The sequence below is a fragment of the Triticum aestivum genome, chromosome 2B (genome assembly GCF_018294505.1).
Source record: "Triticum aestivum cultivar Chinese Spring chromosome 2B, IWGSC CS RefSeq v2.1, whole genome shotgun sequence".
Classification (NCBI taxonomy): domain Eukaryota; kingdom Viridiplantae; phylum Streptophyta; class Magnoliopsida; order Poales; family Poaceae; genus Triticum; species Triticum aestivum.
Window position 1 is genome coordinate 62,991,632 of NC_057798.1, and position 71,133 is coordinate 63,062,764.

Consider the following 71,133-nt stretch of genomic DNA (forward strand, 5'->3'; position numbering starts at 1 on the left):
GTTTAGCATTTTTCAAATATTTCTTGACAACTGTTTTTCAAATTCTTGATTAATTCTTTTCAAAGACATGGTCAACTTTTTTCGTACAAATAAAATATAAATTTTTTATACATAATGAAACAGTTTTTCTATACACATTTTACATTTAACAAATGCTAGATTAACATTTTTCAAATGTTTTATTAGAGGCCTTTTTGTAATATATTTGTTTCGAATATTTGGAAGTATAAAAGAAGTGGAAAAATAAAGGAAAAATGAAAACAAAAAATTTGAAAGAAGCAAGGTATAGCGGGGCCTAGCAATATTAAAGAGGAATATGTTGAGAATTAATGAGTTGGGTTCTTGACCTCATTGATTGTGATGAAATGGCCAAACCCCATGTGGTGGGTTGCCGCCATTGTCCCAAGCTTTGCTCGTCCATTCATTGAATTGCACCATTGCGATTGGTTGTAGAACGAGGAGACTAGGAGAAGACGAAGCAACGACATCACTTCAGTAACCTGGTTCGACGCCCTGATATTCGTGGACCTTATGTGGTTACAGTGGCGGACCCAGGCCTCGGCCAGGGGGGTGGCTGGCCGTTGCTTCGTTGGATGTAGGCACAGCTACAGTATTTTTCACTGTTTCACACTGTACATATGTTGTTTACCTGGGGCGTCACTTTTACCTGGGATTGCTACTGTGTGGTTGTACCCTTGCACATGCTCAAGACCATCTTGAGCATCATCGATGTCGATAAGAATAGGTCACGCTGAGTTGGTGATCAAAGGTATTTATGAAACATCATTTTGCCATACTTTGTTGAGTGTATGGCATCCATTGCTATAAGGTCAGCATAAATAATCCGCGCTACATTATGTCTCAACTACTAACCATCAACACGCCTGATATAATGTTGTCTCAACAAAGATAGCACAACATTATAGTTTATGCAACAGTGTCTAAATAGTCAGACATGCATGTTATGAACCAGATATTATTTCATACAAAGTAAAGAAAACGCATGAGGGGGCGCCTAGCTACATATCCCTCCCAGGAAAAAAAATCACCACCTAAGCGAGAGGAGCAACATGGATTCAATGAGCTAATAGTTGATATGGCACACGCTGACGCGCGCGCACACACACCTTAGGATTATATGCTAGATCTACACACTCTAAAACACTCCAACGGGTTCTATAGATATTTCATGATAGTGTTTAAGATACTTATTAACACATGATACATAAAAAGTGTAAACTCATCTTTTGGAGTAAAATGATTATATTGGTTTTGTTAGATTTATTATGAAATTCATTATAAGACAAGATTTTCATAAACAACCTAAAATAATTAAAATAACATGTTTTACAAAAGAAAATGTGATTCACTTTAGCACTAGAAATGCATTTGTAGTGATAAGTAGTAGAAATAATTTTTAACATAATATATACATAGGCATGTTTACATTCTTAATGCTACTATTTATACCTAAATGCTACTTCCTCCGTCCCATAATGTAAGACATTTTTTGACACTACACTAATGTGAAAAAACGTCTTACATTATGGGACGGAGGGAGTACTATTTAGACCTAAAAAGTAATAAATATATTATTTGAATGATGTACCAATAAAAGCAACATAAGATTAGTGATAGTACAAAAGTTCAGTATAAGTAGGCGATGCACTCAAACAGAACATGAAATAGTTGTGCAGACTAACACATAACATCTGATTTGATCAAAAAATACATAAGCGAAACCAAAAACATTACACACCTGCTGTCCCATTGTGGTTGACTTGTGGATGACCGGCATGGCCGTGAGCCAGGGGCCAAGTAAAACCAAATGGTTAAAGACGTATTCTATTTTGATTGAAACGGAGTCTACATTCCTATCAAATTAATCAAGATCCGATCAAATAACGAGCAAAATTATATTGCTCGCAATGGGGACGAGGCATGCGCAGACTCCAGCGATGTAGGCGCTCGCGCTCATCAGACCAGGTAGGAAGAGACCCAGCAGAAGGAAGTAGCTGACCGCGGGCACCACACACTTCACAAGGATGAGACGCCATGCTGGGCTGAAGCATATGAAGAAGATGACATACCCAAACCTGCAGCACAGCCCGGTGGCATTGACACCGATGACGAGGCCGTTGCCACGCAAGCATCCGTAGAGAAGCACGACGTGGCAACTGAGCACGCCGGCGATGTTCGGCAGGGGAGATCTCCTCCCCACCGCGCATGACTTGTAGATGGCGGGGACCGCAATGAGCCACGGTGCAAATAGGACAAGCAACGTGAAGACGTCAGCTAATAGCACATGAAAAGAAAACGTTCATCATTTAGAACATCACTGATGAAATCGCGTCAGACACATATACGCACATACAATACTTGATACGTACCGACGATAGCAAAGCCGCCTATCGTCTGTGGTGTCAGAGCCATTGCGAGCCGCCATCGCTGCTTAAGGACACTGCAAAGAGCGCAAACATGGTTATACTTCAGGTTTATTTTATTCAAAAACTGCAAGCGTCTACCTACTCAAAGCAATACAGTTACACCCGATGAACATGTGTGCACCGTCACTGCAGTACATAATAATAATATGGATATCTGGCAATGTGGCATCGAAATGGATTGCCAAGGAACACACTCATCGTACAGTATGGACATGCATACCCAAATACTCGTACGAAACTGGACGTGCATAGCTACCTAAGATGGTTCCCATGCCATCACGATCTGTGCACCAATTGTTGGAATTGATCTACGGTTGAAACAAACCGTGAGAGAAAAGGGGAGCCTCCTTTTGACCTCCAGGTGCGCAATGATTTGAAGCACACCACACGTCCACACGTTTAGTTTTGGTCCCATGTACCTAGCACACACATATATATAAAGAGAAGGGGGTTTTCATTATGGATAACAGCATAACGATCTAAACCACCTAACAGACGATCATGAATATGTGTTGAGGTATGTGAAGGCCATCTCCACCACCGGCCACCCCAGGGCTGTGCCTGCGGCGCCACTGCTACACGTCCACTGCATCTACGTGCTGCCCTTCTTTCCCAACCATGTCTCTATTGTTGGAGATCGCAAGATATGCAGCCACGGGCTACACATGCATGGGTTGGAACGAGCAGACATGGAATCTCGCCAATTGCATGTAAGTTTGTACGCTTCCGCATAATAGTGGTGTTCTAGTCTGAGATTAGGTCCAAAAGTTGATTAGCCTGAAGCCAATTAATCTAACAATGGTATCATGAGCTGGTAAATCTCGGTTAGAACCTGAAAGAACATGCGGTGCCCCCATGTATGGTTTTGGCAATTGATGACAATCTCTATGGACTAATGGTTGCCTTGAGTTATATTTGAAGGATTTGTCCATAGGCTTTTCTTGGAGTTCGTTTGTTGGTTTCAAGGAGAGTTTGTGATGACCACGGTGCTATTAAGGAATTATCCAAAGATCGGTCATGTGAGTGTTGAGCTTATTGCAAGCATGTCTTGAAGAAGAAGATTGTGTGATCATTCATGTCTACCTTCAAGACATCATCCAAATGAAGAGAGTTGGAAAGATTCAACACACAAAGCGCACAAGATGTACCGAGGGATCAAGTGATCCCATGGGATGGTAAGCATTGTCCATTACGCTTTATGTGCTAACCCATGGTCTTCGTGAGAGTTCTTTGTGGGGTTAGGTTGCGGTGTGCAAGTTCAAGTGATGCATCACAAAGAGATCAAGTGCTTGAAGCTTGCCATCCATTGTGGTGACAATGGACTTGTGAAGATGAGCGGAAGAGTAGCTCGCCCATAGTGGAGTATGGGGGAGCAATCAACTAGTCTTCATCAAGCCAACGCAATCAAGAAAGATGGTCCATCTTGAGGAGGAGTAGATCGTCATCATCTAGCTCAAGTGGACTTTGTGCAAGGCGAAGGTTTGCCCTTGATAGGTTTTCTATTTTACCGGTCTTATGGTAGTTGTGGGAGACCGGGTTATAGGATCGATTGCCGTACTATCAAGGGGGGCTCTCGATGAGTTGCTTGATCATATCGTTCGTAGAGAGCTCAAACCATTGCATACTTGCATCATCTTTATTGGTTCTTGTTTGGTTCTTCTCCTTGTGAGATTTGGAGCTTATGGTCATTTTTATGACAAGCTCGAGTTCATCGAAAACGGAGTTCACATGCTTCTTCTATGATGTTTTCGATGTTGGAGGGTATGTCGGTTCTTCTCTGTTGGAGGTTTCACTCCTTTGTTTGTTAAGCTTGTTGGAAATATGCCCTAGAGGCAATAATAAATTAGTTATTATTATTATATTTCCTTGTTCATGATAATCGTTTATTATCCATGCTATAATTGTATTGATAGGAAACTCAGATACATGTGTGGGTACATAGACAACACCATGTCCCTAGTAAGCCTCGAGTTGACTAGCTCGTTGATCAATAGATGGTTACGGTTTCCTGACCATGGACATTGGATGTCGTTGATAACGGGATCACATCATTAGGAGAATGATGTGATGGGCAAGACCCAATCCTAAGCCTACCACAAAGATCGTGTAGTTCGTATGCTAAAGCTTTTCTAATGTCAAGTATCATTTCCTTAGACTATGAGATTGTGCAACTCCCGGATGCCGTAGGAATGCTTTGGGTGTACCAAACGTCACAACGTAACTGGGTGGCTATAAAGGTACATTACGGGTATCTCCGAAAGTGTCTGTTGGGTTGGCACGAATCGAGACTGGGATTTGTCACTCCGTGTGACGGAGAGGTATCTCTGGGCCCACTTGGTAGGACATCATCATAATGTGCACAATGTGACCAAGGGGTTGACCACGTGATAATGTGTTACGGAACGAGTAAAGAGACCTGCCGGTAACGAGATTGAACAAGGTATAGGGATACCGATGATCGAATCTCGGGCAAGTACAATACCGCTAGACAAAGGGAATTGAATACGGGATTGATTGAATCCTCGACATCGTGGTTCTTCCGATGAGATCATCGTGGAACATGTGGGAGCCAACATGGGTATCCAGATCCCGCTGTTGGTTATTGGCCGGAGATTTGTCTCGGTCATGTCTATGTGTCTCCCGAACCCGTAGGGTCTACACACTTAAGGTTCGATGACGCTAGGGTTATAAAGGAAGTTTGTATGTGGTTACCGAATGTTATTCGGAGTCCCAGATGAGATCCCGGACGTCACGAGGAGTTCCGGAATGGTCCGGAGGTAAAGATTTATATATGGAAAGTTGTTGTTCGGGTTCCGGGAAAAGTTCGTTTTTTTCCGGTATTGTACCGGGAAGCTTGTGGAAGGTTCCGGAGGATTTCGGAGGGGTACGGAGGTCCGGAAAATGTTCCACCACGTCCAATACAGCAGCATGGGCTGTAAGGGGGCGCCCTAGCCTTAATGGGCTAGGGGCACCAGCCCCCCCAAGGCCCATGTGCATGGGAGAGGGGAAACCTTAAAGGGGAGGGCCTCCACTTGACTTGGGAGGCACTCCTCCCCCCCTTGGCCGCTGCCCCCAACCCTAGATGGGATCTAGGGGGGCCGGCCTCCCTCTCTCCCCACCTATGAATAGTGTAGGGGTGGGAGGGCAGCCGCACCCAAGTTCTGGCGCAGCCCTTCCCCTCTCCCAAGTCCTCCTCCTCTCCCGCGGTGCTTGGCGAAGCCCTGCAGGATTGCCACGCTTCTCCACCACCACCACGCCGTCGTGCTGCTGCTGGACGGAGTCTTCCCCAACCTCTCCCTCTCTTCTTGCTGGATCAAGGCATGGGAGACATCACCGGGTTGCACGTGTGTTGAACGCGGAGGTGCCGTCCGTTCGGCACTAGGATCATCGGTGATTTGGATCACGACGAGTACGACTCCATCAACCCCGTTCACTTGAACGCTTCCGCTTAGCAATCTACAAGGGTATGTAGATGTACTCTTCTTCCCCTCGTTGCTAGATTACTGCATAGATTGATCTTGGTGATGCGTAGAAATTTTTTGATTTCTGCTACGTTCCCCAACAAAGCTACCTCCCCTGCCCCTTCGATGTTTTGATGCTACTCGTCTTCCTCTATCCAACAAGCTTGAGTTTGCTCAATTCGGAGCTCATTTGCAGAAGTTATGGCAGTTCTGGTTTTATTGTTTCCCTCTGTTGTCTTCTCTGCAAAATGAAGGACTCCTAGTGTTGCTGATCTGGGGCATGCGGTAGTACTGCTCTCCGGAGCGGTAGTACTGCAGGTGCTCACGGTAGTACCGATATTGACTAGTCCGTCTCACGTGATGATCGGACACGGCCTAGTTGACTCGGATCATGTAATCACTTAGATGACTAGAGGGATGTCTATCTGAGTGGGAGTTCATAAGATGAACTTAATTATCCTGAACATAGTCAAAAGATCTTTGCAAATTATGTCGTAAGCTCACGCTTTAGTTCTACTGTTTAGATATGTTCCTAGAGAAAACTTAGTTGAAAGTTGATAGTAGCAATTATGCGGACGAGGTCCGTATACTGAGGATTGTCCTCGTTGCTTCGTAGAAGGCTTATGTCCTTAATGCACCGCTCAGTGTGCTGAACCTCGAACGTCGTCTGTGGATGTTGCGAACATCTGACACACACATTTTGATAACTACGTGATAGTTCAGTAATGTTAAACGGTTTAGAGTTGAGGCACCGAAGACGATTTCGGAACATCGCGAAACATATGAGATGTTTTGAGGGCTAAAATTGGGATTTCAGGCTCGTGCCCACGTCAAGAGGTATAAGACCTCCGACGATTTTCTTAGCCTGCAAACTAAGGGAGAAAAGCTCAATCGTTGAGCTTGTACTCAGATTGTCTGAGTATAACAATCACTTGAATCGAGTGGGAGTTGATCTTCCAGATGAGATAGTGATGTTTCTCCAAAGTCATTGCCACCAAGCTGCTAGAGCTTCGTGATGAACTATAACATACCAGGGATAGATATGATGATCCTTGAGATGTTCGCGATGTTTGACACCGCGAAAGTAGAAATCAAGAAGGAGCATCAATTGTTGATGGTTCGTGAAACCGCTAGTTTCAAGAAGGGCAAGGGCAAGAAGGGATACTTCATGAAACGGCAAATCAGCTGCTGCTCTAGTGAAGAAACCCAAGGTTGAACCCAAACCCGAGACTCGGTGCTTCTGTAATAAAGGAAACAACCATTGGAGCAGAATTACCCTAGATACTTGGTAGATGAGAAGGCTGGCAAGGTCGATAGAAGTATATTGGATACACATTATGTTAATGTGTACTTTACTAGTACTCCTAGTAGCACCAGGGTATTACATACCGATTCGGTTGCTAAGTGTTAGTAACTCGAAATAAAAGCTATGTAATAAACGAAGACTATCTAAAGGTGAGCTGACGATATGTGTTGGAAGTGTTTCCAAGATTGATGTGATCAAGCATTGCACGCTCTCTCTACCATTGAGATTGGTGTTAAACCTAAATAATTGTTATTTGGTGTTTGCGTTGAGCATAGACATGATTGGATTATGTCTAACGCAATATGGTTATTCATTTAAGGAGAATAATGGTTACTCTGTTTATTTGAATAATACCTTGAATGGTCTTGCACCTAAAATGAATGGTTTATTGAATCCGGATCGTAGTGATACACATGTTCATGCCAAAAGATATAAGTTAGTAATGATAGTACCACCTACTTGTGGCACTGCCATGTGAGTCATATTGGTGTAAAACGCATGAAGAAGCTCCATGTTGATGGATCTTTGGACTCACTCATTTTTTGAAAAGTTTGAGACATGCGAACCATATCTATTGGTGTATACGCATGAAGAAACTCCATGCAGATGGACCGTTTGGACTCACTCTATTTTGAATCACTTGAGACATGCAAATCATACCACATGAGCAAGATGACTGAAAGCCTCGTTTTCAGTAAAATGGAACAAGAAAGCAACTTGTTGGAAGTAATACATTTTTGATGTGTGCAGTCCAATGAGTGCTGAGGCACGCAGTGGATATCGTTATGTTCTTACTTCATGGATGATTTGAGTAGATACTGTATATTTACTTGATGAAACACAAGTCTGAATTATTGAATGGTTCAAGTAATTTCAGAGTGAAGTTGAAGATCGTCGTGAAAAGAGGATAAAATGTCTATGATATGATCATAGAGATGAGTATCTGAGTTACGAGCTTTGGCACGCAATTAAGACATTGTGGAAATTGTTTCACAATTAATACCGCCTGGAACACCATAGTGTGATGGTGTGTCCGAACATCATAGTTGCACCCTATTGGATATGGTGCATACCATGATGTCTCTTATCGAATTACCACTATCGTTCATGGGTTATGCATTAGAGACAACCGCACTCACTTTAATAGGGCACCACGTAATTCCGTTGAGACGACACCGTTTGAACTATGGTTTGGAGAAACCTAAGTTGTCGTTTCTTAAAAGTTTGGGGCTGCGACGCTTATGTGAAAAAGTTTCAGGTTGGTAAGCTCGAACCCAAAGCGGATAAAATGTATCTTCATAGGACACCCAAAACAGTTGGGTATACCTCCTAATTCAGATTCGAAAGCAATAGGGATTGTTTCTTGAGTCGGGTCCTTTCTCGAGGAAAAGTTCGTCTCGAAAATTGAGTGGGAGGATGGTGGAGACTTGATGAGGTTATTGAACGATCACTTCAACTAGTGTGTAGCAGGGCACAGGAAGTTGTTCCTGTGGCGCCTACACCAATTGAAGTAGAAACTTATGATAGTGATCATGAAGTTTCGGATCAAGTCATACCGTACTTCATAGGGTGACAAGGATGCGTACTACTTCAGAGTGGTACAGTAATCCTGTCTTGAAGGTCATGTTGCTAGACAACAATGAACCTACGAGCTATGGAGAAGAGATGGTGGGCCCATATTCTGACAAATGGTTAGAAGCCATGAAATCCGAGATAGGATCCATGTATCAGAACAAAGCATGGACTTTGGTGGACTTGCCCGATGATCGGCAAGCCATTGAGATAAATGGATCTTTAAGAAGAAGACGGACGTGGACGGTAATGTCACCATCTATGAAGCTCGACTTGTGGCGAAGAGTTCTTCACAAGTTCAAGGAGTTGACTACGATGAGATTTTCTCATCCGTAGCGATGCTTAAGTCCGTCGGAATCATGTTAGCATTAGGTGCATTTATGAAATCTGGCAGATGGATGTCAAAACGAGTTTCCTTACCAGTTTTTGTAAGGAAAGGTTGTATGTGATACAATCAGAAAGGTTTTGTCGATCCTAAGGATGCTAAAAGGTATGCTAGCTCAAGCGATCCTTCCATGGACTGGAGTAAGCATCTCGGAGTTGGAATATACACTTTGATAAGATGATCAAAGATTTTGGGTTTATACAAAGTTTATGAGAAACTTGTATTTCCAAAGAAGTGAGTGGGAGCACTATAGAATTTCTGATGAGTATATGTTGTTGTTGATCAGAAATGATGTAGAATTTCTGGAAAGCATATAGGGATATTTGAAAAGTGTTTTTCAATAGAAAACCTGGATTAAGCTGCTTGAACATTGAGCATCAAGATCTATGAGGATAGATCAAAAAACGCTTAATGGTACTTTCAAATGAGCACATACCTTGACATGATCTTAAAGGTGTTCAAGATGGATCAGTCAAAGAAGGAGTTCTTGCCTGAGTTGTAAGGTATGAAGTTAAGACTTAAAGCTCGACCACGGCAGAATAGAGAGAAAGGACGAAGGTCGTCCCCTATGCTTAGACGTAGGCTCCATAGTATGCTATGCTGTGTACCGCACCTGATGTGTGCCTTGCCACATGTCTGGCAAGAGGGTACAAAGGTGATCAAGGAGTGGACCACCAGATAGCGGTCAAAAAATTATCCTTAGAGGCATAAGGATATGTTTCTCGGTTATGGAGGTGATGAAGAGTTCGACGTAAAGAGTTGCGTCGATGCAAGCTTTAACACCTATCCGAATGACTCTGACGATCAAACCGGATACGTATAGTGGAACAACCATTTGGAATAGCTCCAAGTGGAGCGTGGAAGCAGCATTTACAATATGACCTAGAGATTTGCGAAGTACATACAGATCTGAATGTTGCAGACCCGTTGACTAAAACCTCTCTCACAAGCAAAACATGATCAAACCCCAGAACTCATTGAGTCTTAATCACATGATGATGTGAACTAGTTTAGTGACACTAGTAAACTCTTTGGATGTTGGTCACATGGCGATGTGACCTGTGGGTGTTAATCACATGGCGATGTGAACTAGATTATTGACTCTAGTGCAAGTGGTAGACTATTGGAAATATGCCCTAGAGGCAATAATAAATTAGTTATTATTATTATATTTCCTTGTTCATGATAATCGTTTATTATCCATGCTATAATTGTATTGATAGGAAACTCAGATACATGTGTGGTACATAGACAACACCATGTCCCTAGTAAGCCTCTAGTTGACTAGCTCGTTGATCAATAGATGGTTATGGTTTCCTGACCATGGACATTGGATGTCATTGATAACGGGATCACATCATTAGGAGAATGATGTGATGGACAAGAACCAATCCTAAGCCTAGCACAAAGATTGTGTAGTTCGTATGCTAAAGCTTTTCTAATGTCAAGTATCATTTCCTTAGACCATGAGATTGTGCAACTCCCGGATGCCGTAGGAATGCTTTGGGTGTACCAAATGTCACAACGTAACTGGATGGCTATAAAGGTACACTACGGGTATCTCCAAAAGTGTCTGTTGGGTTGGCACGAATCAAGACTGGGATTTGTCACTCCGTGTGACGGAGAGGTATCTCTGGGCCCACTTGGTAGGACATCATCATAATGTGCACAATGTGACCAAGGGGTTGACCACGGGATGATGTGTTACGGAATGAGTAAAGAGACTTGCCGGTAACGAGATTGAACAAGGTATAGGGATACCGACGATCGAATCTCGGGCAAGTACAATACCGCTAGACAAAGGGAATTGAATACGGGATTGATTGAATCCTTGACATCGTGGTTCATCCGACGAAATCATCATGGAACATGTGGGAGACAACATGGGTATCCAGATCCCGCTGTTGGTTATTGGCCGGAGATTTGTCTCGGTCATGTCTACGTGTCTCCCGAACCCGTAGGGTCTACACACTTAAGGTTCGATGACGCTAGGGTTATAAAGGAAGTTTTTATGTGGTTATTGAATGTTGTTCGGAGTCCCGAATGAGATCCCAGACGTCACGAGGAGTTCCGGAATGGTCCGGAGGTAAAGATTTATATATGGAAAGTTGTTGTTCGGGTTCCGGGAAAAGTTCGGTTTTTTCCGGTATTGTACCGGGAAGCTTCCAGAAGGTTCTGGAGGATTCCGGAGGGGTCCGGAGGTCTGGAAAATGTTCCACCACATCCAATACAGCAGCATGGGCTGTAAGGAGGCGCCCTAGCCTTAATGGTCCAGGGGCACCAGCCCCCCCAAGGCCCATGCGCATGGGAGAGGGGAAACCATAAAGGGGAGGGCCTCCACTTGACTTGGGAGGCACACCTCCCCCCTTGGCCGCCGCCCCCAACCCTAGATGGGATCTAGGGGGACCGGCCCCCTCTCTCCCCACCTATAAATAGTGGAGGGGTGTGAGGGCAGCCGCACCCAAGTTCTGGCACAGCCCTTCCCCTCTCGCAAGTCCTCCTCTCCCGCGGTGCTTGGCGAAGCCCTGCAGGATTGCCACGCTTCTCCACCACCACCACGCCGTCGTGCTGCTGCTGGACGGAGTCTTCCCCAACCTCTCCCTCTCTCCTTGCTGGATCAAGGCATGGGAGACGTCACCGGGCTGCACGTGTGTTGAACGCGGAGGTGCCGTCCGTTCGGCACTAGGATCATCGGTGATTTGGATCACGACGAGTACAACTCCATCAACCCCGTTCACTTGAACGCTTCCACTTAGTGATATACAAGGGTATGTAGATGCACTCTTCTTCCCCTTGTTGCTAGATTACTCCATAGATTGATCTTGGTGATGCATAGAAATTTTTTGATTTCTGCTACGTTCCCCAACAAAGCTACCTCCCCTGCCCCTTCGATGTTTTGATGCTACTCGTCTTCCTCTATCCAACAAGCTTGAGTTTGCTCAATTCGGAGCTCATTTGCAGAAGTTATGGCAGTTCTGGTTTTATTGTTTCCCTCTGTTGTCTTCTCTGCAAAATGAAGGACTCCTAGTATTGCTGATCTGGGGCATGCGGTAGTACTGCTCTCCGGAGCGGTAGTACCGCAGGCCCTTGCGGTAGTATCGCAGTCCCCTGTGGTAGTACTGCAGGTGCTCACGGTAGTACCGCTCTGTGCTCACGGTAGTACCGTGGCCTCAGGCCAGGCGCAGCTGCTCGAGTGGTAGTAGGGGCGAATGTAATTTTTTACATCCGCGCCCTACGCGGTAGTACCGCGCCACGGGTGTGGTAGTACCGTGGGATCTGGCCAGGCTTAGCAACATGAGCAGAAGTAGGGGCGGATGTAATTTTTTACATCCGCGCCCTATGCGGTAGTACCGCTCTTCGTGTGCGGTAGTACAGTGCAGGATTTTTGCGCAGGTCCTCCCTCAGCGGAAGTAGGTACGAAAGTAATTTTTTACTTCCGTGCTTTCTCTACGCCTAGTGTTGCCTGCCTTACGGTAGTACCGTAGCGGCGCGCGGTAGTACCGCTCCGGCGGTTCTACCGCTCGTTGCCCTGTGCAACAGGCCTTCATCTGGCCAGTGCTGCACATGCGGTAATACCGCAACCTGCAGCGGTAGTACCGCAGCCAACCACAGTAGTACCGTAGCTCCGTGCGGTAGTACCGCGTCATGCAGGCTGAGTGAGTGGATAACGATTGGATTTCTCCCCACCTATAAAAGGGGGTCTTCTTCCCCATTGAGACTTATCCTTTGAGGTCATGTTCTTCCCCCATTGTTGACCTTCTTCGAGCTTGCTAACTCTCAATCCCTCCTATGATTCTTGCTAGTTCTTGAGGGAAAAGAGAGAGGAGATCTAGATCCACGTTTCTACCAATCACTTTCTCCTCTAAGTGAGGGGAACCCCTTGGATCTAGATCTTGGAGTTCTTCGTGTTCTTCTTTCGTTCTTCCTCTCATTTTCCTCCCTAGCATTAGTTGCTTTGGTGGGATTTGGGAGAGAAGGACTTGGGCACTCCGTGTACCCTTGCCATTGCATTTGGTGCATCAGTTTGAGTTCTCCACGTGATACGTGGAAGTTACAAGTTGAGAAGCTTATTACTCTTGGGTGCTTGGTGCCCTTGAGCTTGTTCCTCTTGGGTGCTTGGGCGCCCTAGACGGTTGGTGGTGTTCGGAGCTCAATCATTGTGGTGTAAAGCTTCGGGCAAGCGTTGGGGTCTCCAATTAGGTTGTGGAGATCGCCCCGAGCAATTTGACGGGTACCGGTGACCGCCCCCAAGGGTTGCCAAAGTGTACGGGTTCGGTGACCGCCCCCAAGGGTCGCCATTTGTACGGGTTCGGTGACCGCCCTCAAGGGTCCCTTAGTGGAATCACGGCATCTTGCATTGTGTGAGGGCGTGAGGAGATTACGGTGGCCCTAGTGGCTTCTCGGGGAGCATTGTGCCTCCACACCGCTCCAAATAGAGATTAGCATCCGCAAGGTTGTGAACTTCGGGATACATCGCCGTCTCCGCGTGCCTCGGTTATCTCTTACCCGAGCCCCTTTACTTATGCACTTTACTTTGTGATAGCCATATTGTTTCTTGTCATATATCTTGCTATCACTTAGTTGTTTACCTTGCTTAGCATAAGTTGTTGGTGCACATAGGTGAGCCTAGTTGTTGTAGGTTTTGTGCTTGTCAAATTAACCGCTAGGTTTTTTCCGCATTTGTTCAAGCCTAAACCGTAATTATTTTAAAGCGCCTATTCACCCCCCCCCCTCTAGGTGACATCCACGATCTTTCAGAACCCTAATCATGTTTTTAGTAATGTTCTGTTTTTGTTAATGACCATGTTTTAAGTCTTAATGTTCTCCATTCAAGATAATCATCATGTTAAAGGTTTAATTAAACTTTATTACGTCAATGAGCCTTGTGTATGGCTTATTATTTTCAATTAAGGTCTAACTAATGTGGATTAGTGATAATTAACCTTTTTAAGTAATCAGAAGGAGGGGAATTGCAAACTCTAGAAAATCCCCACATTTGAAACCCTAGAACTTGGAATTCCCCAAATCAGCGCCCAAAAATTGATGAAATCTTAATGTTATAATATTGAGCTTTTTTCAATCACTCATTTAAGTTTCTAAATATAAATATTTTATTTGGAAACTTTATTTGAGTGTGAAGTTTGTGGTGATGCCATCCTAATGCTGAGGCCACCTCAAGGAGAATGTGATGGTCGTATGGTTCAGTTTTCCACATCGCATTATGCACATAATAATATTGTGGCGATACGCCTATTGGGAAAATTTGAAATTTTAGTTGGTGCATTTCAAGCCATGCATTACATAAAGACTCAAAAAGTAATGTTTATGGAGTTACGATCAATCCCTAAAGAAATGCACTTTGTCTAGGGGATTTGTTTTCCAAAGTACATGTTGTTGGCAAATATTGTTATTTCGTGAATGGTTATGAAAATTTATTATTTAAAAAATGTTATGATATCCCGACGATAATATTAATGTCATTTTTAGACTGAATGTAAGATTAGAGTTTACTCTTTGGCAGTGAAATTTATATTTATACGTTAATTCAAATGTCATTTTCATTGTATGTCATTTATAATTTTTAATGATAATTTAACACTTATGTTTAATGTTATTTTTAATGTCCATTAAATGTCAAGTTTTAACTTCAAGATGTCTACAATATGTTATGAATCCTTATATCTTATGACACAATGGATTGCACTATATTGTTGCTTTATATTAATGATGATTATTAATTTAGTTAATGTTCTTACTGGTCATTATGTGATTTTATGTCTCTCTGGTCAAAATGGAACCAATGAGAAGTTTAGATTAGAGATTTAATGAGCAAATGTTCTAATGGCATATGACAATAAATAAGATTCTTTTTCGTTATCTGCCCAATGGTGATACAGAATAGAACAAAAAGTAGGCATGTTTTGTTCATCTCACTACATGGTTAGTTTATGCCGATGTTTTGTTGGGATGCTCATAATGTTGTCTCCTTTATAAATAGCAATGAACATTAATGATGATGCCAAACTTCCGTTTTGGCATAGACGAACCTTATGCAAATAACTTTCCCATATGGAGAGTGAAGATCATAATTGTCCCATGTAAGGAATCTCTCAATGTTTTTCTGCCACTAATGTTGAAGGATGTTAATCATGGTGAAAGGCAGACATTGGGAGAGATCTCAAGACGCATATGCCATCATGCACAATGCAAAGGAGGTTAAAATCAAAACTATTGGATTTATTCTACTAGCTATTGGAGATGACTTATTAAGATCGGGGGATGAGGCCATGGCAGCAGGCGTGACCCAGATGATCTGCAGAGGCCAAACCAAGCATCAGATTCATGTGTTCACTAGTCCAGTTCGAGAGATCAAACCCAATTTCAAGCACCAGATGTGGCCATCCTTCACAAAATTCCAAATTTTCCAGCATTGATTCCAAATCAATCACGAGCCACTGTCTCATCTGCATACCTACAGTTGCTTTGCCCGTGCAACGTTGTACCTCTAATCTCTCATTCCCAAAACTTGTTACCGATTCAGGGGTGGGGATGGCGGACAAGTTACCTTGTTCAGCATGCAGCCCCAGCGTTGCTTTTGTAGTTGATTTCCATAGCATGCTTCGGCCAACACCCACTTGATCAATTGCAGCGGCTGCAGGCGCCATGGCGTAGGCATGCGCGCCCGCTCCTTCCACGTGGATTCGGTGAAGATGATTTCCGCCATGAGCCCAAACTCGAACTCGAGCCTGCGCTGCCAGATCTGGACATCCCGCAGCCACTCTGCGCGGAGATCAGGATGGACTTCTGCTTTATGCCTCGCCAGACATAATTCCTTGGAGCACCTCTCCGATCACTGGACCGCCTCCCAGATCCAATTCGTCTGCGCGGCCCACCACTGCAAGCGCAAATCCGGCAAATCCTCCGGCGCCACCGCCCGGTGAGACCAAAGCAGCGGATCTCCTCTGAGGGAGATGTGAGTCTCGCTCAATGGCGGCGGCGGCCGGGCGATGCGCGCAGCAACGAACGGTCGTGGAATGTCGGGATCCAGATGATCCATGGGATCCGGAGGGAAACAACATCACGGGCGGGCGTATGGTGGCTACTGGAGCGGTGTGGGAGGCAAGTGGCGCTGGCGAGGTGTGAGGCCCTAGGCTAGTCTCATAGATCAACAACAGGATTTGAGAGGGGATCAGGAAGAATAGGGAGGAGAAAAGGGGAAACCAGAGGAGGAGGAGAGGAACACAGGAGAGATGAGATTCAGATACTATGCATTAATCAACATAGTTTAGTACAGGGAACTGCCGCTATATATAGGCACACACGCACTCATGGCACCCACACAGTGCACCCGACCCACACGTCATACACATTGCAACCACCCAGCTGGTTACGGAACACCAAGGCCCACCTGTAGAAGGCTGTCCGTCGATGCCAGTAACCTGACGGAGGCGGAGACGTGACACTCCACTCCCCTTAAGATGCAGACCCTTCCCAAATTGGCGCCGCTGGAAAACGAGCACGAAGCATATAGTAATCTTCCCAAGTCGCGTGCTCAGCTGGAACTCCATACCATTGGACTTTGATTTGAGGTATTGCTGCATTCCCTTTCTTGACCATGCGGCGTTCAAGAATTGCTTCTGGTTGAAGAGTGACTGCTGAGAGATCCGGTGGCTCGAGCAGTTCTGCAAACACCAGAGAGTAATTGGCAGTAAATGGCTTCAACTGTGAGACATGAAAAACAGGGTGGATGAGGCTATCTGACGGCAAGTCAAGTCAGTATGCTGCAGCGCCAATGCGATCCGTAATGCGGAATGGGCCATAAAACTTCAGTGCTAACTTGCGGCAAGGTCGATTGACCGAAAAAGACTGAGCATATGGTTGAATTTTGAGAAGAACCTCTTCGCCAACTACAAATGTTTGGTCCTTGCGATGTTTGTCAACCTGTGATTTGATACGTTGCTGGGCACGAAGCAAATGTTCCCGTAACATTTCCAAGAAATCCTCACGGTCAGCTGCCAATTCAGCAAGGGAAGTAGGCAATTCACCCGTGTCAATTGGCACCGTCCCGAATTTTGGTTCTATCCCATACAGAGCCTTGAACGGAGTGCATCCTAGAGAAGTATGATAGGAGGAATTATACCAGAATTCTGCCATCGGAAGCCACCGTTTCCACCTTGCCGGGCTGTCATGAACGGCACAACGTAGATACTGTTCTAAGCACCGGTTAACACGCTCCGTTTGCCCGTCCGTTTGGGGATGATAGGCTGTCGAGTAGCATAACTTGGTGCCTATCTCCTTGAAGAGCTTCCTCCAAAAAGAACTGGTAAACACCTTATCTCGGTCGGAAACAATAGATGCTGGAACTCCATGAAGGCGAACCACATTATCAATGAAAACCGTGGCTACGGACTGAGCTGTATAGGGGTGTTTCAGAGGCAAGAAGTGAGCATATTTAGTGAGTCGATCGACCACCACTAGGATTACCTCAAATCCTTCTGATTTCGGAAGCCCATCTATGAAATCCATGGTAATGTCCTTCCAAGGACACGTAGGCACTGGCAAGGGCTGCAGCAGATCACCCGGATGTGTGCGCTCGTGTTTTGCTTGCTGACAAACTTGACACTGCTTTACCCAGTCCTCGACTTGTTGTTTCATGCCCGACCATTGGAATAACTTGGACACACGGTAATAAGTGGCCCTGACGCCTGAATGACCACCGACAGCGCTTGAATGCAAAGCACTGATGAGTTTTGTTTGTAGGGCAAAATTATTACCAAGCCACAGACGTCCTTGATATTTAATCAGTCCTTGATCAAGTGAATAACCGTGTTCATCCGGACTATGCACTGCCAGACAAGCCAATCGGTCCAGAGCTGATTGATCAGTTTGATAGGAATTCATAACCTCCTGCATCCACATTGGTTGGCAAGTCGAGACTGCTGTGATTGTGTACAAATGACCCACACGAGATAATGCATCTGCGGCATTGTTCTCCGAGCCTTTGTGATATTTAAACTGAAATTGAAGGCCCACCATCTTAGCCATGGCCTTGCGCTGAAGATCAGTAGTGAGTTGCTGATCCTGTAAATGACAGAGGCTTCGATGGTCTGTAACGATGGTGAAGGGACCCCTCTCAAGGTAAGGGCACCACTTGTCAATGGCCATAATGACAGCCAAGAATTCCTTCTCATAGACAGACAACTTTTGATTGGCCACACCTAAAGCCCTGCTTAGATAGGCAATAGGATGGTTATTCTGTGAAAGTATGGCTCCAATTCCTGTAGCAGAAGCATCCATTTCAACAACAAAAGATTGACTGAAATCCGGTAGAGCCAATACAGGAGTACTAGTCATAGCTGTTTTCAATTTCTGAAAAGCTATAGTGGCTTGCTCTGTCCAAGCAAAACCCTTCTTGGTCAGCAATTGAGTCAAGGGCTTGGCCAGAGTACCATAATTTTGGACAAACTTGCGGTAGTACCCGGTCAACCCAAGGAACCCACGCAATTCTGTAGCGTTGGTAGGTTGAGGCCACTGTTCCATCGCCCTAGTCTTCTCTGGATCTGTAGCCACACCTTCCGAAGAAATCACGTGACCCAAATATTGGATTTCAGTCTGAGCGAAAGAGCATTTGGAAAGCTTCACAAACAACTGATGCTCGCGCAAGGTCTGCAGTACCGAGCGGAGATGCTCCAAATGTTCTTCCCAAGTGGTACTGAAAACTAGAATGTCGTCCAAAAATGTGATAACATACTTGCGATTAGCTGGAGCGAAAATGATGTTCATTAAGCACTGAAATGTTGGTGGTCCATTGATCACGCCAAATGGCATAACACGGAATTGGAAGTGTCCCGAATGTGTCTTGAATGCAGTCTTCTCCTCATCCATTTCATGCATACGGATTTGGTGATAACCTGCCCTGAGGTCCAGCTTGGAGAAATTTTTTGATCCTGCCAGTTCATCGAGTAATTCGTCAACCATAGGAAGAGGGAATTTGTTCTTCACAGTGATGGCATTAAGTTTGCGGTAATCCACGCAGAAACGCCAGCTACCGTCTTTTTTCTTAACCAGAAGTACTGGCGATGCATATGGGCTCATACTAGGTTTCACAATCTCCGCCTTGATCATCTCTGCCACTTGTCATTCAATCTCATCCTTTTGTTGTGGCGAGTATCGATAAGGGCGAGAGTTAGGAGGGTTATGACCCACTTCCAAGGTGATTGCATGATCATACACTCTATGTGGGGGTAGGCCAGTTGGAGTTTCAAACACATCCTGGAAGTCTGTTAAAACTGCAGTAAGATCTTCCGGATATGAGCCAAGCGTCGAAACAACATCCCTTGAAGAAGGATCAACCACGGCCATAGCCCAAATATCATTGCCATGCAGAGCTTTGTCCAATTGCTCTACTGACATAGCTTGCAATTGCATAGTAGACACAGGCTGAACACCTTGAAGGGATATGGTAGTATCACCATGTGCAAATTGTAATGATTTGCCCTCCCAATCGCAAACCATCGGACTGTGACACTTAAGCCAGTCCATTCCCAGCACTACATCATAGGCCCCCCAGTTGTAGCACTCTCATTGGTGTCACAAAAGTGTGACCCTGCGCCCACCAAGTCAGATTAGGGCTTTGAAACTTGGATTCCATAGCTTGACCATTTGCAACTGTAACTTTCACTGCTGGAACAGAGACCAAATCCAACGAAGCACGCTTGGCAAAATTTTCATCCACGAAACTGTGACTACTGCCCGAGTCCACTAGTGCTAACATGACTTGGTTGCCCACCAATGCTCTTATGCGAATGGTTTCTGTATTGTTGGCTCCTGAAACAGCATGGGCTGAAATTTGACAGCACTCGGCTGTGGTGGGTTCAGTTAGTAATTCCAAAGCTTGCACTGCATCTTCAGTTAAAATTTCACCATGCTCTCCCAACTGGATTGTCAGCAGTTGCAATGGCTTCTTGCACTGATGTTCCTTACTATACTTATCTCCACATCGATAGCATAATCCATTAGCACGCCTAAAGTCTCTCAGCTGACGCTCCCTACCAAAATCATCCATTGATTTCTTGTTGCCTTGTTGCATAGGCTGAATTGTAGTCGAAACTGACTGGTGTTGCATGTGACGTGGAAACCGTGGTTTAGTCTTTTGTAACTCCAATTCTTCCTCTTGGATCTTAGCTAAGCATACTGCCCTTGTGACACTAGTGGGTGCCTGTAACCTGACTGCAGCACGGATTTCATCCTTCAATCCCAACACAAACTGAGATATGAAAAACTTTGAGTTCAAGGAAGGATCTAATGCTATCAAATGGTACATTGCAGTCTCAAATGCAGACTTGTATTCAATCACCGTGCCCTGTTGTTTCAGTTGCAGAAGATGAGTCATGTGAGATTCAAACTCCTCTTGACCAAACTCCAGTGCAACCTCAGCTGCAAAATCATCCCAGGGCCACAACCGGCGGTGGCGTTTGAACGCTTGCCACCACAACGCAACATGTCCCTCCAAATATAAAGTTGCAGTCGCTACCCACTGATGTGGCTAAACTTGGTACATCTCAAAATAAGTGACAGCCAAATCCAACCAAAGTCGTGGGTTCTCACCAGCAAAACGGGGAAAATTGTGCTTAGGCGGCTTGATGAACTGGTCATGACCTCGATTTGGTTGAAACTCGCGGCGCTGCTCAGGAACGTGCTCACGCGGTGGTCTGTAGTCGCGGTGAAGTGGTGCTTGTGGTTCCCGCACAACCACCGGATCAGCCACTGGATCCACTGGTGAGGGCGGCGCAGTTAAGAACTCCTGACCCCCAACTTGTTCCCCCGGCGGCCCGAGTAACGACGGCTGCAGGTTGGCGAGCCGCGGCGCTGGGCGAGAGGTCGAGGTAGCGCCCAACTCCGTGACCGCAGAGCCCGCCGGTGCCGCGCCTACCTCCGCTTGCCGGACTCTGATCTCGTCGACATGCTGCTGTGTAGTCTCGATCTGCTTGCTCAGATGAGACATCCTCGCATCCATGGCCTCAAACTTGGACAAAAGGGTCGCCAACGACGCCTGAATTGTCTCTGTGTTCTCCCCCATGGCCGAGAGGACCAAGTTGGTCTGCACCGACGGCACGGGCGACTTCGAAGGCGCCGTCGCTGCTCTCTCCGAGTCTAGCTAACCCCGCTCGAGATTTCGCGCAAAATCCGCCGAAGCAAAATTGCACCCTTTGCGGTGGAATTTTACAGCCTGACCAAGAGGATTTGAGCGCGAGCGGACGCGGATTCGTGGCTCTGATTACCAATTGTGAGGCCCTAGGCTAGTCTCACAGATCAACAACAGGATTTGGGAGGGGATCAGGAAGAATAGGGAGGAGAAAAGGGGAAACCAGAGGAGGAGGAGAGGAACACGGGAGAGATGAGATTCAGATACTATTCATTAATCAACATAGTTCAGTACAGGGAACTGTTGCTCTGTATATAGGCACACACGCACTGACGGCACCCACACAGTGCACCCGGCCCACACGTCATACACATTGCAACCACCCAGCTGGTTACGGAACACCAAGGCCCACCTGTAGAAGGCTGTCCGTCGATGCCAGTAACCTGACGGAGGCGGAGACATGACACGAGGCGAGCGGCGCGGCGGATCTAGGGTGGGGGAGGGTCGCCGTTGCGAGGAGGCGTATGATGGCTACTGAAATGGTGCGGGAGGCAGGTGACGTTGGCACGGCGGATCTAAGGTGGGGGAGGGTCGCCGCCGCGGGGGGCGAGAGCATCTTTCAAACCTTCCTCATCACGGCCTGTTTTCAAATGACCAAAAATCCCGGTGGCCGATCCAAACGCAGGCATGTACATGTACTATGTACAAATCAGCAAAGCGAGGTCACCGACGGTCGCGGATCCGATCGTGGCACCCACGCCAAACGTCCGAGTGAACCCATCATCTTTCCCCTTGACGATTCAGCCTTGCACGACCCCATCATGCATCCACGCTCGACCACCTGTTCCTTCCTTTCCCTCTGCTTTTGGAAAAAATCAGATGTGCTTTTGCACCCCATCACTCGTTATCGATCATAAAAATATCTTCCTGAGCCCGTTTCGAAAATAATAATACTGTAATATATCTTGCTGAGCCATTCTTTCCCCCATTAATGCTGCCTCATCCATTTGCCTCGGGATTAACGCTAAATAATGGACAGCCATGGACTGGAGTCTCCTTTTTCTGCTGGAGTTGAAAAATCATAGATTCCACCACATTCAATCTGATGTGGTATCTTTGGCAAATCAATTTTGGCCAAAAAAATTGATATGGGATAGTAGTAATTGTAAATTTACAGAAGGAAACATGCAAGTCCGTTTTCTCCAATCGAACGCGTTCAACTCCGCTAACTTGGCCTTTTTTCGTCGGCATAGAAAAGGAAGAAATTAAAAAAGCGTTTCTCCTTTTTTTGTAGAAAAAAAAGGAAAGAAATTGACAGAAAGAAACGCGCAGAAGAAAGAAGACTATTCAATTATTCTTTGCCCCTGGCCGGGCTCCTTCCTTGCTTCGCATCCTCTGCTTCGCTTCCGCTTTGCTCCGCCCCCGTCCCCACACGAATAAACGCCTCCCCTCGCCGTGGGGGAGGGAGATCCGGCCGACAGAAACCCCCCGCGGCCTCGTTGGCTCCGCCCAGCTCTTCTTCTCCGACCCAACCCAACCCTCTTCTCCACTCCAAGGCCGCTGTTTATCTGCTGGGATTCTAGATGAGATGCTGCAGCGGGCGGCGAGCAACGCCTACTCGTGGTGGTGGGCGAGCCACATCCGCACCACCCAGTCCAAGTGGCTCGACGCAAACCTCCAAGGTAACTACGATTCTATCATCGTCCTCTCGCCCAATCCAATCTTTGCTTACCGCTGCTTGTTGCGCCCTTCTTTGCTCCGATTTAATGCTGTCCCCCCTAGTTCAGGTAGCCAGGTGTCCTGCTAAAATCGTCCGTGTCCTTGATTCGATTGGGAATGGCCGGCACCGTGCACCCTACTGTGCATCTTAGTCGGATGGAATTTATAGCAAATTAGTAGTACTGTTTCTCAAATAATTCTTCTCTGAAGAGGAAAATAGACCAGGATGGTTGCCAGGTGTAAAATCATATATAGGCAACAAGCCTCAACCAAGATGAACCGTACTAGTAGTCATCAGAAGCAATAAGCTTCCTCCCATTAGGACCCGGTCAAATCGATGACTAAGTAGTCAAATCTTGGCAGTTTTCTTTTGTTCACATGTTACAATATATGCCTTCCACATATTGGACAGACTAGCTTTTGGTCCGACTTCATTGTTCACATCTTGAGGTATCTAAGTGTTCCAGTGTTCATGGAAATAATTGTTAATTATATTTGAATCCAGAACTACTGAAACAAAAGCCATCTGTTTATATTTGGCAGTAAGCAATGCAGTGTTGCCACTTGTACACATAGGAGGTAATTAACACCCGGTGCTCCTCTGCAGATGTGGAAAACAGGGTCAAGATCATGCTCAAGCTCCTCGGGGAGGAGGCCGATTCGTTCGGCAAGAGGGCTGAGATGTACTACCGCAGGAGGCCGGAGGTCATAAACCATGTCGAAGACGTTTACAGGGCCTACAGGGCTCTTGTTGAGCGCTATGACCACTTGTCCAAGGAGCTGCATAAGGCCAACCACACCATCGCCACTGCCTGTCCAGAGGAAGTGCAGTATGCCATGTTGGAGGAGGAGGATGACAATTTCCCGAGAGCAATCATGCCCATCAACTCGCGCAAGATACAGAAATCGACCGTGGATGACATTCTGAAGAGAAAAAGGGAAGGGACGCCGGGGCGTAACAGGGTGGTGCATGAGAGGCCTGATCCTAATATGAGCAAAGAGAAGGCCGAAGCAGAGATTGGGAGGCTGCAAAAGGCTATACTTGTCATGCAGACTGAGAAGGAATTCGTTAAGAGTTCTTATGAGAGTGGAATTGCCAAGTATTGGGAGATTGAGAAGCAGATTGCTGATATGCAGGAGGAAATCTGTCACATGCAAGATGAATTTGACGCACATGCAGCCATTGATGATGATGAAGCCCGTGCCTTGATGACAATAACGGCTCTTAGGTCATGTCAGGGTACCGTTGCTAAGCTTGTGGAAAAGTTTGAGGAGTTGATTAGGAGTGCAAAAATGGAGTCTGAAAAAATAGTGTCTCTTCGAGAAAGGTTTTATGCTTTGAGCAGAATTATTGACCCGTCTAAAGAAGAAGTTGACAGCGCAAACATGACAGCGAATGACAGAGTTTATCCCATTACTCAGGAAATACTCGAGTTACAGACTATATATGATAAAATCGAGGACTTCTTTGAAAACAATTCGGAGTCCTCTGTGGAGGAGATGGCATATAAAGTTGATGAACTTGTTGATAAGATCATTAACCTGGAGCTGAAGTTCCCAAAGCAGTCTGCACAAATCAAGCAATTGAAAGAAGAGAATGAGAAGATCAACAACAAATTAGACGATTTACAAGATGAGATGGCACTCCGTGATGATCCAAGCGACTCAAGTGAAGAGCTCAAGCTAGTAGAAGATGAATTGAATAAAACCAGGGCTCTTGAAGGATCCATAATCGAGGAAGAAGTTCTTGTTAGCACAGCATTTTCTGAAGTTTTTACTTGCATAACTAATATCTCAAAGGCATTTGTACCAATTGGTGCTGAAGACCTGCCAGAGTTGTCAGCTGTGTCAGCTGCAGCTGGAGACAAGGCAACACTGTCAGAAGATGTATCCATGGGAAATGGTACAACAGAGAACAGCAAAACGGACGGAGGAGAAATCAGTGATATAGAGGCGCCACCTACAGGTGATAATTTGGGCAGACATAGTCCCCAAAATCAAGATGACTCAGAGGTTGTTGATCACAATTCATCAGGTAGTACTGATGGTGTCCATGACTCCAAGAATGGTGACGAGGAAAGCGTTCAGACGGGGAATTGCTCTATGCAGGAAGAATTCAGAGATAACGAGTCACTACAAGCTGGCAACCATGTTGATCTGGTTGTTGGCCCGGACAATGAAAATAGTCTCAACAAGCTGGCAACAGACAGCTCATCAAAAGAAGTAGACCAGAGTTCATCAGGTGGTATGAACGTTGCTCAAGGGCAAACTGTGGAAGGTGAATATTCACCAACTGCAGCCAGTCAGAACCATCTCCTTCCCTCAGAAAGTCTCAATGCTTTGCATAATAAAAATGAATCTAATGAAGATGGGTTGTCAGTGGAAGTTGCTGAGAGTTCATTTGGTGGTGACAACAGAACCCAAGACTTGAAGATTGATGGTGTTGAAAATCCTGTTCCTGGGAACAGCTTGACCCAGGAGGAAGGATTTGGAGTAGGAGATGGCGAATCACCAAAAGCAATCACGGAGATTGGTTTAGCTGGATCTGCAAACTCTGGTAGTTTCGGTGAAGAAGGTACCGCAAGGAAAAATTCGTCCTCAGAAGGTGCTAATAGTTCCAGTGATGCAGGTAAGAACCTGGACCTTTGTCATGCGGATGAAGCAAAATCATCAGGTGAAGAGTTGCCAAAGCAAGGTGGCCAACTTGTTTCTCCTGTAACCATCCTAGGTTTGGACAAACACGGCGAAGTCGGATCATCTGATGAAGGTGTTCAAAAAAATTCACTTGGTCATGTGAATGCATATTCCTCGGAGGTGAGAGATGAAACCTCTCTCTCTGTACCAGCTAGAGATTCTGAGGAAACCGGAGGAGCGTATCCGGTAATATCAGAAGTACCAACAGATTCAGAAGATATGGTCAATCACACTTCTGATGGTCAGCTCGAAAACAAAGAACCAAATGTCAAAATGCTTGCAAGCAAAGAAAATATCTTGAACAACCATGGAAGCAGTAGCGGGCATGAAAAGTCCACTTCGATTTCACAAGAAGATGCACAGAGCGGGCTTGAGGGAAGAGACGCGATATTGCTCGCCGACTACACTGCAGTTCTCCGGAACTACAAAGAAACTAAGAGAAGGCTTGCTGAGTTGGAAAAGAAAAACCAGGAACACCTTGAAGATACAAAGGCAGTAATAAGGGAATTGAGGAATGCAAATTCAATGAAATATGTTGAGATCCAATCACTCAAAGGCCTACTGGACTCTTCAGAGATGCCACCCAGTACAACGAGTGCTGATAGGTCAGATCAGACTTTGGTTAGAGAACTTTCAATCGTGAAGGAAACTGATTCGAGCTACACTGATGCGCCGGAGAGTGCTTCAGCAGTTGAAATGAAGTTCAGAACTGAAATCGATGAGCTAGTCGACGAAAACCTGCGGTTCTTGACAAGGTACAGCATGGCTTGCCACCAGGTGCAGGACTTCAACAGCAGATATCAGGAGCTACTGAAGGAAACGGAGAGTTCTGAAAATAAGAAAAGGGGAGGAGAACCTGATGCCACGATGGCCGAGCCTGAACCTGCCGAGAAGAAATTGAGAGAGCTCAGGACTGAAGTGGATGTATGGTTTGAACAGAATGTACTTCTTGACCGAGACCTGCAGCTCAAAACCGCGTCTCTTTGCAGCCTGCAAGAGGAGATAGCCGAAGCCCTGCGGTCCAGCACGGAGACCGATGGCGCCAAGTTCACGCCGTACGAAGCGGCCAAGTTCCAAGGGGAGGTGCGGAACATGCAGCAATCCAACAAGAAGATCGAGAGCGAGCTGCAGGCGGCGCTGGAGGGCATGAGGGAGCTCGAAGGCGAGGTGAACGTCACCTTGCGGAAGCTGAGGGAGAGCTTCGAGCTCTCGTCGTCCAGGCGCTCCTCCTCCCGCCGGGGGGAGGCGGACAGCGGCTACCAAAACCAATTCAAGCATTTCCCGAGCAGACACAGGGTGCCGCTGCGCAACTTCCTGTTCGGTACGAAACCAAAGAAGAAGTCGCTGTTTGCCTGCATCAATCCTACATACCAGAGACAGTTCAGCGATTTTTGAGGTGCGTGCATCAATTTTTTCTCTTCGCATCATCTTACGCTTTTTACGCTTGTCGGCGCCGTAGCCTGTGTTTTATCCTGGTAGCTGACGTTTCTGTATTTTGCTTGCAGTGAATAGAATGCTGAAGTAAACCTGTAGCTGCGAAGATTTGGCTCGTTATTTCCAGGTGGTAGTGCTGATTTATTCTTTACAGAAACTCCGTTGTAGTCGAGTGGCCCTGCTATTTGGATGGGAACACAGAATTACCTTGCTTCTCTCTTTTCATAGACAGAAACATTACCATTATACTGTACCATTTGAGAAACAAAAGAACACATTATATACCATACCATAGCTGTCATTTCAACTTTCAAGAGCTGTGTTAGCTTTTGGTTTGTGAGAGTAATTACAAGAGTGCAGGTTTTGTTGAATGAATCTGCATCTGGAAGGAGCATTATCATGGTTTCTTGTTTTGCACTGTAATAAGGTTTGGTGCTTTTTCCATTCATTTCATTGGTTGTCCTGCCCTGTAGATTTATACTGGTTATTATATGTTCCGTTCATGGGCCTGCCTTTTCCTTTTGTGTTGTGAATGGGTGTTCTATATCAGATAAATTTACATTAGCTATTTCCCATTAAATTCCATACTGAGAACACCTGGTGATCTCAGTATGCTCACAGGCACATCGTACTTGTTTTTTTACAACTCTGATTTTGGCGTTGATTTTTCTTTTTAATTGAGGATCTAGGCGGTGATCCATCAGTATAGTTCATTTGGGCTGGTTACTGGGACTTTTTTTTGACATCAGGTTAGTGGGAGTTTCTAATACCATGTGCTGCATCCTTTCTGTGACTGCCAACCTGGCCCCGTGCGATTCTGTGTGACAAGGCATAAGCCAATCACACAGAGCTGCGTGCGAGTGGGCTGCCCCAATTAGCGCAGGTCCTTTCTGGTTTTAGGAAGGCGTATTTTTTTTAGGGTGGAAGGTTCGTATTTATATTTTTTTGTTGTTGCTTTTTTAATTTTTATATTTTTTTCCTGTCCGTTTTTATCTCTTCTTTAACTATTTATTTAAAAGAAGTTCACAAAATTCAAAATTCATATTATTCTAAAGGACTTTCATGTTTTATGTTCCAATTTTTTTAATGTTCAAAAATGTTTTAAAAATGTTCATGTTTTACAAGAAATATTATGTTTTAACATGCATAAATATTCAGATAAATTGAAAATAAATGTAAAACCTAACTGAAAACCAATTAAACGAAAAAACACACTCTATACCGAAAGAAATTCGCTCGCTACACTCTACCACTTGGCACTGGCACAGGCTCTGACGCACCAATCATCATTAGGCAGCGGCTCCTTGCGACTACGCATTGCACTACTGGCGGCCTGTACATTTTTTTTGAGTAATCTGGCGGCCTGTACATCAGTTGTAATAAGCCGCCGCAGCCCACTAGCCACGTCAGTTGGGCCCGACCCAACTATTGTGACATGTAGTACATGTTTTTGTTCTCTGCAGGAATGTTAATGATTTAGGGTCTTTTTGATTCAAATGATTCTTAAAGAAATCTTTGAGGATTTTTTCCTACAGAGGTTGTTTGATTCGTGTGATTAATACAATCTATATGATTTTTTTTCATTAAGATTCATTTGTGCTAGTTTTCATAGGAAATTTTCCATCGACTCCAAGGTTATGTGAAGAATTCAACGGTTTTCCTGCGCATAATCAAACATTCATACTAATCATGTAGTGTTGAAAACGAAATGCCAGCCCCTAGGTTGTGCTACATTAGCAGTTATATGAGCAGTTATTATGGAGTTCACTTGGCTTTGCTGAATCTACTATAGTTTCTCTTACGTGCTTCTAGCTGTCTGCATAATAAATTTATTAGGTTAGAAAAAAATACTACCAAAACTTATAAAAGGCAATTGTCTAGAAAAAAATACTACCAAAACTTATAAAAGGCAAAATTTGCATAAATTTCCACATATAAGATCTGACGGATACATCGTTGATTGAGCTACAATTGTTTCTCAGAAATACCAAACCCGATATCTATATAATCCCTGGAAAGATGCTTTGTTTTCAGGAAGTTGAAAATCTTTGAGGATACGCTAATTGAATAAAAAAGACTCTCCTCCAATCGGCATGTAATCAGCACGCGATCCCTCTGGCTGTCTGCTGCCTATAAGTACATGGCGAGAGACTCTCCTTCCTCTCACGTACCCGGAGCAATCGTATATTCTTCAGCGTGAGCATGGCTTCTTCTTCCTTCCTTGCTTTCGTGACTCTAGCCAGCAGCTGCCTCATCCTCCTTCCATGCATTGTCTCCGGCTGGTCTGACGGCGGCGCGACGTGGTACGGTCCCCGCCACGGCGCCGGCTCTGACGGTATGTAAATTATGGAGTACATTAGTATATAAGTCATACGCCTTGCACGGACATGCAGGCCTCCGTGATGAGAGTGCATACATGCATGCATGCTAGGACACGTACGTACAATATAGTGCATAGTAGTTGTTGTTTACGTGTATTTCGTTGTGATCGAGTACTGACGCGTGCATGGGCGTGCTGCAGGTGGTGCGTGCGGCTACCATGGCGACGTGGAGCAGCCGCCGTTCTCCGCCATGATCACGGCGGGTGGCTCCTCCATCTTCAATGGCGGCAAGGGCTGCGGCGCTTGCTATCAGGTTAGATGCACCGGCAATCCCGCCTGCTCTGGGTCCCCGGTGACCGTGGTCGTCACAGATCAGTGCCCCGGCGGGCCGTGCCAGGCCGAGGCTGCGCACTTTGACCTCAGCGGGAAGGCGTTCGGCGCCATGGCCAAGCGTGGCCAGGCCGACAACCTCCGCAACGCTGGCAGTATTAAAGTCCAGTACAACCGGTAAGCTCCCGCTAGACTACGCCCAGTGCTCCGCCTACGTGCACGTTCCTGTGATCCATGGATCGATTGTCATCTCATATATTTCTTCTTCGCTCGCAGGGTTCCGTGCAACTGGCATGGGCTGGACATCGCCTTCAAGGTGGACGGCGGCTCCAACCCCAACTACCTTGCGGTGCTGATCGAGGACGAGGCCGGCGACGGTGACCTGTCCGCGGTCGAGCTTCAGCAGCGCGGCGGCAGCTGGGTGCCGATGCAGGAGTCGTGGGGCGCGGTCTGGAAGTACAACGCCGGGTCCACCCTCCAGGCACCCATATCGATCCGCATCACCTCCGGCTCCGGCAAGAAGCTCGTCGCCAGGAATGTCATCCCCTCCGGCTGGCAGGCCGGCAAGACCTACCGATCCATCGTAAACTTCCAGTGATTGATCAATGGGGAGTACGTATCTTAATTAGTTGTGCAGCACGCGTGCGCTAGCTATATGTAGTAATAGAGCCCGTGCCTGGAATAATACTCGCTTTCATGCTTTGAAAAATTGCAAACATAATGTGGAAAAAAAATGCTTTCTTCGAATATTTTGGCAGCTGATTAAGGATACGATGGATATTGCTAAACGCTCAAGATTGATGCCAACCGATTGTTTGTCAATCTTGAGTATTAAGTTTATGTTGAAAATCATGACCCCTACAAAAAAAAAACTCACTCACATAATTTAGGATTTGAAGAATGGTCCAGATAATATACACTGAAAAATAAGGGACCTTCTATTTGTAAGTTGTGAATTTTTATTTAGGTGCAGTGCAACCCCACGTCTCGATGCATGCAGCTTAGGCAGCTTAGGTTATGTTACGGTTGTGTTCCAATTAAAATGGATCAATTCTATAAATTTTAGTGGTATCCATGAGTAATACAAGCTGCAAAATCTACCACTTTAACACTCTTTAAACAAAAATAAAGACAAACTGATTCAAAACAAAAAACAAAAACATAAGTTTTCCTAAGAAAGAAATTGCGGGCATTGGATTACCCTAAAAGAAGAAAGAAACTTGAAAAACTTCAAATAATTGATGATAAAAACTGCACACAAAATTCAGAGAAATTGCACCTTTCTCAATAGCAAAAGAAGCCTATATATAATTTTCACACATGTTGCATCAAACTTGAATTTATATGTCGATGTGTTTACATTAAGATTAATAATCTCCGCAGACACGCGAAGGCACAAAAACAAGTGCATGAGCACGCGCGCACGCACGCACGCACACACACACACAGATGCACACACCCGCGTCCCCGTGAACATATCCACACATCGAGAGACAACATGCACACACGCACATATCCTAGCGCCACACACACACGATTACACGCGCACACACACATAATGCACAGAGACAAACACTTACGCACACAACACACAGGCTCGCCGGCATGAACGGACCAAGGGGGAAAAAAGCAGACTAAATACAAGAAGAAGAAAAGGTGACTTACACAAAATAAAAATTGATGCAACTTACAAATAGCAAAAGTGAAAAAATAATATCAAATCTGTGGAGTACTTCCTTATATTTATTCAAGGATTTTGTTTTCTATATTTTTCATATGGTCCTACATTTATGAGTTTATGATTGCCCAAAGTTACTTCACTGATGTAGTGTTTCATAGGCATGGACCGACCTAAAATTTAGTATGTCTTGTTTCATAACCATATAATGGAAACTAGACGTGCCAAAAAGAAATCAGCATTGATCTATATTGCTGACATAGCATGTCATTAAATGAGGAAATAATGATACTAAATATTATACGTATCATGATTGTGTATCATTCAAAAAAAATGATTGTGTATCATGATAATGAGGTGCTGCTATGAGACACACAAAACAATCAATGAGGTCGTCTAAAGGACAAATCTATCATAATATGCACTATAAAGGTTCTATTATACAATGGTATCATATGCATAGTACTCAATGTGAAAGGTATAATCACTATAATTTTTTGGGGGCATGCAAACACTAATTTCTAGAGATAAAGATAATACATTGTACATCATGTCTTTTGGATTCTCTAAATAATGTGGGGGGCATAAGAAAATAGCTTCTTATCAACCATTGTGCATGCCCTTACTCGTATGACTTCATCTTGAAGATATATAGCAAAAAGATACCTACATATCACTTTGTTAATATATCTTGAAGTTACGCGACTACAACCATCAGTAGGGCATATCCTACGCTGTACAACGATTTGTGATTTATCTGTATATTGTTTTGATAACTTCAGTGTCTGGTGATGAATTACTTTTCTATTTCGGGGTAAAACATGTCATACTGTGTGGGGTGGTAGTCGATTATGTGCACATGCAAGAAAAATTAACCAAAGGACAATGATAATATTTCTTTATAATTATCATAATAGAATGTCTACTCATCGAAAAGGCTACCTACTAAATCTGGAAAATGTAAGCAAAAATAGCAAACTTAATAAGGGGGTGTCTACCAAAATAATCATGTCTTTATTAATCAGACCACAGATACAGAATCACAATATGAAAGCAGTGGCGGGACCGGGCAGGTATAGTCGGGGCCATAGTCAGTGGGTTCCATGCGGCTCGCCGGAACTGTCCGCATGGCTAGAGATGTCACGCGCGGTGGAAATAGCGGTTAGGGAAGGAAACTTCCTCCCACTGAAGGAGGAACTAGACAGATAGCGCTTGGTAATTTTTGTTACTTCGGGTGTTATTTTACTGCCATGACAGTAAATGAATATATCGGTATTACACATCCACTACAGATGCTCTTACCAGGTTCCCCGCCTGAAACAGGTTGGGGGTTCTGATAATTAAGGAATGTAATTCATTTGAATAAGCTTTGAAAAAAGTGGGGAAAAAATAATCTTTTGCTGACACATTCATTAAATAAAAAAATATCCCCTCACCACGACATTTAATCAGTGTGTGATCTCTCTAGCTCTCTGCTGCCTATAAATACATGGCGAGAGACTATGCTTGCTATCACACACATCACTTACCTATCTCCAGTACATTCCCTTCTTCCTCTACATACGTGCAACAATTGTATATTGTTCATCGCGAGCATGGTTTCTTCCTCCAACGTGGTTTTCGTGGCTCTAGCTAGCAGCTGCCTCATCCTCCTTCATTCGAGCAGCATCTCTGGCTGGTCCGATGGGGGTGCGACGTGTGGTACGGTCCCCGCGAAGGCGCCGGCACTGACGGTAGGTATATAGCCGCATGGACGATGCATGCAGACCTTGATGATGGGAGTGCATGCATGTTAGGACACATATATTTTAGTACTCCCTCCGCTTCCATAATATAAAACGTTTTTTACACTAGTATAGTATAAAAAATGTTCTTACATTATAAGACGGAGGAAGTAGTTATTTACGTGTACCGATGAGTGCATAGGCGTGTTGCAGGTGGTGCATGCGGGTACCAGGGCGACATGGAGCAGCCGCCGTTCTCCGCCATGGTCACGGCGGGCGGCCCCTCTATCTTCAAGAATGGTAGGGGTTGCGGCGCTTGCTATCAGGTTAAATGCACCAGCCATCGCGCTTGCTCCGGGGTCCCGGTGACCGTGGTCGTCACAGACCAGTGCCCCGGTGGGCCGTGCCTGTCGGAGGCTACCCACTTTGACCTCGGCGGGAAGGCATTCGGCGCCATGGCCAAGCCCGGCCAGGCCGACAATCTCCGCAGAGCCGGCAGCCTTAGAGTCCAATACAACCGGTAAGCCCAGCTTAGCGTCATGCATGTTCGTGCGATCCATCGATCGGTTGTCAACTCTTTGATTTCTTCGCTCGCAGGGTTCCGTGCAACTGGCATGGGCTGGACATCGCCTTCAGGGTGGACGGCGGCTCCAATCCCTACTACCTTGCGCTGCTCATTGAGGACGAGGCCGGCGACGGCGACCTGTCGGCGGTCGAGCTTCAGCAGCGCCGCGGCAGCTGGGCGCCAATGCAGGAGTCGTGGGGCGCGGTGTGGAAGTACAACTCCGGGTCCACTCTGCAGGCACCCATATCGATCCGTCTCACCTCCGGCTCTGGCAAGAAGCTCGTCGCCCGCAATGTCATCCCCTCCGGCTGGCAGGCCAGCAGGACCTACCGATCCATCGTAAACTTCCAGTGATCAAGTGATCGTTAGATCTGTCAGATCGAGTACCTATGTTAATTTATTAGTAGCTCCGTGCCTATGTGTGTAATCGACATTGATAATTCAATATGGCAATTGATGTGGCAAATTTCTTGTTGGAATATTTTGGCAGATCCGACCATCCCATGGATATTGCTAAACCCACAAGATTACTGCCAACTGGGTTGTTTGTCAGTCTTTCTAGGACTAATAAATTTATATTGAAAATCATGACGCCTACAAAAAAACTCACTCACTTAATTTAGGATTTCAAAGAATGGTCCAAGTTTAATTAATATACACTGAAAAATAGTGCCAAGTCTTGAAACAGAGTACACCCTTAAATTCATGCGTGGATTTTAATTTGTTTTCCATGGTACTAGCTGATTTGTTGTAGATTATGCCTAAAGTTACTTGATTTCCCATGATTTTCATGAGTTTACGATTGCTCAAAGTTCCTTCATTGTCTTAGTGTTTCCTACCCATGGGTCAACCCTAGAATTTGGTAATTGATTATTCTCTGTTTCATAACAGGACAGTGGGAATTAGACGTGCCGAAAACAAACCATTGTTGTTCTATATAGCCAAAAGAAAGATACGCATGCTTCTGTAGGAAGAGAGATAAATGAAAAAGGAGGTTTATATTCTCTTATTTAAGAGAGATGATATCAAGATGTCATCTCTCAGTCCTACGATTTCAGGAGTGTGCAAATAATGGCTAGAGATAAAGATAATCCCTTGTATACCATGACTTGTGACTTATCTAGATGATGTGGAATACATAAGTAAATACAAGGGTATTCTTAGTGAAATCTATGTATACAGATTTGATAAACACTGGTCCAATCTCAAAGTCGCTTCACATTTGGAAATTTAAGGTGCCCTCGAAATGTAAAGGTCTTTATATGATTTTTCACAAGGAAGTGATCTTGACCAAGGACAACTTGGCAAAGCATAGTTGGGAGGATTGTAAACAGTGTTCTTTCTGTGACCAAGATGAATCCATCCAATTTTTTTTCTCAAATGCCCACTAACCAAGTTACTGTGGAGTATAGTACAAGTGGCTTTTATTGTCAGTCCTTCCACTACCATTGCCACTTTATTTGGGACATGGCTAGATGGGGTAGAGCCTAAAACAATGGCGCATATTCTGAGTCAGAGTGTGTGCATTACTTTGGGCTATACGAAGTTGTTGGAATGACGTGATTTTTAACAGACAAAACATCATAAATTTTTGTAGGCCATCTACCATATGTGGTCGTTCCTCGGCCGTGCGGAAGTCAAAGAGCATATGGCTTATAGGTGCAACCCTTGGGAGACGGTAGCACGGGATACTTACAACCGATTTGGATGGTGATCCAACAATAGGATAGGTGTATAGTCATCTATTCTTCTTGTTGCCGGTTGTGGCAATTTTATTTTATTTCGGCACCATTTGTGAATTTGTATCGAACTATGTACTTGATGGCTATTTTGATTAATAGTATGGCCTATGCATCATTTTGATGCAGAGGCCAGAGTACTCGTCCTTTGAAAAGAAAAACACCAATGTGTTGCTTACAAACTTTTTACGTAATCTTTCAACTAATTCTCCTCCCCTGTATTTCACCGGATGGGCTCCGCTGAATCCAATCATGAGCTCACGCTTCACCTCTCGCTCTTATGTCTAGTCTATACAGTAGGTGGAGGTACGCTCAGAAAAATACAGTAGGTAGTACCCCTCGAAAAAAATACAGTAGGTGGTACCCCTCGAAAAAAATACAGTAGGTGCAGGTGGTGGTGCTGGGGGGGGGGGGGGGGGGGGGGGGGGGAGCGGGTCAAAAGGGTCATATATATGTCAACCAACTACAAGATAGAACATTCGACTTGAACTGAAATGAAAATCAGTTACACCCACATTAAGTAAAAATAATCCCTTCAAATCCGTATTTAATCAGCCTGCGATATCCCTATAGCTCTATGCTCATATGATAATACTTCTTATTTTGATCAGCCTAATGGATAGACAGTCCCAAAATCTTTACTAATACACTCATTAAATAAAGAAATATCCCCTCAAATCCATATTTAATCAGCGTGCGATCTCTCTATCTCTCTGCTGCCTATAAATCAAAGTACACGGCGAGAGACTACGCTTGCTATCACACACCATCACCCGATCTGTCTCCAGTTCGTTCTCTCCTTCCTCTCGCGTACGCGGAGCAATCGTATATTGTTCAGTGCGCGCATGGCTTCTTCCTTCGCCGCTTTAGCGGCTCTAGCCATCAGCTGCCTCCTCATCCTCCATCCGTGCAGCGTCTCCGGTTGGTCCGACGGCGGCGCGACGTGGTACGTTCCCCCCGAAGGCGCAGGCACCGACGGTACGTAGTTGTACACACATATTTATAGTCCTATATATGAACGATGCGTTGATGCCTCATGCATGCAGACCTTGATGATGGACGCGTATATGGCAAAAGTCTATTTTAAATTCTGAACTCCTAGACCTTCGGTGAAACTAACCCCAAAGTCAAAATCATGTTCAATTGCACGCTAAACTATGCAATTCCGGTCTAAATTGAACCTTCGAGTCGTTTTGATGACCAGGATTGGCGGGGTTTCACTGAGGGCGCACACCCGCACCCCGCTGGGCCGGCCTGCTTTTGTTTTCTTTCATTAAGAAATAGAAATTCACAAAGGGCGCTACACCCTGCTCCTGCTGGGCTGGCCCGCTTTGTTTTTTCGTTTTAAAGAAACACACGGTGTGGCTTGATGGGTCACGTGTCCGTGGATTTTAAAAAGTTCGTGGATTCGAAAACTTCCATGAAAAAAGAGTTCCTTGTTTTGAAATTTTGTTCAGAATGTTTTTGTTCTATATTTTTATAACTTTTTAAAGAAATGTTTGGGATTTCAAAAAATGCTTCTGTTTCAAATATTGTTCACAAATTAAAAAATGTTCGTGTGTTCTAATTTTGTTCCGGAAATTCAAAAAATTCAAATGTGCATGTTCCAAAAGTCTGGTTGAATTTTCCAAATTTAGTTTGGTAAATTTGTTCACAAATTTGACAAGTGGTTGCTTTTCATAAAACACTCATCTTTTTTTCCAAAAAATATTTTGTGCCCAAAATTTTAAAAATATTCGAATCTGGAGATGATTCTTATCGTTTTGTGCTGCTATATAAGCAGATTTGCTAGCTAGCTCAAGTGGTAGTACCACCTCTTCTATAGCTGCAAATCCTGGTTTCGAAACTTGTCAAGCGCGTCCGCAATTCTGCCGCAAAGAGCGACAGAAAAATAAAGAAAACATTTTTGAGCAAACAAAAACAAAAATGGTTTGGTCCAGGGTGGAGGACGGGTGCTTTTTGGCCCACCAGCTAGACAAATCCCGGTAGATTGCATAGTTCAGGATGCAATCGACCGGGATTTCAATTTGAGAATTCGTTTCGCTGAACGTCTACGAATTTAAAGTTTAAAATAGACTTTTTCACGCGTATATAGTTGTTTATTTGTACTGACGCGTGCATGGGCATGCTGCAGGTGGTGCATGCGGATACCAGCACGACGTGGAGAAGCCTCCGTTCTCCGCCATGATCACGGCGGGCGGCCCCTCCATCTTCAAGAACGGCAAGGGCTGCGGCGCTTGCTACCAGGTGAGATGCACCGGCAATGCCGCTTGCTTCGGGTTTCCGGTGACCGTGGTCGTCACAGATGAGTGCCGTGGCGGGCCGTGCCTGGCCGAGGCTGCCCACTTCGACCTTAGCGGGAAAGCGTTCGGCGCCATGGCAAAGCCCGGCCAGGCCGACAACCTCCGCAAAGCTGGCAACATTAGAGTCCAGTACAACCGGTAAGCTCTTGCTAGCTAGTTCACACAGCTCTCACGCCAAGTGCACGGTGCTCCGTGCATGTTCCATCCATCAATTGTATCTATTTGATTTCTTCACTGGCAGGGTTCCGTGCAACTGGCATGGGCTGAACATCGTTTTCAAGGTGGATGCCCGCTCCAATCCGAACTACCTCGCAGTGCTCATAGAGTACGAGGCCGGTGACGGCGACCTGTCAGCGGTCGACCTTCAGCAGCGCGGCGGTGGATGGGCGTCGATGCAGGAGTTGTCGGGTGCAGTGTGGAAGTACAAGTCCAGGTCCACCCTACAGGCCCCCATATCTATCGGCCTCACCTTCGGCTCCGGCAAGCAGCTCATCGCCAGCAATGTCATTCCCTCCGGATGGCAGGCTGGAAGGACCTACCGATCCGTCGTAAACTACTAGTGACCGAGTGATTGATCGGTTTGTCAGATCGAATACCTAGCTATGGGCACATGTGTGTGTCTTTGTGTAATCGACATTGATAATTTGATATGGAAATAGTTGTTTTCATCATGCTTGAAAATTTTCAAATAATGTGGAGAAATTGCTTGCTTGGAATATTTTGGTAGGCGGGCTGTATATCTGTCTAATATTCTAACGATGTGATGGATATTGCTAAACCCTCAAGATTATTGCCAACTGAGTTGTTCATCAATCTTTTGAGTACTCCTCAGCGACAATTAATATGGACCAGGAAGAGTAATAAGTTTATGCTTTCATGATGCCTTAATAAACGCAGTCAGTTAATTTAAGATTTCATAGAATGCTCCAAGTACATATAACTAATGCTTAATGTCAAGTCTATGGGCTACAACCTTCAATTTATTCATGGATTTTGTTTTCATTCTGGCTGCTTTTATGTAGATTATGGCCTAAAGTTACTTGGTTTCCCAACATGGTCCTAAATTCTTGAGTTTATGGTTCCCTAAAGTTACTTCACTACCATAGTCTTTCTTACCCATGGATCGACCCTAAATTTGGGTATCTGCTTATGCCTTGTTTCATAACAAGACAACAAGAACTATGTGTGCCAAAAACAAGTCAGTGTTGACCTATATAGCCAAGAGATAGTTAGGAAAAATAAAGTGGTTCTATAATCTATATTAGCAATGTCAAATAATTGTTGAGTTGGAAGATAAAAGGATTATTATTTTTCCTTTTCTTAGCTATAAGAGATGATATCAAAGATGTGGCATCTCTGTCCATTGTATGAGATGTCGTCCCTAAGATCTCCCACTGTGGTATATAGTGTAGTGTCATGCAGCTTCATGCAATGACAACTAGGCCCATCACCAACAAAACATAGCATTAAATGAAAAAAAAGAGGGTTGATATCATAGTATGATACCATATCATAGTAAATGAGATGCTACTATGATTCATACAAATAATTACTTAGGTCGTTTTAATTTTCAAACTACAATATTATGCACTATGGATTAACTATCTTACTCAATGTGAGAGGCCGAAGTCATACATTGTCTTAATTTTAATCACTATAATTCTTTTGGAATCTGCAAACACTAATAACTAGATATAAAGATAACATATATTTTAGCTTCTCTAAATGGCGTGGAATGCATGAGAAAGTAGTTTCTTATCAACCATTGTGCATTCCCTTACACATATGGCTTCATCAATATAGCTTGAAAACATATAGCCAAAAGATGCATACACGTGACTTTGTTAATAGTATATCTTGAAGGGACGCCACTACAACCATCGCAGGGCCTTTGTTACGTTGGTATTCGCCAAAAAAAGAAAACAAGACAAATTGAAGCTATGCGGTTCCATCCTTTAGGACGCCTTGTGTTGTGTGGGTGTGTTCATGGCCACTAACAGTGCTTGAGATTGCAACACGGAGCACGTGGTAGCCGCTGCATCACACAAACGCTGCACAGCAACGGTGAAATCCTGTCAATAAATAAAGTCTCCAGCGAAAGCTGCTAAAGAATCACAAGCAAACCACACACACGGCATCGATCCAGCTTTCTACAGAGAAGATGGCAGCCGACGGCATGCACGTCATGATGTTCCCCTTCCTCGCCTTCGGCCACATCAGCCCGTTCGTGCAGCTGGCGCGCAAGCTCGTCGCCGCCGGCGGGGTGCGGGTCACGCTTCTGTCGGCCGCGGCCAACGTGCCCCGTGTAGAGGCCATGCTGGGGCCGGCGGCCGGCGCCGTGGCCGTGGCCCCGCTGCGCCTCCAGCGCGTGCCGGGGCTCCCCGAGGGCGCCGAGAGCACGGCCGAGGTCTCGGCGGACGGCGCCGAGCTGCTCAAGGTCGCCGTCGACGGCACCAGGCCGCAGGTGGCGAACCTGCTCGCGGAGCTCCGCCCTGACGCCCTGCTGTTCGACTTCGCCACCCCATGGGTCACCGAGCTCGCGGCGCCGCTCGGCACCAAGGTGCTCCAGTTCTCGGTCTTCTCTGCCGTGTCCGGCGCCTACCTTATGGTCCCCGCGCGCCGCGCCGGTGGCCATGGGCCGACCGCGGATGACCTCGCGTCGGCGCCCACGGGCTTCCCGCCATCGTCTTCGCTCGCCACCGTGCCGGCCTACCAGGCTGCCAATTTCACCTACGTGTTCACCAGCTTCCACGGCGAACCGTGCGTGTACGATCGCGTCCTCGCCGGCCTCCAGTCCAGCGACGCCCTCGTGATCAAGACGTGCCACGAAATGGAAGGGCCCTACATCAACTACCTCGCCGCCCAGCTCGGCAAACCGGTGCTCCTCACGGGCCCGGTCGTGCCGGAGCCGCCGCAGGGCGAGCTCGAGGAGCGATGGGCCAAGTGGCTCTCCTCCTTCCCGGACAACGCCGTCGTGTTCGCCTCCTTCGGGAGCGAGACGTTCCTCCCGGCCGCCGCCGCGACGGAGCTCCTCCTGGGCCTGGAGTCCACCAACCGGCCGTTCTTCGTCGTGCTCAACTTCCCCAAGGGCACGGACACCGACGCGGAGCTGGCGAGGTGCACGCCGCCGGGGTTCGCCGGGAGGACCAAGGGCAGGGGCGTGGTGCACACGGGGTGGGTGCAGCAGCAGCACATCCTGCGGCACCGCAGCGTGGGCTGCTTCGTGAACCACGCCGGGCTGAGCTCCGTGGTGGAGGGACTCGTCGCCGGCTGCCGGCTGGTGCTGCTGCCGATGAAGGGCGATCAGTACCTCAACGCGGCGCTGTTCGCGCGTGACCTTCGCGTCGGGGCGGAGGTGGCGCGGCGCGACGGCGACGGGTGGTTCGGGCGCGCGGACGTGAGCGACGCCGTGGACACGGCGATGGCGGACGGGTGGGAGGGCCGAGGAATTAAATGGAGGGAGTTCTTGACGGACGACGCCGTGCAGAAGAGGTTGGCGGACGATTTCGTCAGGGATTTCAAGAACTTCGTGAGGGCCTGAAAAGATGATGTACGCTTTGCTTGCTACTCCTACTAGGTCCCGTGTCCATGTCCATGGAGTCAAATAAATGTGAACGATTTTGCTATTCATCGGTGTGCTGCCCCATTCTTTAATTCTCCCAAGATTTTTTCTTTCCCAGGAATTGACTTCTATGCTTTCACTATATGTTTTTTTTTTCAAGCTATGGCAGCATCTTCTTAATGTGCATTTATCTTTGTGGATGGAGCATTTAGCTTATTTTATACTTCCTCCGTTTCTAAATGTAAGTTTTTTAAAGATTTCACTACAAACTACATACAGATGTGTATAGACATATTTTAGAGTATAGTTCACTCATTTTGCTCCGTACGTAGTTCATAGTGGAATCTCTAAAAAGACTTATATTTAAAAATGGAGGGAGTATATTTCATAGTACGAGTTTTGTGTAATACATACAGCGCACAGCCATCGAATATTCTCTAGTTATAATTTGATTTACAATGGAATAAGCGGTGAGACTCAAACCTACATCTTACATTTGCATAACTATGTGACTCTATATCTATACGTTTGTCTATAATAACGTGGCATGTCGATATCCGGTTGCACTTGCTCTAATGTGCAAGGTACGTATATAACTTACTAGTCTATTGTAGTCAAATTTTTATTTTTGTTTCTTTTCTTTCATGTTTTACCTACAGTAGATATTTAATTAAAAGACTGTTAGCCATGGGCATTATAAATTTATATAAGTTTATGAGTTGGCTCAACTCATTAAGAAATCTCTCACACGGACGAAGACTCAACCGACATTGTATAGACGCAAAAATTCACTAGCCATTGGATGTAAATCAGAAGGTAAATCGTAAAATGACTATAATCCTTCAAAATTTCTTTCACATCAGGCATGCTCAGTACAAAGAAAATGAGATCACCGGAGCGTTTGCTAGTCACCAGTCGGTCATGTATGATCGAGTTTTTCTCTACTTACCTCGCATTACTCGCTCCATTCAAATAAATAGGGTCCACTAATGCGGATTTTTGAGGTTGACTTTAACCACCACCAGAGCGATAATATTTGATGTGTATGTAACAAAAATGTGCGGTCAAATTCTTATGTAAAACGAGTGTTTAATGTCTTGATGATATAATGTTTATATTATGCATCTTACATATAGTAGTATTATTTATGGTTAAAGGCAGCCTAAAAAATTGCATTAGATATGGGGAGTACATTCAATTGAAATGACGTGACAGTGTCGCAGTCATGTCTAGCGTTAGTAGGGGTGCCAGCTGAAATGAAGGCACTGGACTACCCGGCCTAATAGTTTGGTGAAGTTTTGCAAGTGGTGCTTGGGTTCATCAACTACTATCTCTATCCTGATTTATTGGTCCCTGTTGTATTTTCTGTCAAATTATGATTATAGATTTAACCGACATAATGTTAATGCATGTCATAAAATATATCGCTGATAAACTACTTTCAAATAAAAATCTAACGATATAATTTTGGTGGCATGCATTAACATTCTATTACTTAAATTTTTAATCAAAATTTCGCATAAAATACAATGAAGACCAATAAATCAAGACAGAGGTAGTAGCCAGGTATGCTGACAGCTGGCTTAACTACTGGCAACTGCCCTGGCCTGGACCCTGCCTATATATGCATCAATACTCCTGACATGGGATCAGCCGAAGCATCTAATGCTCTCCTACATGTCTACATGAGTACTACGAGGTCCCAACGATTAATCTGCCCTTTTAATGCCCTCGTTTGCATCTAATTCAATGTATAGTATGGACATTACAGTACTACCTTTGTCTTGGTTTATAAGTTCTTTTTGTATTTTTTGCCAAATTTTGACTATAGATTTAATTAACAAAATATTAATGCATATCAACAAAAATTATATAGTTGGATTCGTATTTGAACATAATTTTCAATTATATTATTTTTTATGGCATGAATTAACATTTTGTTAGTTAAATTTAATGTCGAAATTTGGCAGAATACAAAGGAGACTAATAAACCAGGACGGAGATAGTAGTACTCACCACGGAAATGTCGTTACCAGCAAAAACTCTCTTTGATGTAATACTCCTATCCTGGTGAAATATATTATACCCACCATTTTTTTCGATGGAGCCATACTCACCATTACCTGCAAAAATAAAATAAAATTAGGCATGCTAGTTTCTACCCCATCTTACTCCCCCGTTTCTTTTTTCACCACATATAAGACTTGCTTGAATTCAAACTACGCAAAATTTGATCAAATTTATAAAGAAAAAATATCAACATCTACAATACCAAAGTTATAAAGTATGAAATTAATTTCATGATGCATCTAATAATATTGATTTCGTATAGTGAATGTTGATATTTTTTCTATAAAGTTAGTCAAACTTTACAAAGTTTAACATCGAACAAATTTGATATGCAGAGAAAAAACAAGCAAAAGGAGTACTAACCTCTAGGAACGACACGCGGTGTATATCAATAGATAATATATGATGTGTATGTAACAAAAGTATACCGTCAAATTCATATGTAAAAAGAGTTTTTAATGATATAATTTTTACGTTATGCACCTTACATATATTATTAATTGTTAAAGGCAGCCTAAAACTCGTATGTATGTAGTACGTTGCACTGAAACGACGTTACGGCGTCACAGTCATGTTGTGTAGCGTTAGTAGGGTGCCAGCTGAAATGAAAGCACCACACATCTGACAGTTTGATGAACTTTTGCTGGTGGCGCTTGCATTCGTCAACTGATCAGTTGCGCCGACAGCAGGCTTAACTACTGGCAAGTGCCCAGGCCCCTGCCTATAATAAATACTCCTAACATGGGATAGGCCGAAGCATCTAAATGCCCTCTGCATGAGTATACGAGGTCCCCAACCATTTCTCCGCTCTTTTAATGCTATCGTGTGCATTTGCATCTAATGCAATGTAGTAAACTCACCATTACCTGCAAAAAAGAATAAAAATTAGTCATGCTTGTTATCATCCATCTTACTCCCCCGTTTCTTGTTCCTATGCACATAAGATTCGCTTGAAGTTATACCAAAATTTGATCAAATTTATATTAAAAAAAATATCAACATCGACAATAACAAAGGTAGAAAGTATGAAAATTAATTTCACGGTGCATCTAATAATACTGATTTTGTATAGTGAATGTAGATATTTTTTCAATAAAATTGGTCAAAATTTACGAAGTTTAACTTCGGACAAATTTTATATGCAGACAAAAAGGAAACGGAGGGAGTACTAACATCTAGGAACGAGACGCGGTGTATTCAAATAGATAAATTGATGAAATCCCAAATACATAAATAAAATGGATTTTAGGGTCTTTTTACGCTTAGAACAATGTAATATATAGAGACAAAAATTATAGGACCACAATGTTATACGCAGTTACATCTGCAATATTAGCCCGTGGATTCACCTCCCCTCCGTCTTGGCTTCGACGGCTAGTTATGGGGAAGGAATACTGGTGCCCCGGCTTTGGCTAGTATATTAGTTAAGGTTTTAGTCCTCGCAAGTCGATCCTCGGACGAATGGCGGTGCTTCTTCTTCTAGTCAGTCTTCTGGGCTCCGATTCCCCTCAAGTTCGTTTGTCGGAACATATTAGATGGAGCTCCGGCGTAGATTCCCACCAACTTCTTGGGGCGGCGAGGTTAGGGTCTGTGCGCACGCAATGGCGAGACTTGGTGTCAAGTTTTTCATATCGATTCAAGGGTTCAAGGCGATGGTCCTTGGGGAGTGGCGACAGTGGCAGGTCGGCGGCTCATTCAAACGGCGACAATGGTCGCTCGATGGTCCAAAGACCTTGTTGTAATTTTCATTATGTTTGGAGTGCTTTATACTTCTTATGAACTTCGATGATAGATTTGAATCTTTGTCACAAAAAAGTACAACAAATATGAAGCTTCCTACATTATAATCATGCAATATAGAAGTGTGTTAATGATACATCGACTCCATCTTGCAATAAAATAAAAAAGGCTGCCAACAAACTCATAATAATCATACGAGATTTCAAAGTATACAGAAGCTATATGATAGAACTGTGTGGGCAAAAATCACTATTCTGACCTGTGATCGAAATCAATTGGCAAACTGAACTATTGGTAAAAAGATTCGCTCCGCTGACCTTTTTGTGTAGCACCCAACAATCAGGCATCACACTACGTTGTGCAAAACCTGACTGACAAGCGCTACACGTTTGGCCAGCATTGCACCTCGGACTGCCGAAAAATTACTAAGTCAATGTGCAACACCTGAAAGTTAGGCGTTGCACTTAGCGTAGGGGGACCACGTAGGCTGCCGCGTTGATTTGTTACGGCCCTGGCGGTACAGTGTCGCGGGCGAGCGCGAGCGGGTGGACGGAGTGAGGCGTCGCCTGGTGTCGATGAATTCGGGTCGCAGGTCTGCGCTCGGCTTCCGTCGGTCGAGACGGGGACCGGATTGACCAATCTACCGAAAAAGGCTTTCGCCCCGCTTTATATTACGGAGTATCTCATTCTCTGATCAGTTCTTCTTTCCATGTTCGAGCGCACGCACGTGTGGGTTTGTTGGTTGTGTCGAGCTAGGCACCACCTGCGCATGCACATGGACATGGCATTCTTGTTCGCTTGGTTTACTGCATGGGTTGTGGTGTGCAACGCCTAGACGTTAGGCGTTAGTGTAGCGCCTAGCTTTCAGACGTTACACACTGACTTAGTAATTTTTAGACATCTCAGGATGTAATACTGGTTAGATGTGTAGCGCCTGATGTACTGTGGTGTTTAGATGTCGGGCGCTACACAAAAGGGTCAGCGGAGCGAAAAAAATTCGTCAACAGTTCAGTTTGTGAATTGATTTCGACCACAAGTCATATTTGTCTTTTTGCCAACTCTGCGCATGGCTGTAATAATGCCATTCATGCCTACATGACATGAATTCATGAGCAAAATCGACGGTAGGTAACACCCTAGATGGGAACATCGCTGAAGCCAATTACTCCACACACAACTGTGAGTCTTGTGCCTCCACACTATAATTGTATCAGGATAAACTCCTTCCCCAAGAACATTTCTGCAAACGTCTAAATGGTACTTCCTCAGTTTCTTTTTAGTCTGCATATAAAATTTGATCAAAATCAAACTTTGTAAACTTGAACTAAATTTATAGAAAAAAATATATCAACATTCACAGTATGAAATCAAGATTATTAGATGCATCATGAAATTAATTTTCATATCATATAGCTTTAATATTGTAGATGTTGATATCTTTTGATATGAATTTGATCAAATTTTCCATAGTTTGACTTTGATCAAATTTTATATGCAGACTAAAAGAATCCATTCCAAAATATTTGCTCTAGTCCATGACAAGTATTTTGAAATGGAGGAAGTACATATGGACAAAATTATCGCATGGACAAATGAGGATAAAAATCCTTCCTCAACTGATTTCCAAAGACAAGAAATGCGACCGCGTTTAAAAGAGAGAGAAGTACATAATGACAACTCATGTCAATAAGCTATTATAGTTATCAACATCCCATGATTAATGGCTCAAGTGCATAATGATTTTAGATAATGACAAGTGCAACTTTGTGTAGAAGTCAGGTGAAAGAAATATTCTTTGCAGAAAACGGCGTTAAAATCATCGGTGGCCCTTTTCCTCGTGCGCAAACGCGAGGGTGGTTGGTGATCCACGCCTGTCGCCGGGGCCGCCGGTGATCGACTTTGTCTTCTGTGATCAAGCCCATGAAAGCACGGTGGGCCTCGGACCTTCTCGGCAAGAGGGCTCCTGATTTGGTATTAGGTGTTTTTTTGTGTTCGTTTAGGGTTTGTGCTCTGTTCAAGAAGACAAGACGACGATGACTCCTTGAAGTTGGAATAAGGTTTTCCCCACCTAGCCCTCGTTCTTGTGGTGCATCTAGAGCCATCAGAGGGCGTGTGGAGGTTTACGTCCGACAGTTCTCATGGGGTTTGGTTGGTGTTTGTCTTCGGTGGATCCATCTTGAATCCAGTCTTCTTTCGTCTATCTTTCTGTGTTTTCAGGTTGGATCCTACCGATGTACGCTTCACTTCATCAGCGGCGGTTGTTGTTCTGGTGCGCTGGTCCTAGTGGGCCTTAGCATGATGACTTCCTGAGTGTCTACTACAACAAGTTTTGCCCGACTCCGATGATGAAGGGTGATGACGGCGGCGTGCCTTCGTCTCCGTCCAGTGCTTGTAGTCTTCTCTAGCTGGTCCACGGATGTAATTTTTTTACTTCTAATGTTCTTTGTACTGCCTTGATAGATGATGAATAGATCGAAAGTTTTTCGCATAGAAAATTTCAAATGACATTTTTTTACAAGAGAAAAGAAATGTGACGTGACGAAACATATAAATGGCAACCTTCTATTAATCTTCGCAGAATTAAAAAAATGTTTTTACAGTTTTTAAGAAAATAAAATTTTAAGGTTTTTAATATGTTAGCATTTTTTAGGGGTTAATATTTTTGGTTTTTTAGGGTTTTTAGTATTTTTATATGTTTTTTAGCGGTTAGTATTTTTAGGTGTTTTTTAGGGGTAAAGCCAAATTTTATTACTCAAAATCCACAAAGAGTGGGATACAAGACCGGTCATGGGGATCGCCAGTATTTGGCTAGACTATGTGCTTCATAATTAACAGCACGACACTCAAAAGAAAAAGAACATTGAAAAAGAGTAGACCTAAGATTGATTTCAGACACAATGGCTCCATACTTTCCTCTGCTTCCCGAGTTGATGTCCGAAACAACTTGCTTACAATCAGATGCAACTATGAAGTTGTTGATGAGAAGATCCTCCACAAGACATATTGCTTCTCTGCATGCCAACGCTTCCAACGAAGGTGGGTCATCCATGCCCTCCATCACAAGAGCTGAGCTCCCAAGATAATTTCCACTTGAATCACGACATACCGCAGCAGCTGAACCGCCTCTCCCTGGCCTGACTGCCGCATCCACGTGTATTTTGGCAAAACCCAACGGTGGTGCCTTGGGCCGATGAGGAACTGCTCTGCCTGTACGTGCGACCGTCTGTACACCAGTAGGCCGAAGCATTTTAAGTTCATCACAGTACCTGGTAATGAAACTCTGAACTGCTTGGGGGCTCTGGAAGATTCCTTCATGTATCGCCTTGCGTCTCGCGTACCATATTGACCATAGTGTTATAGAGATTAGGGCAAACTGGTCACGGGTTAATGGCTCAATGAGCGAAAACAGCCACTGCTTCGCTTGCGGTTCGGTCACAACCATCATTTTATGTGCGAGATCCTCGTCCACCAGCACCCATATACACCTGGACATTGTGCAGTGCATCAGTGAGTGTTTCCACGAGTCCGGCATTCCACAAAACCCACACCTGCTAGAGGCCGACATGTGATGATGAGCACGCACATCCTCCGTGGGTAGGGAATGTTTTGAAAGTCGCCATAGGAACATCCAAACTTTGGCTGGTACGTCAGTTTTCCAAAGCTTCTTCCACATCCCTTCCCCTGACTGTAGTGTTGACGTTCCTGGAGCCCCCTCAAGCCAAGCCTCACGGCGCTGCTTTGTTTCAGATAACATTCTGTACGCATATTTAACTGTGAAAACACCCTTACTCTCAAAGTTCCAACTCCAGAAGTCATCTATATTGCGTGTACAAAGAGGGATACCCAATATGACCATCGTAGCTGAGGATGAGTCTATCAGTTCTGAAACGAGCTGCGGTGGGTTACCAGAGATGCATCCATAGGGTCGCAACATCTCGTTTCTTGGAAGCCAGTTATCCCTCCATATATTGGTAGTTGCACCATTACCAATCCGCTGGATCAGACCCTGTTTTAACACATCACGACCTTCAATTAAGGATCTCCAGATCTGGCTCGGATGTCCCCCTAGCGAAGCTTGCAGAATGTCACTTGTTGGATAATATATGCTCTTAAGTAAGCGAGCACTAAGAGAATTTGGCTCTTGTAGCAGACGCCAAGCTTGCTTCGCCAACATAGCCAAGTTAAACAGTTCAAAGTCCTTGAAACCAAGACCACCCATTCCCTTTGGCTTTGTCATAGTCTCCCAGGAGACCCAGTGAGGTTTGCGTTTTCCTTCCTTAGAGCCCCACTAAAACTTTCGGATCATCATGTTAAGATGCTCACAAACCCATTGGTAGCTTAAAACATGACATGGAAAAGACGGGAACGGATTGCGCAACTGCTTTAACTAGGACCTCCTTACCAGCTGTGGACATGCAATTTTCTATCCACCCTTGCACCTTACTCCAGAGTCTGTCTTTTAGGTAATTGAATGCTCCATTTTTTGAAGTACCAATATCAGACGGCATCCCAAGGTATTTTTCATTAAGAGTCTCATTTGGCACATTAAGCAACGTTTTTATCTCCAAACGTGTGTTGTCTGAAACACCTTTGCTAAAGAAGATTGATGATTTGTCAAAGTTGATTCGCTGTCCTGAAGCCTGACAGTAACTTTCCAGAGAATGGTTCACCTCGGTAGCCCCCACACCGTTTGCCTTAAAAAACAGCAGGCTGTCATCTACAAAGAGTAGATGGTTTACCGGTGGCGCTGAAGGTGCTACCTGTAGACCATGCATGTTTGATGACTCATCTTTTGATTTTAAGAGGCACAAAAGGCCCTCTGCTGCTATCAAGAACAAGTATGGAGATATCGGGTCCCCTTGTCTGATTCCTCGTGATGGTTTGAATCCCTCCAATCTTTTGCCATTGAACATAACCGAAAAAGAGACTGTGCTGACTAGGCCCATGACAATCTCTACCCATCTTTCAGAAAAACCAAGCTTTAGCATAATGGCCTGCAGATAGGCCCATTCAACCCTGTCATAAGCTTTCATCATATCTAGTTTGAGCACACAAAACTGATGTTTCTTTGCCTTGTTTCTCTTCATGAAGTGCAAACACTCATATGCAGCTATAATATTATCCGTGATCAACCTTCCAGGGACAAAAGCAGAATGCTCCTCAGAAATGATGTCAGGTAACACTAACTTCAGACGGTTAGAGATCACCTTTGATACTATTTTGTATAAAACATTGCACAAACTTATAGGGCAAAATTGTGTTAACAATGTTGGATTTTTTACCTTTGGGATTAAGACCAGAACAGTTTCATTTATGCTCTCCGCAGATTCTGTTCCCTCCACAATTTTGATGACAACCTTTATCACCTCGCTACCACATAGGTCCCAATGACGCTGAAAAAAATGTGTCGGGAAGCCGTCAGGGCCAGGGGCCTTGATTAGAAACATCTGAAAGAGAGCTCTTTTAACCTCTTCGGCACTGTACGGGGTATTGCGGGATTCGTTCATACTTTGCGTCACTTTGATGGGAACAGTGTCAAGGACTTGATCCATGTTGTGCACACCTTCTGAAGTGTAGAGGTTCTTGTAAAAGGAAGTGGTCATGGCCTCCATCTCCTCAGTGACAACTGTAATCTGGCCGTCCGGGCATTGCAGCTGTTTTATTTGGTTCTTCCTCCTCCTCCTGCTGGCTCGTAAGTGAAAAAAATAAGTATTTTTGTCGCCGTGCATGAGCCACTCGAGTCTCGCCCTCTGTCGCCATAGAATCTCCTCTCTGTGGTACAATTCAACCAACATATCACAAATCTTGATTTCAACATGCGTGTGGCCCGCTCTGTTGGGGGTCAGACGAAGCTCCTGTAACTGCAACTTTAGGCGGGAGATTTCCTGCCGGATATTGCCAAAGTGCGCCCGCTCCCAGGTGCTCAGGTCTCCCGCCACTGTCTCGAGTTTCTCGTGCAATGATTGAACCGAATCAGCGTGTCCTCTCTCCCATCCAACGCGCACAGCCGTCGCCAGAGATTCCTCCCTCTCCCATGCTAACTCATATTTAAAGGAGCACGGGCCCCTGCTGCATGCATGCAGGTCGCGTAGCTTGAGTATTATGGGTACGTGATCGGACGAAGCGGCCAACTTGTGCTCTAGGACGGTTGGTGGGAAAGCAATGCTCCAAGCCGGGTTCGCCACCGCCCGGTCCAGCCGAACTCTACTGAAAGTGCCTCTAGTCACCTTTTTTCGAAGGTCCAATCGGTGCCTGTATAACCGATATCTGACAAACCGCGGGTGTATAGTGCATCCCGGAATCCGTCCATCTGAGCCTGGCTCCGCATCCCCACTCCATCACGTTCATGCCCGTGAAGCACTTCGTTGAAATCACCGAGTACCACCCACGACACGTTGGAAGATCCCACAATACCTCTAAGTGTATCCCATGTGTTGTGTCGTTCGCTCACTTGAGCTTCGCCATACACGAAAGTCACTCTGGTTTGAATATCAAAGAGCTCACCCACCAATGCATCAATGTGATATTTCGAGTACCCTAAAACTTCAAGCTTTATTTCCTGATTCCAAAAATTCCAAGGCCACCACTTCTACCGGAGCTACTAACCGCAAAACTCGTATTATATCCTAAAGTTACAGCCATATTCTCCACCCTGGAGCCCTCGATTTGAGTTTCAACAATACATAATATCAAGGGGGCAAGTTGCCTCGCTAGATCGCGAAGCTCTCGAACTGTCACGGTTTTGCCAGCCCCACGACAGTTCCAGCATAGGTAACTCATTGCGCTCGGCGGACTCCTCTAGAGAGCCTGCCAAACGCGCATTAGGTGGGTTGTTGTTGGCTGTTAACTTCATGTTTCCCTTCTCAAACATCATCACTGTGGCCTTGGTTCTCTTTGGTTCTTGCTTTGAATCAGGGCTCGGAGGAACTGTCGGTGGTGGTAAAGCTAGAAGCTGCTTTCCGGTGTTATCAAGAGTCGCTGCATTGTCTTGTACTACAGGATCTCCCACGTGCACTTGCCCCGATCCGCGCTTGCGGTTATTCTCAGCATCCCTCATCAGCTCATCGTCTGGTTTAGAGTTTGGCTCCTCTCGATCCATCCTTTCTGAGCCACGTCCTGCGCCTCGGCCCGCACGGCCTTGGCCTCTGCCTCCTCCTGACGAGTTTTCCGCACCCAGACCACGGCCTGGTCCCTTGAACCAGCTAGCTTGGAGGTTTTTGAACACTAATGCCGACGGGGGGTGAATCCCATCTTCGCACTCTTTGTACAAGTGCCCTAGCATGCCACAAACCGCGCACCAGTCGGGTAGTCTCTCATATTTCACCCTGAAGATCTCCCTCTTCCTTTTAACCACCAACGAAACATCGTTCTTTAGTGGTTTAGTAACATCCACCTTGATTCTAACCCTGAAAAAAATTCCTTCAAAATCCTGTGACTTAGGTTCGGCATAGATGAAATCTCCCACGGTGGCCGCCAGGGACTTGATCAATCCAAAGAAGAGCTCTGGAAGGTCATGGATTTGAATCCACATCTCGATCTTGTTCAGTTCTATCGCCAATGGTCTAGTGATTCCATCATACGGCTCAATGATGACTGCCTTTCCCTTGAAGGTCCAAGGTCCATCCTCCATGACTCTTTCCCAATCACCGAGGCAGGAGAATTGCAGGGTGTATAGGTTTTCTTCGAGTGGCCGAATTTTACCTCTTTTGCTAGATCCCAGGAAACACGCATGTTGCGATAGAACCAGTATTGGCTGTACTGTTTGTCCGTGTTCACTCGAGCTATCGCCATCCATCGGGCTGCCTCTTCTGGGATGTCACCGTCTTCTACCACCACATCAATCAGATCATCCTCCTTCAAACCAAGTTCCTTCATCATCGCTTCCATCTCGCTCATCGCCGCATCCGATGCAGACGTCGAGCCCATCGTTCAGATCTCTTGCCCGGAGAACACAAATTCCACGGGCGGGGAGGTTCCCTAAGCCGAGCCCTTCCCAGGCACGCTTGCCAGCCGCACCAAGACGCCGGCGATCGGTGGGGGAGAGGCGGAGGGGATCGCGATTTCCACGTCGATGCCGAGGCGCCGCCGGGAAGAGAACAAAACCCTAACGTGAGGGGAGGTATTAGTATTTTTAGGTGCGGCATGGAAATACGCCATTGAGGCCTAGTTTGGCAGCCGAAGCCGGGGCGGGCCAGAAATTTCAAAGATCATCCTTTCTGGGCCGAAAATTTCCCACTTACTAATTTATTTGGTACACCGGGTACCGCTAAAAAAAAGGTACACCGGGTGTTGCCCCGGGCCAGCCCGCCTAGATCACAGATTTTCGTCCCGATTGAGTCCTTGAAGGACGCGCAGTTTATTCTCCTGCGACCGACGCGCCGCAGCCGCCTCCAGGACGCCGGCGTACCCTTCTCCCAGGAGGTATGTTCTTGCCGCCCCTCTCCTCCCCCCAGCCGTTTCTCGCCACCGTCCCACCATGGCTGCCACCACAGACCCCGGCGCCGGCGCGTTGTTCGGCTTCGACGCCGTCCTGGCGTACGCACCGGAACCGCCGAGCTCCGCCACGGCCGCCGCCACGCCTTTTTTTTTTGGGGGGTGTTGCGACGGCGCCCCGGCGTGCCGGAATCCTTTCACGACCACTGTTTCCTGAGCTGCACTTGGCTCCAAAAGAAATTACGAGATGAAGAGAAACATGGGAACTTACGTACTGTTGCTAATTGCTTTCCCCTTCTTTTGTGCCAAGCACTCACCTATATAGGCTATAGTCCTATTCCATCAGCAGTGGTATGCATCACAAAGAGCATATATATCACAACTGAAAATTACTCAACAGCAGTTCAAAGGAAGTCGTGTTTGGCTGTTCGATAGCTGCTATGCGTGCATCATTAGTTACCTTTCTATCTCATACTGTCAACTTGTGAAGACTATGCCCCCTGTGAACATCATGTTCAGTACACTGTTTTGTCGTCTTCCTGCAAGAACTAGTGCTACTGCCATAAAAAAGAACAGCGCAACTGCACCCGGAAACTTGATGCGGAGACAACATCATGTTTGCGCTGCTTTGCTCTGTATTTTCGTGTGAAATAGGATATATTCAGAATTCTATTTTTGAGTTTCTTTATACCACGGATAATGCTGGAGCTTTCCAGTGGTTTGGAGCTTGCCATGGAAGCATTCATAGCATAATTTTTTGCAAGTTAACATTCATCTTCACTTCTTCAGCCCCTCGAACAACTAAAACTTCTGCATTCTAGGGTGTCTTGTGTACGTTTTTTTTACCTCAAAATTACTTTATACAAATGCATATCTGTTTGGTAAGTAGTCGCACGTTGTCACCATCCCTACCCCACGTAAAAGGTTAATCCTTAGATTTTTACCTCGTCCAGCTAAAAGTCTACAGAAGGAAGCTAGCTATGAGGACTCCTGGTCATGCTAAGAAGGTAATTCCAATGGAACAACTGTCTTTTGTTCATCAGATATTGTTATCCGGATGGCTAGATTGCAGACTGGTGTCATTGGCCTTAAACAAATATACTTCCTGCTCTAATTTTGTCACCGAGGACTTGTATGTCAGTAGGTATTCTCAACTACATTAACATTTTTGCAGGTGAAAAATGTGACGAATGATGTAATTAACGGCAAGCGGGGCATGATCTACATTCCAGACCAGAAGGTTTGTGTCTAATTTGTTTTATAAATAGTTGTGAAGTTTAAATTCGACCTATTGGTATACTAATCCGCTTGATGATTTTTTGACTGAAAGATTTCAAAATTGACCTTAACAAAAGACATAAAGGGTCTGAAGCGGAGCGCCGTGACGCCAAGAAAAACAAGGGGCATTTGAAGAAGCAAAAGGTCAACCCTGAGTGAATAATACAGTCATCATATAGTGTCCGAACATATTCTGTTTTTCGACATCAATATCATTCATGTTTGTTCCAGAGTTACTGTGAGTCTGCATTGCGGTATCGAGTTAGCTAGGTAGTTTTGTATCAATTTTTAGATATAATGGAGCTTACGGTGCTATATGTCATGGTTCGTGTTCCTGGCCTTGGTCACCATAATACTTCCATATTCTTTGGCTTCAATCATGTACTGTAGGTCTTTATCATCGATCAAAATAAAGTTTCACTATGCTTGTTTCGGAGTTGATGTGACAAGTCGGCTAAATAACATTTTGTATCAATCTAAATGCTAACGAAGCTTGCTTCTACAGCTTAGGTTTTTTTTTTTACTTTATGTGTCCTTTAATTAGATTTGGGTTGTATATTGTGTTCCACATTTGCTGAGATAAATCATTGATCTTGTCTTCCAATTCTGTAACAGTTTATGCAATCAGTCAACATCCCACTCAGTACAGATTCCGTTGCTGCGGCCGCTAACATAACTCTGTTTCAACATTTTATTTTCAGCTGAGGAAGAAGAAGCCCGCTCCCAAGAGTGCAAAATGAAGGCGAGTGAAAGCCATGACTCAAGTCACACGCACCTGCTGAACCAACTGTCTCCTTAGCGTCTTAATATCATACGTAAAATTTAAGCTTTGTACTGGCTACCTTAAAGTTACTGCTGGGTTTGAACACCTTAATCATCCCAACAATCTTTTGAGAGTAGTTTCTCCCAAATGCAAGGTCTTGTTTATGGGTTAGGTAGTTTTGTAGCGATTTTTTCTTTTATCAGTAGATTTTTAATTTAGTGCTGCTATTTGCACCATCTTATCTCAATATAGCAGCCACTGCCTACCCACCAACAACCTTTGTTGAAAGGGGATTGAGGATGGGAGAGGATTGCGGGTGAGAGCGAAAATTGAGGATTTTTACATTAAAGCAAGGCTTTATTACTAGCCATCGTTGGGCATTTCTGTCGGCGTTCTGGGATCATGGGTACCCAAACCCGCCTGCCTGCGGCCCAGCACGTGGCCCCACCAACGGCCAGCCACAAGACTCTGCAACCAAGACCCTCGCGAGGGCCCCCCGGCCTCGCGAGGCGGACTACGCCAAGACCTCACGAGGAGTGGTTCCCCGAGACTGCCTACCGAGGAGTGAAGACTTCTATGCGGGTACCCCGCCTCACGAGGCTCACGATGACGTGAGTCATGATAACCAAGGCCAGGCGGGCACCAATGGGCATAGAGGGAACAATTTCCTCCTTTGTGCTAAGGAGGCAAGGACCAGCGCGGAGGGATCCTCTCAAAGGTTTCCATTCCGATGCAACGAGACCAAGACCACGAGTTCGGCAAGGCGGATGTCATCACCAAGCCCACCACTGCGTCATGGCCACCGGTGACACCTCATTTTCTGCTGCATGTGTTGACCTTGCGCTAGTGGAAATTGATCTGGTGGAACGCCTCGAAGACATGCGAGTAGATCATGTCGACACACCCACACCTCAGAGCATGGTTAATAGTATAGCCTGCTGCTGGCTATATGTACATGCCATGTTCCCAAGAGTTAGCGTTATTAATTGGTCATACAATAGAGTGGGCTATAAGGTTGGCTATAAGCTCACATGTTTTTTTCACTTTCTCTCTATCTTTTTCCTCTCATTAAATGATTTTACCTAGGAGCATGCGTAGAGCCCGACTCTTGCATGAGAGCCCACCTCTTCACTTTTTCCTTGTCTCTCTCCTCTACATAGACAAAAGTGCCATGTAAGCGGGCTTATAGCCTACTATTATACTTGCTGTCATCAGTCGACGAGGATGTAGATGTCGTCGTGCAGCGACATCGAGATGGGAGGCACGGGGGAGGAGCTCTAGGTGCGGCGCGTGGGAGGCTGGGCCTGTGGAGAAGCCACGTGGATGCAGCCGAAGAGCCCAACGAAGTGGCGGCCGAAGATCCCGACGAGGTTGCGGCCGTTTGGCAAGAAAACCGAGCGGTGTTGCATAGCAGATGATTGCAATTGTTTTCTCATTGAACGGAGCGAGACGCGGACGGCGCAACACCGAGCGCACGGAAGAGGATATCGACGTTGTGGGCACGACCAGGTGAGGGAGCCATGGCGGAACGGTACAGCGACGAGCACAAGGAGAAGGGTGGCGGTGCTTTGTGCGCGGTCTGATGATGGAGCCATGGTGGACAACACGACCACGAGCGGAAGGAGAAGGATGATGGCATTGTGTCCGTGGCCCGATGATGGAGCCATGGCGGACGGCACGACCACGAGCGCAAGGAGAAAGATGATGACATTGTGTGCGGCGCCCCGTGATGGAGCCATGGCGGGGGGCCGGATTCGTGGGATGGGGAGAGAGAGGAGGGAACAAGAAAGTGGATGGGGCTGAATAGGATAAACCGTTCATCCCGGAGCATGTTTTCGACGAGCTCTAAAGTTGACATGTATCCTCTAAGTGTTTTCGTAGTCGACGATCACTGAACTAAGACATTTAGGTGCCGACTCAGTCTCTTAAAGGTGCTCAAAGGAGTAGGGCATTCATAACTTATGAATGCACACATGAATGCCTGTATGAATGCACACATGAGTGCCCTACTCCTTGGAGCTTTCCTGTGGTTTGGAGCTTGCCATGGAAGCATTCATAGCATAATTTTTTGCAAGTTAACATTGATCTTCACTTCTTCAGCCCCTCGAACACTAAAACTTCTGCATTCTAGGGTGTCTTGTGTACGATTTTTACCTAAAAATTACTTTGCTTCTGTTATAATTTACTAAAAAAGAACTTTAACATCTGATCACAATACATAAGTTAATTTACCTAACTACACAGTCACGGCTCCTATCCGGTCACCGGTTAAAGTGCTACTGCTATTATTTTTCATCCATATATCTAATTCAGGGCCGGCTTGAATTTGGTTTTTATATGTTTGGTAAGATAATCCAGTGAATTCTAAATCCATAATTAATGCTAGAGGAAAACCATTATACGTATATACAAATGCATATATGTTTGGCCATGAAGTAGTTGCACGTTTTCACCATCCCTACCCAGCTTAAAAGGTTAATCCTTGGATTTTTACATCGTCCAACTAAGAGTAAATTGCATAAAACCACCACATTGAGGGCTAGCTTTGCGAAAAACACTAGGATGCAGAATCATTGCAGAAAGCACCACGTCTAGCATAATTGTTTTGCAAAAACCACTGATCGGCGGATACGACTGAGTTAAGTGAGTTTATGACAGGTGGGGCCCGTTTTTCGCGTATGTGGCACTCCAGGCCGTCCCGACAGCCGGCAGACGGCGTTAGACGGTGCGTTAGGTCTCGTCTTTAGTTATCCCCGCATCCGTCTCCGTTTCCCCATTCTTCTTCCCCCTCCCCCTCGCTCCCGCTGCCGTCGCCCCCTCCCCCTCGCTCCCCCCGCCGTCGCCCCCTTGCCCCTCGCACTGCAGAGATGCGTAGCCCGGTGAAAGGTGGAGTTGCTGGTGGCGGCGCTCCGCCCGGCAGCGGAGGAGGACCCGCAGTGGATCCAGGCGAGCTTTGCGGGAGCTCGAACCCTAGCAAGCCGACGGAGGAATCAGAGGAGGAGGACCCGCAGTATTCGATGGAATACCGGGCGGCGAGAGCATTCGCCGCGGCGGTGAAGGCCAATCCGACGGGAAGCCAACACATCGGGTCATCCTACGGCGGCGTATAGTGAGATCCACTTTTCTTTGCTCTTCCCCTTCCCGTTCTCCATTCAATGAGTACTCTCATTCAATTGCGTTACTAGTGTACTCTAGGGTTAGGGTTCATATTGCTCTATCCTATCAGATGGAGTAGATGCTATGGATTTGTTGTCATGTGCTCTAGGGTTGACATAATTTAGATTAGTTCAGATTCTGTGATTTGTTTGTCCTGTGCCCTAGGGTTGAGATTTTTAGATTAGTTGACAAATAAGCTGATTTAGTTGATTTTATAAACGAGCAGCAAAGTTATCCTGGTATAGTATATGATTATGATATTATTAACTTAGAAAAATGCATGTTTGTGCTTTGTTATTTAGTTTATTTTAGGTACACTGTTAATTGGAGTGAAGTTAGACATTTGGTTAGGTTCACTGTTAAATGAGTTATCCTGTTATCTGCTTTATAAGTGACAAAGGATTGTATTAGTGCACTGACATGAGTTGTTTCATTAGTGTTATTCAGTTATAATTAAGCACTTACACTGCTATGTATTTTATATTATTTGCAGTCTGGATGATGGGGTTTTGGAATTGAGGATGCATTTCCATGACAGAGACAATATTGAGAGATCTATGATGATGCCAGACATAACATTTTACAACCTAGTAGCACTGATAGAAACAGAAGGTTATGGATTTAAAGATTACATGTACTATGTCAGGGATCCTGGGCTAGGTATAGAAGGAATGGAAGAAATAGATGATGATGACAAGCTTGAGGAAATTCTAGACAACATAGCATTGCAAAATCAAAAGATATTGAATGTGACAGTTGTTAGGGCCAGTTCTCCCAATGCTGCAACTATAAACACCAGCTCCAATGTTATTGAGCAGCAAATCCCTCTAGAAGAAATTGGAGAGCCCAAACTATATCAGATAGATGAAGGAGGAGTGATGTTCAGTGCAGGAAATGTGCATGTAGCAACAGCAAGTTCAGAAGCAGCAGAACTGGAGCCAATGCCCATATAGTTTCAAACACAGCATAGCACAAACAATTTGGAGGAGCAACTTGCTTTAGGTTATATACAAGTGGAAGACAATCCTGTAAACAATTCAGAGGAGCAAATGGAAATTGAAAAGGTTATGGAGGAGACAAGGAGGAAGGAAATTCAAATGTTTAGGAAGAATAAGAAAAATAAAGAGAAGGACACTTCTTCGAAGAGAAAAGCTGCAGTGATGGATAATGAGGAGGACAGTGATGATGATGATTTGGAAGAATATGGTGATATCCTTGCTAGGCTTGAGGAGGTGAAAAGACAGAGGGAAGATCCGCTCCTTCATTTTGAAGGGGACACAGATGTTGAGGAAATGTATGAGACAGAGGAGGAGGATGCACTATATGAGCCTGAAAGTGAAGAAGAGGAGGAAGAGGAGGAAGAGGATGAAGAGAGTACTCTGGAGGAAGAGAGTAATCTGGAGCAGGTAGGGCAAGATGGACAGAAGAAGAAAAAGGAGAAGAAACACAGAAAAGGCCCAACAAGTAGATCACATGCAAGTGTAGAGGAGTTGTTTGAGGAGGACTGGATACCATCTTCTGATGAAGACAAGAAACCAATGGACTTGGGTGTGGAAGATGATGATGGTGCAGAGGTATTGGCATATGTTTTGCCCAATGGCAGGAAAAGCAGAGCTAAGAAGATGAAGAAAAGGTTATGGTATGATGAGAATAGAGCTCACCCAGCTGAGCAATTTGTGAGGCATCTTTGTTTCATTGATGTGTACCAGTTCAGGAATGCACTTCAAACAATGCACATTGCACAGAACAGGAACTATGAGTACCATAGAAATTGTAGTGACAGGGTTATAGCACAATGCATAGATGAGACATGCCCTTTTTATATATCAGCTTCTCAGATTGCAAATGAGAAGACTTTTACCATAAGGAAGCAGTATGTGGTGCACACTTGTCCTTCTGTGTCAGAGAACACAAAAGTTACTGCTAAGTGGGTTGCAAAGTTTTGTGAGGAAGCAGTCAGAAATGACCCATGCACAACAATCACTATTATAATTAACACTGCAAAGAGCAAGTATGGAGTGGAAATATCAACCCACATGGCATACAGGGCTAAGAAGGCAGCAAAGAATGTTGTGTTAGGAGATCAGAAGGCCCAGTACACCAGAATTCGGGATTATTTGCAGGCTGTGCTAGATACTAATCCAGGTTCAAGGCGTATAGTGACAACAAGACAATTGAGGGAGCATCCAAGCACAAACCCTAGGTTTCATGGATTATTCTATTGACTAAATGGATGCAATGAAGGGTTTCTGAGTGGCTGCAGACCATTCATAGGTAATTCCTTGGTATCTAATGTGTGTTTGAATAATGTGTGTTTTCAAATAGTTTTCCTAATGTGTTAACTTGTTATAGGTCTGGATGGATGCTTCATAAAGCTCACTACTGGTCAACAGATCCTTGCTACTACTGGAAGAGATGGGAACAATAATATATTTCCCATTGCTTTTGGAATTGTTGATAAGGAGGACACAGATTCCTGGACTTGGTTTCTGTATGAGCTGAAGGTAGCACTAGGTGGCCAATCTGGGAAGTTTGGCAACTACACAATAATTTCTGATAGGCAGAAGGTAATGAAATCCACTTGTGCTAGCTTTCGTTTAGTTCTTTCCCAATCATTTCTAGTAGTTACTTGCATTTAGGTGTAGCTACTTTCTGTACACAATCATTTAGTTCTTTTTAGTAGTTACACAATCATTTAGGTGTAGTCACTAAGTTAGCTTTACTTAAATTCACACAGGGCCTGCTTAAAGCCATAAACAGAGTCTTTCCCAATTGTTCACAAAGGTTTTGCCTCAAACACATTTACCAGAACTTTCAAAATGCTGGGTTTAGAGGGCCAGAATTGAAGAAATACATGGATGAAGCAAGTTACTCATACACTGAACATGGTTATAATGTTGCAATGGATGAGTTGAAGAGAGACTGTGAGGCAGCATGGGCTTGGCTTAGTAAAATCCCAAAGCACACTTGGGCCAAACATGCCATGGACACAAATTGCAAAATAGACTTAGTAGTTAACAACTTAAGTGAGGTTTTCAACAAGTGGGTTCTAGATGTCAGGGCTAAGCCAATAAGGACCATGGTTGATGGAATTAGAACAAAAATTAATGGTCAAGTTTAATACAAATAGAACCAAGACTCAGACTATCAGATGGGAGATTTGTCCAACATATGCAGAGAAATTGGAGGAAGCAAAGAAGTGGTCTAGAAACTGCCAATCATTGATGGCTGGCCCCAACCTTTTCCAAGTTACTAGTGAGGAGAGAACATATGTTGTCAACCTAGCACATATGACTTGTGGTTGTAAGAAGTGGGATATGACAGCAGTTCCTTGAAATCATGTTGTTTCTGCTATACACAAGCCCAAGCTTCAGCCAGAGGACATTGTTCATGATTTCTTCAAAAAACCTATGTACCGTCAGCTTACAGTCCTATAATATATCCTGTACCTGGCCCTGACATGTGGCCAAGGACAGATAGTTTGGACATTGAGGCTCCTGTTTTCAAAGAACACAAGGGCAGAGCACAGACTAAGAGGAGAAAGGGCCAATTTGAGAAGCCAGCTCCCAAAGACACTTCAAGAATGGCCTCAATTACCTGCTCCAACTGTAAAAAGGTGGGCCATAGGTACACCAATTGCCATGATGCTCTAAAGCCTGCACTTGCTATGAGAAAGAACAAACATCACGTAACCATTCTGCTATGAGAAAGACTAAATTTGTTGTTACTTTATTGCTTACTAATATTAAACTACTTGTTTCATTGCAGCCAAGCACCGGCTCTTACCCACCTGATAGTAGAAGCACACCAGCACCAGCAAGGACCGCAGCCTCTGCTGCTGCCAGTCCAGCACCAGCAAGGACTGCAGCCTCTGCTGCTGGCACTTCTGGTGGATCATCAAGGAGGGCAACATCTGCTGCCAATCCAGCTCCAGCAAGGAGGGCAACATCTGCTGCTGCTCCAGCTAGGAGGCAGCCAACTGCTCCAGCTGCTCCCAAGGGTAAGGCAGTAGCCAGTAAATCTTCATCATCTGCTCCCAAGAGTAAGGCACCAGCTGCTCCCAAGGGTAAGGCACCAGCAACCAGATCTTCATCAGCTGCTGCAAAGGGACCAAGGTTAGCTTTCATGCCTCCAAGACCAAGTGATGCTTCCCAGAGATTCAGGAAGCCCAGCAACAGAATGAAGGATTACTTGACTGCCTCTGGTGCAAAATGGTGATGATTTGGTTGTGTTGATGTTTTATCAAACTATGGCATTTTGGTTGTGTTGTGAAACTATGTTGTGTTGTTCTGCTACTCCAGTTATGCTACTCCAGTGTTGATGGTGATTTGGTTGTGTTGATGTTGTATCAAACTTTGGAATTCTAGTAGTCCTGTGATGCTCAACTATTATGATCAATTTGTGTCAAACTATGGCATTCTAGTAGTACTGTTGATGTTGTGATACTCTTGATGCTGTGATAGTCTTGATGTTGTGATACTCTTGATGCTGTGATATTCTTGATGCCTACTTGATGCCTCGACGTCGAAAAAAGCCAAAAACCCATCACTTGGCCTACTTGATGCCTCGACGTCGACAAAAAGCCAAAAACCCATCACTTGGCCTACTTGATGCCTCGACATCGACAAAAAGCCAAAAACCCATCACTTGGCCTACTTGATGCCTCGACGTCGACAAATCGCCAAAAACCCATCACTTGACCCTACTTGATGCCTCGACATCGACAAAAAGCCAAAAACCCATCACTTGGCCTACTTGATGCCTCGACGTCGACAAAAAGCCAAAAACCCATCACTTGGCCTACTTGATGCCTCGACGTCGACAAATCGCCAAAAACCCATCACTTGACCCTACTTGATGCCTCGACGTCGACAAAAAGCCAAAAACCCATCACTTGGCCTACTTGATGCCTCAACGTCGACAAATAGCCAAAAACCCTAACTTGGCCTACTTGATGCCTCGACATCGACAAATAGCCAAAAACCCATCACTTGACCCTACTTGATGCCTCGACGTCGACAAAAAGCCAAAAACCCATCACTTGGCCTACTTGATGCCTCGACGTCGACAAATAGCCAAAACCCCTAACTTGGCCTACTTGATGCCTCGACGTCAACAAATAGCCAAAAACCCTAACTTGGCCTACTTGATGCCTCGACATCGATAAAAAGCCAAAAACCCATCACTTGACCCTACTTGATGCCTCGGCGTCGATAAAAAGCCAAAAACCCTAACTTGGCCTACTTGATGCCTCGGCATCGATAAAAAGCCAAAAACAACTACTAAGTAAACAACTACTAAGTAAACAATGCTGGTGTGCTAACCCATGAATATTCTGTCCTAAAATAAGCTAACATGGAAGAGTTAAAAAATGACCTAACTAAACAATATTGCCAGATCCAAACTAAAAAATGCTGGTCTGCCAACCCATGCATCTACTCTCTTAAAATATGCTAACCTGACAGAGTTAACAAAATGACCTAACTATACAATGTTGCCAGAACCAGACTAAACAATGCTGGCAGAGTAAAAAATTAATGAATCCACTGTCCAAACTTCACATTATAATACAATGCCTGCTAGAGTGCCACATTACATGTCCATGGCAAACAAATGACAGATCTGTTAAGTTAATCAACAACTTCCAATTAGTTAAGTTGGAACCATACCTTCTCTGCACAACAAAGAAACCTCCCGCCAGTGTGAATCCCTTCGAAAGCAACACGCCTTTCTGCTGCCTTCCCGTGTCCATGGCACAAAACATAAATATATGTCTCAGGGCCCTCGAAATCTGAGTCTTCGGTGCTAGCAGGAACCTGGAGTGCAAAGGAATGACAGAGATTTGGTCCAAAGATTGAAAAGAAGCTCATTCCAGAAATCCCCAAATATCAAACCCTAACCCTAACTCTGAGAACTGACCTTAATGGTGCCGTCACCGAAATCTTAGCTCGTGTACTGCCTGGTGTGCTCGCTGCTATCCGACCCATCACTCCACGACACCATGGCGTTGTGGCAGCGGTGCGGTGCGGCGGCGACGGGTGCGGCGACCATGAACAGAGCGAGAGCGAGAAGAAAGCGAGAGCGAGAAGAGAGCGAGCGAGCAGAGTGGAGAAGGAGTAATGGTTGGCGCTTTTGACTGCTAGGACCGAACAACGCAATCTAACGCCGTCTGCCGGCTGTCGGGACGGCCTGGAGTGCCACGTATGCGAAAAACGGGCCCCACCTGTCATAAGCTCACTTAACTCGGCCCGATCCGCCGATTAGTGGTTTTTGCAAATCAATTACGCTAGACGTGGTGCTTTCTGCAATGATTCTGTACCCTAGTGTTTTTCACAAAGCTAGCCCTCAATGTGGTGGTTTTATGCAATTTACTCTCCAGCTAAAAGTCTACAGAAAGAAGCTAGCTATGAGGAGTCCTGGTCATGCTAAGAAGGTAATTCCAATGGGACAACTGTCTTTTGTTCATCAGATATTGTTATCCTGATGGTTAGGTTACAGACTGGTGTCATTGGCCCTAAACAACTGTATATCCTGATCTAATTCTGTCACTGAGAACTTGTATGTGAGTATGTATTCTCAACTAAATTAACATTTTTGCAGGTGAAAAATGTGATGAATGATGTAATTGATGACAAGCGGGGCATGATCTACATTCGAGACCAGAATGTTTGTGTCTAATTGTTTTACAAGTAGTTGTGAAGTTTAAATTTAACCTATCAGTATATTAATCCGCTTCATGTTTTTTTTACTGAAAGATTTCAAAATTGACCTTAACAAAAGACATAAAGGGTTTGAAGGGGGAGCGCCGTGATGCCAAGAAAAACAATGGGCATTCAAAGAAGCAAAAGGTCAACCCTGAGTGAACAATACAGTCATCATATAGTGTCCCAACATATTCTGTTTTTCGACATCAATATCATTAATGCTTGTTCCAGAGTTACTGTAAGTCTGCATTGCGGTATTGAGTTAGCTAGGTAGTTTCGTATCAATTTTTAGATATAATGGAGCTTACGGTGCTATATGTCATGGTTCGTGTTCTTGGCCTTGGTCACCATAATACTGTCCATATTCTTTGGCTTCAGTCATGTACTGTAGGTCTTTATCATCGATCAAAATAAAGTTTCACTGTGCTTGCTTCGGAGTTGATGTGACAAGTCAGATAAATAACGTTTTGTATCTGTTGACGTATAATGTGCTGCCTAGTCTCTTCCATCAGATCGTTCTTTTGGTTGCATTGGCTAGAGCATGCACTTCTACATGGTATCAGAGCCAAGAGGTATTGAGTTCAAGACCCAGCTAGCACAACTAAATTGCAGCCCACTTTTGATCCACGTTTAGGCCTGAGGTAGCCACACGTGAGGGAGAGTGTTGACGTATAATGTGCTGCCTAGTCTCTTCCATCAAATCGGTCTTTTAGTTGCATTGGCTAGAGCATGCACTTCTACAGTATCAGTCTAAACGCTGAAAAAGTTTCTTCTATAGCTGAGTTTCTTTTACTTTGCGTCCTTTAATTAGATTTGTGTTGTATTACTGTGTTTCACATTTTCTGAGATAAATCATCGATCTTCCAATTCTATAACAGTTTATGCAATCAGTCAACATCCCACTCAGTACAGATTCCATTGCTTCCGGCCGCTAACGTTAACTCTGTTTCAACATTTTATTTTCAGCTGAGGAAGAAGCAGAAGAAGCTCGCTCCCAAGAGTGCAAAATGAAGGCGAGTAGAATTTAAGCTTTGTACTGGCTTACCTTGAAGTTACTGCTAGCTTTTAACACCTTAATCATCTCAGTAATCTTTTGATAGTAGTTTCTGCCAAATGCAATGTCTTGTGTATGGGTTTGGTAGTTTTGTAGCAAAAAAATTCTTTTATGAGTAGATTTTTAATTTTAGTGCTGCTATTTGCACCATCTTTATCTCAATATAGTAGCCATTGGCTATCACAACCTTTCTAGAAAGGGACTTGAGGATGGGAGAGAATTGCAGATGAGAGGGAAAATTGGGGATTATCACATTAAAGCAAGGCTTTTTTTTACTAACCATCGTTCGGTATTTCACCTGCTACAAGCTCAGCGACTAGTGTCGGAATTTTAGATCCAAACCAAGGATGATCAACACAGCAGCTACAACCTTGGCCATACAACCCTCGATCCGTTGGTGATTGGGTGGGTGTTTTAAGTCTTCACCCACACAAATCATAACCTGATTCACCGCATCATCCTTCATACAATATGCAGCTATGTTTCTTTTTTTTCCTGCTGTCATGTAGTACATGAGACACGTGAAACAGGGCACGAGTAGCAGGAGAAGATGAGACATGCCGTAGCCGTAGGTCCATAGCAGAATCAACAAATTTTGGTAGATGTTGCTTTGCTCCCTGCCAGTCACAACAGACACATCAGTGTATTTCAGGCTTTCAGCACAACCCTCAAACTCTGGATATACACCTGACGAATTCTGTCATAAAAATCGAACTCGCGCAGACGCTCTGGTGCTTCTCCTTGCCAAGCCAGGCGTCTTCCATGGCGCAACAGTTAGAGCATCTTCAGTCGTTCGCCCCCTCCCCCCCCCGGGACTTGAAATATCGCCGCTTAGTGGCCAATCGACGGTAATTTCATGGGGGGCTCGGAAGCCGAGCCCCAAGTTCGGCCCCCCAACCGCCGATTTCGGCCCAAATTTGGCATGCTTGGCCACAAATTCAACATAAACTAATTTTATCACATAGTTCAATACAGAAATCAATACACATTAAATAGTTTAATGAATCAAACTCATAATTCAAACACAAATTAAAACTCATAGTTCATCACACATCGAACTAGGTGTTGCCCTTGAGCCTTCATAGGTACTCCACCCGATCGTGCTGCAGTTGTTGATGCACATGTGGGTCTCGGATCTCCTGATGCATATTGAGGAAGGCAGCCCATGATGCCGGTAGCTGGGGATCAACTTGGGCAAGAGGACCCTGCCTGTAATATGGTTCAGTGTCGAATACTGGCTATTCCTGCTCACTCTCAATGATCATGTTGTGCAAGATGACACAGCAAGTCATGACTTCCCACATTTGATCTTTCGACCAGGTCAGAGCAGGGTACCGGACAACAACAAATCAAGATTGGAGCACACAAAATGCCCGCTCGACATCCTTCCTGCAAGCCTCCTAACACTTGGCAAAGTAGGAGTTCTTGCCTCCTGGCACAGGGTTTGAGATTGTCTTCATATATATGGACCATCTCGGATAGATGTCATCTGCTAGGTAGTATCCCTTGTTGTAGTGGCGCCCATTGACCTCGAAGTTCACTGGAGGAGCATGACCCTCAACAAGCTTGGCAAAGGCATTCGAACACTTCAGTATGTTGATGTCATTGTGAGTTCCTGGCATACCAAAGAAGGAGTGCCAAATCCAGAGGTCATGTGTGGACACTGCCTCAAGTACCACATTGCAAGCTCCGTTGATGCCTTTTTACATCCCCTGCCAAGCAAATGGACAGTTTTTTCATGCCCAACGCATGCAGTCGATGCTTCCAAGCATCCCAGGAAATCCTCTTGCTGCATTTTGTGCTAGGATCCGACCAGTGTCTTAAGCATTGGGTGATCACAAGTATTCTGGGACAAACACTGCCACCATTGCCCTGTAGAACTTGTACAAACACTCGATGGTGGTGGACTCGGCCATGCGTCCATAGTCTTCCAGTATATCACCAGAAGCTCCGTATGCAAACATCCTCATAGCTGTCGTGCACTTCTAAAGTGAGGTGAATCCAAGTGTGTTGGTGCAATCCTTCTTGCACTTGAAGTAGTTGTCAAACTCCTGGATGGAATTCACAATCCAGAGGAAGAGCTTTCGGCTCATCCGATAACGGGGCCAAAATACTTTCTCGCCGTGCAGTGGAGCGTCGGTGAAGTAGTCGGCATAGAGCAAGCAATAGCCCTCCGGTCGATGCCTCTGCTTGCTCTTACGGCGGCCCGACGCCGAGCCACCTTGCCCCGGCTTTGCATTGCTCGACCTATGTTGGCCCCCCACTGACGGAGTCGATCCGGCAGATCTAGACGGCCCCGAACTAATGGCCTAGATGTGATGGTAATAGAGACAAGAGATTTTTATCCAGGTACGATGTCTTCGAGGAGATAAAACCCTACGTCCTACACTACAAAAAAATACACTTCCGTGATGATACGTGTTTGTCACAGTAGGTCGCATTTTTTGTCATGCATGTACATCCATGACAAATTTATGACAGAATCAAGATAGTTATACTTGTGCTGTCGTAGAAGTGTTCCATGACGTTACCAAAATTATCATCACGGAAGTGTCCACTTCCATGACGATAAATCGCGCGTCACAGAAGTGCTTTCGTCAAGGGTGACCGACATGTGGCATCCACCATAACGGAACGCCATTAAGCTATCGGGTCGGGTTTTGGATCCGATAACCCGTTAACAGCCCCGACCAATGGGGATTTTCCATGTGTAAAATCATCATTGGCTGGAGGAGACACGTGTCAGGTCCGCGCTGGCACAGGTGTCACTCATCCAATGGGCGAGACGCGCCTATGATATGTTGACACGTGGACCGGCCCATCAAGTTTAAATGGGCCGGCCCAACTAAAGGACCATAAGATTTAGCGGACCATAATGGGCCGGCCCAGCTAAAGGCCCATGAGATTTTGCTGACCATAATGGGCTGGCCCAGCTAAAGGCCCATAAGATTTTGCGGGCCATAATGGGCCGGCCCAGGTAAAGGCCCACAAGGATTTTGTTTGCCATAATGGGCCGGCCCAGGTAAAGGCCCACAAGATTCTTGCGGATCATAATGGGCCAGCCCGGCTAAAGGCCCACGAGATTTCGCCGACATTAATGGGCCGGCCCAGCTGTAGGCCCACAAGAATTTGAGGACCCTAGTAGGCCGGCCCATTAACTGGTTGCCATGTTTTGGGCCAAATGTTGGCCCATATTTGATTCGGTCCATTAATGGTCTGCCACTTTCGGGCCTAATAGTGGCTCATATGAGATCCGACCCGTTAAAAGCCTACCACGTTCTGGGCCAAATTACGGCCCAGATCAGGTCTGGCCCTTTAAGAGGCTATGGGCTCAATTATGGCCCATATCAGATTCGGCCCGTCAACTTGACACTATGCTTTTGGGCCCACTTGCTAAAGGCCCACTAAGTAGTTCGGCTTGATATTAGTTTTGGCCTCTTAAGGGCCCGTTTAACATTTCGGCCCTATATTAATTTTGGCCTGTTAAATGCCCGTCATATAGTTGGGCCTAACTATGGCCCGGTTTGCATCCGGCCTGCTCGCAGCCGATATCTGATTGGGCCAAACAAGGACCGAGACAATTTTGGCCTGTTAAAAGCCCGTGATTTGATTCACACAATCATGGGCCGGGGTTCATTTCGGGCTGCTGCCGGCCCGTTAGCTGTTCGGCACGTTTCAGGCCCAACCTACATCGTGATTGCATGACGGCCCGATTATGTACCGTAATTTTACGGTTTGGCCGGTTTACTGCGAAGACAGGATATATATACAGTAAAATAATTGCAGCATCGTGAATAAGAAAAAACCTAGACTATACAATAAAGAAATTACAACATATTACATCCACTGGGCATCAAAGTTCGCCACTATGATAATAAAGCACAAGCAGACAGCAGATTACATACACTGGGCATCAAAGATCGCCACCAGTGCAAATAAACACGCCGACAAAATAATATACAAAACCGACAGCACTTCAATAGAGTTCAAGAAAGGTTAGCCCTGCTGGGGAGCTGCAGCGCAAGCAGCTGAGCAAGATGATAAGACTGCGCTTGTTTAACACTTAAATCTTCCTCACTCTGAAAGATAAACAAGCAAATGACAGGTTTTGCACATAAAAGTATCAGTGCTGACAATTCATCACATTTCTTACTGACGAATAAAGTGACACAGTTTAAAATTTCATTAATAATATGGTATTGTTCAGGTCAAGACATGGCAGGAAATGACATTGTGAAGGAGTTGGCAGCTTCACGACACCACTGGATTACAGATCAAGAACTCATAAGTATCAATGGTTAGTGTGTTGTCAATTTATCCCATTTCAGATTGGCAAATAAAGAGACGGTTTAAATAATACTCCCTCCATCCGGAATTACTTGTCAAGTTGTCATCAAAATGGATGTGTCTAGAACTAAAATACATCTAGATACATCCATTTCAATGACAAGTATTTTCGGACGGAGGGAGTAGTAGAATGATATGACATTGTTCATAGTTAAGACATTGCAGAATATGACATTGTGCTGTAGTGGGTAGGTTCACCACAC

General features: G+C 45.1%; 5 protein-coding genes, 1 long non-coding RNA gene and 1 pseudogene across 6 annotated transcripts; all 7 read left to right on the forward strand.

Annotated features, from left to right (window-relative positions):
* Window positions 1–22,689: 22,689 nt before the first annotated feature.
* Window positions 22,690–27,534, forward strand: LOC123043490 (protein NETWORKED 2D). Its single transcript, XM_044465954.1, has 3 exons — window positions 22,690–22,998; window positions 23,643–27,125; window positions 27,235–27,534. The coding sequence occupies exons 1-2, from the start codon at window positions 22,905–22,907 to the stop codon at window positions 27,122–27,124; spliced, it is 3,576 nt and encodes a 1,191-aa protein (XP_044321889.1). The 5' UTR covers window positions 22,690–22,904; the 3' UTR covers window position 27,125; window positions 27,235–27,534.
* A 1,831-nt stretch (window positions 27,535–29,365) lies between these two features.
* Window positions 29,366–30,412, forward strand: LOC123043491 (putative expansin-B14). The gene is made up of 3 exons (XM_044465955.1): window positions 29,366–29,498; window positions 29,685–29,991; window positions 30,091–30,412. The coding sequence occupies exons 1-3, from the start codon at window positions 29,366–29,368 to the stop codon at window positions 30,410–30,412; spliced, it is 762 nt and encodes a 253-aa protein (XP_044321890.1).
* Window positions 30,413–33,087: 2,675 nt separating this feature from the next.
* LOC123040453 (putative expansin-B14) lies at window positions 33,088–34,135 on the forward strand (annotated as a pseudogene).
* Window positions 34,136–36,365: 2,230 nt separating this feature from the next.
* Window positions 36,366–38,424, forward strand: LOC123040454 (putative expansin-B14). Its single transcript, XM_044463293.1, has 3 exons — window positions 36,366–36,498; window positions 37,655–37,961; window positions 38,065–38,424. Exons 1-3 carry the CDS (start codon window positions 36,366–36,368, stop codon window positions 38,381–38,383), a joined length of 759 nt encoding a protein of 252 aa, XP_044319228.1. The 3' UTR covers window positions 38,384–38,424.
* Window positions 38,425–39,944: 1,520 nt separating this feature from the next.
* Window positions 39,945–41,544, forward strand: LOC123040456 (anthocyanidin-3-O-glucoside rhamnosyltransferase). Its single transcript, XM_044463294.1, has one exon. The coding sequence runs from the start codon at window positions 39,985–39,987 to the stop codon at window positions 41,362–41,364; it is 1,380 nt and encodes a 459-aa protein (XP_044319229.1). The 5' UTR covers window positions 39,945–39,984; the 3' UTR covers window positions 41,365–41,544.
* An 11,958-nt stretch (window positions 41,545–53,502) lies between these two features.
* LOC123040457 (uncharacterized) lies at window positions 53,503–55,898 on the forward strand. Its single transcript, XR_006418164.1, has 5 exons — window positions 53,503–53,616; window positions 54,582–54,635; window positions 54,803–54,868; window positions 54,959–55,050; window positions 55,608–55,898. It is a non-coding gene; the product is annotated as an uncharacterized lncRNA (long non-coding RNA).
* A 9,333-nt stretch (window positions 55,899–65,231) lies between these two features.
* Window positions 65,232–66,540, forward strand: LOC123040458 (ribosome production factor 2 homolog). The gene is made up of 4 exons (XM_044463295.1): window positions 65,232–65,258; window positions 65,426–65,491; window positions 65,581–65,673; window positions 66,496–66,540. The coding sequence occupies exons 1-4, from the start codon at window positions 65,232–65,234 to the stop codon at window positions 66,538–66,540; spliced, it is 231 nt and encodes a 76-aa protein (XP_044319230.1).
* Window positions 66,541–71,133: the final 4,593 nt, after the last annotated feature.

What these genes read in the sequence shown, in the direction of transcription:
- LOC123040456 (XM_044463294.1), top strand. Translation starts at nt 39,985, where the DNA reads ATGGCAGCCGACGGCATGCACGTCATGATGTTCCCCTTCCTCGCCTTC.
- LOC123040458 (XM_044463295.1), top strand. Translation starts at nt 65,232, where the DNA reads ATGAGGAGTCCTGGTCATGCTAAGAAG. An exon ending in TCTACATTCGAGACCAGAAT is followed by an intron (nt 65,492 to 65,580) that starts GTTTGTGTCTAA and finishes TTTTACTGAAAG; the next exon opens with ATTTCAAAATTGACCTTAAC. An exon ending in GGCATTCAAAGAAGCAAAAG is followed by an intron (nt 65,674 to 66,495) that starts GTCAACCCTGAG and finishes TTTTATTTTCAG; the next exon opens with CTGAGGAAGAAGCAGAAGAA.
- LOC123043491 (XM_044465955.1), top strand. Translation starts at nt 29,366, where the DNA reads ATGGCTTCTTCTTCCTTCCTTGCTTTCGTGACTCTAGCCAGCAGCTGC. An exon ending in CCACGGCGCCGGCTCTGACG is followed by an intron (nt 29,499 to 29,684) that starts GTATGTAAATTA and finishes GGCGTGCTGCAG; the next exon opens with GTGGTGCGTGCGGCTACCAT. An exon ending in ATTAAAGTCCAGTACAACCG is followed by an intron (nt 29,992 to 30,090) that starts GTAAGCTCCCGC and finishes CTTCGCTCGCAG; the next exon opens with GGTTCCGTGCAACTGGCATG.
- LOC123043490 (XM_044465954.1), top strand. Translation starts at nt 22,905, where the DNA reads ATGCTGCAGCGGGCGGCGAGCAACGCCTACTCGTGGTGGTGGGCGAGC. An exon ending in GCTCGACGCAAACCTCCAAG is followed by an intron (nt 22,999 to 23,642) that starts GTAACTACGATT and finishes GCTCCTCTGCAG; the next exon opens with ATGTGGAAAACAGGGTCAAG.
- LOC123040454 (XM_044463293.1), top strand. Translation starts at nt 36,366, where the DNA reads ATGGCTTCTTCCTTCGCCGCTTTAGCGGCTCTAGCCATCAGCTGCCTC. An exon ending in CGAAGGCGCAGGCACCGACG is followed by an intron (nt 36,499 to 37,654) that starts GTACGTAGTTGT and finishes GGCATGCTGCAG; the next exon opens with GTGGTGCATGCGGATACCAG. An exon ending in ATTAGAGTCCAGTACAACCG is followed by an intron (nt 37,962 to 38,064) that starts GTAAGCTCTTGC and finishes CTTCACTGGCAG; the next exon opens with GGTTCCGTGCAACTGGCATG.